Raw genomic sequence first — 72,089 nt, 5'->3', positions numbered from 1 at the left:
ACCATAAAAATGGTGTGAATCCGGTAGTGCGGTTTGGCGTGGTCCGCAGCCCCCAGAGTACGGAGTCGAGCTCCTCTACCCAGTGTGTGTTAGATTCCGTGAGGGACCGCACTAATCTGGGTTTAATGCCGCTCATGATTAGACCATTTGCTTGTTCGACTTGACCGTTAGTTTGAGGGTGATACACTGAAGCGTAGTCGAGCTTGATGCCCATGTTTTTGCACCAGAGTTTAACCTTGTCGGCCGTGAAATTCGTGCCATTATCAGTGATGATGCTGTGGGGGATGCCAAAACGGTGTACTACCCCGGATATGAAGTCTATCACAGGTCCGGATTCTGCCATTTTAACCGGCTTGGCCTCTATCCATTTGGTGAATTTGTCCACCATGACCAATAAGTATTTTTGCTTGTGGGTTCCCCCTTTAAGGGGTCCAACCATGTCAAGCCCCCAGACCACGAACGGCCAAGTGATGGGTATAGTTTTGAGGGCGGTGGGTGGCATGTGGCTTTGATTAGCAAAGAGCTGGCAACCGACGCATCGTTGGACTAAGTCCTGAGTGTCTGCCCGGGCTGTCGGCCAATAAAATCCTGTACGGAAGGCCTTGCCTACAAGGGCCCGGGCTGCGGCGTGGTGCCCGCCGAGTCCGGCGTGAATTTCAGCCAGGAGATCTCGCCCTTCCTCTTCGGAGATACACCTTTGAAGGACTCCGGTTGTGCTTTTCTTATAAAGTTCTCCCTCATGGACCTTGTAGGCTTTAGATCGCCGAACTATGCAGCGGGCCTCATTTTGGTCTTCGGGAAGTTCCTGCCTAATTAAGTAGGCTAGGAATGGTTCCGTCCACGGGGCAATTATTGCCATTATTTCATGGGCTGAAGGTGTTATTTCATTGGCTGAGCCACCGATTGGGTTAGAATGTTCCGTGTTGGGTGGTGCAGTTGGTTCCGGGTTGTTATTTCCGGACTCCTCTTCCCATAATACGGATGGCTTAAAGAGCCGCTCCAGGAAGATGTTTGGAGGGACGGCGTCGCGTTTTGCGCCGATGCGTGCCAACACGTCTGCTGCCTGGTTATTATCCCGGGCTATATGGTGGAATTCGAGTCCTTCAAACCGAGTTGACATTTTTAGGACGGCGTTACGGTAGGCTGCCATTTTCGGATCCTTGGCGTCAAAGTCTCCATTTACTTGGGATATTGCGAGGTTTGAATCCCCGCGCACCTCTAGGCGTTGAATACCCATGGAGATTGCCATCCGGAGACCATGTAAAAGGGCCTCGTATTCGGCTGCATTGTTGGAGTCCGTGTACATTATTTGAAGTACGTATTGGACTGTGTCTCCGGTTGGGGACGTCAAGACAACGCCAGCCCCCAAGCCGGCCAACATTTTGGAGCCGTCGAAATGCATGATCCAATTGGAGTATGCGCCGTACTCTTTAGGGAATTCGGCTTCGGTCCATTCGGCGATGAAGTCAGCCAAAACTTGCGACTTTATAGCTCGCCGTGGTTTGTAGGTTATGTCAAATGGTAAGAGCTCAATGGCCCATTTTGCAATCCTGCCCGTCGCATCGCAGTTGTTTATAATGTCGTTGAGAGGTACTTCAGAGGCCACTGTTATGGAACACTCTTGAAAGTAGTGTCGCAGCTTCCGGGATGCCATAAACACCGCGTACGCTATCTTTTGATAATGTGTGACTGGGACTTGCATGGAGTTAAGACAGTGGATACGTAGTACACTTTTTTTTGAAGAGGGAATTTGTGCCCTTCTGTTTCTCGTTCGATGAAGAGTACCACGCTGACAACTTGATGTGTTGCTGCGATATATAATATCATCGGTTCGCCCAGGTTGGGCACGACCAGGACCGGATTTGTTGCCAATATGGCCTTAATTTCTTCGAGTCCGGCCGTGGCAGCATCCGTCCATTCGAAGTGTTCGGTGCGCCGGAGGAGGCGATAGAGGGGCAGTGCCTTTTCTCCCAAATGGGATATGAAGCGGCTTAGAGCCGCCACGCATCCAGTTAGTTTTTGTATTTGTTTGAAGTCCTTTGGGATATCCAATTGTGACAGAGCTCGGATCTTGGCTGGGTTTGCTTCAATTCCTCTACCAGATACAATGAAGCCCAAGAGCTTTCTGGCTGGTACGCCGAAAACACATTTTTCCGGGTTGAGCTTAATGTCATATGCTCGGAGGTTGTCGAATGTAAGCCTCAAATCGTCTACTAGAGTTTCGACGTGTTTGGTCTTAACGACCACATCGTCTATGTATGCCTCCACTGTTTTGCCTATCTGGGTAGACAGACATGTCTAAATCATGCGATGATATGTTGCGCCGGCGTTTTTGAGTCTGAAGGGCATTGTGTTGAAGCAGAATGGTCCGTATGGAGTAATGAATGCCGTTGCGGCCTGGTCTCTTTCCGCCATCTTGATTTGATGGTATCCTGAGTATGCGTCGAGGAAGCACAATGAATCGTGCCCTGCGGTAGCATCGATGATTTGGTCGATGCGGGGGAGGGGGAAAGGATCCTTTGGACAGGCCTTGTTAAGGTCTTTGAAATCGACACAAAGGTGCCAGGATTTGTCCTTTTTTGGTACCATTACCAGGTTTGCTAGCCAGTCCGGATGTTTTATATCTCTGATGAATCCGGCTTCTAAGAGTTTGGCTAGCTCCTCTCCCATTGCCTATCTTTTGGGTTCGGAAAATCGCCGAAGAGCCTGTTTGACTGGCTTGAATCCCTTTAGGATATTTAGGCTATGTTCTGCCAGCCTGCGTGGGATTCCTGGCATATCTGAAGGGTGCCAGGCAAAAATGTCCCAATTTTCCCGAAGGAATTCTCGTAGTGCGGCTTCTACATCAGGGTTTAATTGTGCCCCAATGGAGGCCGTCTTTGTGGGGTCCGTTGGATGGACCTGGAATTTGACTATTTCGTCTGCTGGTTTAAAAGAGGTGGACTTAGATCTCTTATCGAGTATCACATCGTCCCTATCCACCGTGGAGCGCAGCGCCGAGAGTTCCTCTGCCGCTAGGGCTTCGGATAGTGCCTCTAGGGATAGTGCGGTTGTCTTATTTTCAGCGCGGAGTGCTATATCTGGATCACTGACAAGAGTGGTGATTCCATTGGGCCCGGGCATTTTAAGCTTCATGTACCCGTAATGGGGTATAGCTTGGAAAATTGTGAATGCCTCTCGCCCTAACAAGGCGTGATATCCGCTGCCGAACGGGGCCACTTGGAACGTGACCTCCTCGGACCTGTAATTGTCCGGTGAGCCGAACACTACATCTAGTGTGATTTTTCCTGTGGAGCGTACTTCCCGACTAGGGATTATTCCTCTAAAGGTTGTGCTGCTTCGCTCAATGCGGCTCCAGTCAATTTCCATTTTTTGGAGGGTTTCCTCGTAGATGAGGTTTAATCCGCTGCCGCCATCATGAGTACCGTGGTAAGACGAAAGCCGTGCACTATCGGACTGAGGACCAATGCGGCTGGTGCTCGGGTTGTTCGGAATTTAGGTTCGTCGCTGACATTGAAGGTGATAGCCGTGTCGCTCCATGGATTTGTTGTTGCTACTTGGTATACTTAGGCGAGGCTGCGGATTGTTCGTTTCCGCATATTATTTGATGCGAAAGTCTCGAAGACTATTAATACCGTACTAGTACTGTTGGGCTGGTTACCCGGGGCTAGAAAACCTTCGCCACTTTTGGCCACCTACCGTAGTATCCAACATGCTCGAAGGCTATGTGTTGGAGTGGCGCCCTCTGTACTATGGATTTTACAGGGTCCGTTGAGCCATCCCTCCAGTACGGTTCCGTGCCCTTTAGGGGTTTTTTGCTTTTTGGTTTTTAACCCAGGTGCTTGAGTATGACGCACCCTTTTATTTCAAACTAGGGTTATGTTTAGGGCCGGATTGTCCCAAAACCTGGTTTCAGTTTTCCAGGCACTCTCCATCGCACAGTATTTTTGTACTATGGTCTCCAGGTCGGCGAAGTGTGTAACTTTGCGACGACTTATGGCATTCATGATTCCCTTGTCCGTGCAATTGTTGCAGAAAATTGAGATTGCGCTTTCCTCACGGCAGTCCTTTATCCTGTCCATAACCAGGAGGAATCTGGCCCAGTAATGATGTACTGTTTCATCGGGCTCTTGCCGTATTTGAGATAGATCGCTTATGTTTGGGTGGGCGGGCGGAATTAAATTCGGAACCCCGCCCAATCTGAGGCTCAAAGGCCGAGAAATTTCCGGATTTGGAAGCTTGGATTGCTGGATGTTATCCAACAAATCTGGTCCGATGCCTGACTTTAGGTTCAGTACTTGATTGATGTTCGTCCCTCCGCGGGAATCCGGCATGGAGGGATCGGGAATCCGGACATAACTGGTCTTTAACATAGAAGAAGAGTCGCCGCATTGTTCCTCTACCACAACAACGTGGTGGGTAGCCTGGGGAGAGTTAATTTCTCTCAGATCAGTTTTAAGCCCAATCTGATCATAGTCTGTAGCGACTCCCAGGGCGGCGATGCGATCCAAGAGCTCATTTACAGAGGAGAGCTCCATCGGATCTAGCTGCTCGGTGAATTCTGAGTTGATGTGAAGATCGCTTTTGATGACCTGAGAGGTCATTGTCGGAGCGGTGGCCGAACAGGCGGTCATAAGAAAACCGCCTAGCCGGATAGTTTGGCCGGTGGCCAAAGCTCCCTTGACGATGGCACCGTCTTTAAAGACGGGAAAAGGCATCCCTCCTGATTGTGACGGCACAGAGGAACTCTCAATGAAAGCACCAATGTCGGTGTCAAAACTGGCGGATCTCGGGTAGGGGGTCCCGAACTGTGCGTCTAGGCGGATGGTAACAGGAGACAAGGGACACGATGTTTTACCCAGGTTCGGGCCCTCTTGATGGAGGTAAAACCCTACGTCCTGCTTGATTGATATTGATGACGTGGGTATTACAAGAGTAGATCTACCACGAGATCAAGGAGGCTAAACCCTAGAAGCTAGCCTATGGTATGATTGTTGTTCGTCCTATGGACTAAAGCCATCCGGTTTATACAGACACCGGAGAGGGCTAGGGTTACACAGAGTCGGTTACAATGGTAGGAAATCTACATATCCGTATCGCCAAGCTTGCCTTCCACGCCAAGGAAAGTCCCATTCGGACACGGGACGAAGTCTTCAATCTTGTATCTTCATAGTCTTGGAGTCCGGCCAATGATGATAGTTCGGCTATCCAGACACCCCTAGTCCAGGGCTCCCTCAGGATGCCCAAAGCACACCAAGGTAATATTCAAGGACAACCAAGCATCTAAGCTTGGGGATGCCCCAGGTGGCATCCCCTCTTTTGTCTTCAATCCGTCGATAAAATTACTTGATGCTATATTTTTATTCACCACATGATATGTGTTTTGCTTGGAGCGTCTTGTACTATATGAGTCCTTGCTTTTTAGTCTACCACAATCATCCTTGCGGTACACATATTTTGAGAGGGACACACATTAATCGTGAATTTATTAGAATACTCTATGCGCTTCACTTATATCTTTTGAGCTAGGTAGTTGCTCTAGTGCTTCACTTATATCTTTTTAGAGCACGGCGGTGGTTTTATTTTGAAGAAATTTATGAACTCTCATGCTTCAGTTATATTATTTTGAGAGTCCTAAAAATAGTATGGCAATTTGCTTAGGTTATGAATTTAGTCCTTATATGATGGGTATTCAAGAGGGATATAATAAAAACTTTCATGAAGATCATGTTGGAAATATGCCCTAGAGGCAATAATAAATTGGTTATTATTATTGTATTTCCTTGTTCATGATAATCGTTTATTATCCATGCTATAATTGTATTGATAGGAAACTCAGATACATGTGTGGGTACATAGACAACACCATGTCCCTAGTAAGCCTCTAGTTGACTAGCTCGTTGATCAACAGATGGTTACGGTTTCCTGACCATGGACATTGGATGTCGTTGATAACGGGATCACATCATTAGGAGAATGATGTGATGGACAAGACCCAATCCTAAGCCTAGCACAAAGATCGTAGTTTGTATGCTAAAGCTTTTCTAATGTCAAGTATCATTTCCTTAGACCATGAGATTGTGCAACTCCCGGATACCGTAGGAATGCTTTGGGTGTACCAAATGTCACAACGTAACTGGGTGGCTATAAAGGTGCACTACAGGTATCTCCGAAAGTGTCTGTTGGGTTGGCACGAATCGAGACTGGGATTTGTCACTCCGGTTAACGGAGAGGTATCTCTAGGCCCACTCGGTAGGACATCATCATAATGTGCACAATGTGACCAAGGGTTGATCACGGGATGATGTGTTACGGAACGAGTAAAGAGACTTGCCGGTAACGAGATTGAACAAGGTATCGGGATACCGACGATCGAATCTCGGGCAAGTACAATACCGCTAGACAAAGGGAATTGTATACGGGATTGATTGAATCCTTGACATCGTGGTTCATCCGATGAGATCATCATGGAACATGTGGGAGCCAACATGGGTATCCAGATCCCGCTGTTGGTTATTGACCGGAGAATGTCTCGGTCATGTCTGCATGATTCCCGAACCCGTAGGGTCTACACACTTAAGGTTCGATGACGCTAGGGTTATAAAGGAAGTTTGTATGTGGTTACCAAATGTTGTTCGGAGTCCCGGATGAGATCCCGGACGTCACGAGGAATTCCGGAATGGTTCGGAGGTAAAGAATTATATATGGGAAGTCCTGTTTTGGTCACCGGAAAAGTTTCGGGTTTTATCGGTAATGTACCGGGACCACCGGGAGGGTCCCGGGGGTCCACCAAGTGGGGACACCATCCTCGAGGGCTGCATGGGCCAAGTGTGGGAGGGGATCGGCCACAAGTGGGCTGGTGCGCCCCCCCCCAAGAGGCCCATGCACCAAGAGATAAGGGAAAGGGAGAGTCCTAAAGGGGGAAGGCACCTCCTAGGTGCCTTAGGGAGGATGGACTCCTCCCTGGCCACACTCTTCCTTGGAGGAAGGGCCAAGGCTGCCCCCCCCCCTCTCCCTTTCCCCTATATATAGTGGAGGGGAGGGAGGGCAGCCGCACCTGAAGCCCTAGCGCCTCCCTCCCTCCCGTGACACCTCCTCCTCTCCCGCAGGTGCTTGGCGAAGCCCTGCAGGATTGCCACGCTCCTCCACCACCACCACGCTATTGTGCTGCTGCTGGATGGAGTCTTCCTCAACCTCTCCCTCTCTCCTTGCTGGATCAAGGCATGGGAGACGTCACCGGGCTGTACGTGTGTTGAACGCGGAGGTGCCGTCTGTTCGGCACTAGGATCTCCGGTGATTTGGATCACGACGAGTACGACTCCTTCAACCCCGTTCTCTTGAACGCTTCCGCTTAGTGATCTACAAGGGTATGTAGATGCACTCCCCTCTCTCTCGTTGCTAGTTTCTCCATAGATAGATCTTGGTGATTCGTAGGAAAATTTTGAATTTCTGCTACGTTCCCCAACAGATCATTGAATATATGAGAAGTTTGATTCCTTGCATTTGTTTTGAGATAAGAACATGGTGATATTAGAGTCATGATACTGAGTAATTGTGGATTAGTAAGAATATTTGTGTTAAGATTTGTGATTCCTGAGGCATACACGTATGGTCTCTCGTTATGTGATGAAGTTGGAGCATGATTTATTTTTGGTTGTCTTCCTTATGAGTGGCGGTCGGGGACGAGCGATGGTCTTTTCCTACCAATCTATCCCCCTAGGAGCATGCGTATTTGTACTTTGTTTCGAGGGATAATAAACTTCTGCAATAAGTATGTGGGTTCTTTATGCTAATGTTGAGTCCATGGATTATACGCACTCTCACCCTTCCACCATTGCTAGCCTCTTCGGTACCATGCATTGCCCTTTCTCACCTTGAGAGTTGGAGCAAACTTTGCCGGTGCATCCAAACCCCGTGATATGATACGCTCTTTCACACATAAGCCACTTTATTCTACCTCAAAACAGCCACCATACCTACCTATTATGGCATTTCCATAGCCATTCCGAGATATATTGCCATGCAACTTCCACCGTTCCGTTCTATTATGACACATACCATCATTGTCATATTGCTTTGCATAATCATATAGTTGACATAGTATTTTTGGCTTGGCCACCATTCATATTTTTTATACATGTCATGCTAAATCGTTGCACAGCCCGGTACACTGCCAGAGGCATTCATATAGAGTCATATTTTTTTTCTAGTATCGACTTGTAATTCTTGAGTTGTAAGTAAATAAAAGCGTGATGATCATCATTATTAGAGCATTGTTCCATGTGAGGAAAGGTTGATGGAGACTATGATTCCCCCACAAGTCGGGGTGAGACACCAGACAAAAAAAGAAAAAAAGAGGCCAAAGAGCCCAAAAATAAAGAAAAATAAAAAAATGAGAGAAAAAGAGAGAAGGGACAATGTTACTGTCCTGTTTCCACACTTGTACTTCAAATAGCATGATGTTCTTCATGTAGAGAGTTTCCTATTGTGTCACTTTCATATATTATTAGTGGGAATTTTTCATTATAGAACTTGGCTTGTATATTCCAATGATGGGCTTCCTCAAATTGCCCTAGGTCCTCGTGAGCAAGCGAGTTTGATGCACACCCACTTAGTTTTCTTTTGAGCTTCCATACACTTATAGCTTGATATGTCTCCATCGTATCTACTTTTCCAAACTCTTCTGCCCTTGTTTTGGATTATAATTTGCATGATTTGAATGGAACTAACCCGGACTGGCGCTGTTGTCAGCAGAATTGCCTTGGTGTTATTTTTGTGCAGAAATCAAAGTTCTCGGATTGACCTGAAAATTTAGGGTGAATTTTTGTGGAATATATAAAAAATACTGTGAGAAAAAGATACCAGACGGGACCACCGAAAGGCCACAAGCCCTGGGGGCGCGCCTCCTAGGCTTGTGGGGCCTCTGGACCGCCTCTGACCCTAATTCCAACTCTATATATACCTATTCGCGGAGAAAAAAATTAGAGAGAAGGATTCATCGGGTTTCACGATACGGAGCAGCCGCCACCTCCCGTTCTTCCTCTGGAGGGCTGATCTCGAGCCTGTTTTGGGCTCCGGAGGGTGAATCCATCGCCGTCATCATCATCAACCTTCCTCCATCACCAATTTCATGATGCTCACTGCCGGGAGTGAGTAATTCCATTGTAGGCTTGCTGGAGGGTGATGGGTTGGATGAGATTTATCATGTAATCGAGTTAGTTTTGTTAGGGTTTGATCCCTAGTATCCACTATGTTCTGAGATTGATGTTACTATGACTTTGTATGCTTAATACTTGTCACTAGGGACCGAGTGCCATGAATTCAGATCCGAACCTATTATGTTTTCATGAGTATATATGTGTTCTTGATCTGATCTTGCAAGTTGTAGACACCTATTACGTGTTATGATCCGCATACCCCAAGGTGACAATAATTGGGATTCTTTCCGATGATTACCGTAGTTTGAGGAGTTCATGTATTCACTAAGTGCTAATGCTTTGTTCCGGTTCTCTATTAAAAGGAGGCCTTAATATCCCTTAGTTGCCTTATGGACCCCGCTGCCATGGGAGGGTAGGGCAAAAGATGTCATGCGAGTTCTTTTCCGTAAGCACGTACGTATGACTATATACGGAATACATGCCTGCATTACATTGATAAATTGGAGCTAGTTCTGTGTCAATGTAGGCATGTAATGTAGGCATGTAAAATAAAGCCCAATTTAAAAATAAAGCCCAATTTATCATGTGTCAATGTAGGCATGTAAAATAAAGCCCAATTTAAAAATGATAAACTGGTACATGATGAATATTATCGAACATAATTATCCATCGCTGATCCAATGCCTACGAGCTTTTCACATATTGATCTTTGCTAAGTTACCTTTGTCGTGTTGTTGTTACAATCACTACAAAACTGATACTGCTAATGTTACCACTGTTACCGTTACTTCCATACTACTTTGCGATACATCTCCAACGTATCTATAATTTTTGATTGTTCCATGCTATTATATTACCCCTTTTGGATGTTTATGGGCTTTATTTTACATATTTATATCATTTTTGGGACTAACCTACTAACCGGAGGCCCAGCCCGTATTGCTGTTTTTTGCCTATTTCAGTATTTCGAAGAAAAGGAATATCAAACGGAGTCCAAACAGAATGAAACCTTCAGAAGCGTGATTTTTGGAACAAACGTGATCCGAAGAACTTGGAGTGCAAGTCAAGAAGCTCGCGAGGCGGCCAAGAGACAGGAGGGCGCGCACCCCTATCTCCTGGGCCCCACATGCGGCCACCAACGTACTCCTTCCTCCTATATATACCTATGTACCCCGAAAACATCCAGGGAGCCAACGAAACACAATTTCCACCGCCGTAACCTTCTGTATCCGCAAGATCCCATCTTGGAGCCTTCGTCGGCGCTCCGCCGGAGGGGGAATCGACCACGGAGGGCTTCTACATCAACACCATAGTCCCTTCGATGAGTTGTGAGTAGTTTACCACAGACCTTCGGGTCCATAGTTATTAGCTAGATGGCTTATTCTCTCTTTTTGGATCTCAATACCATGTTCTCCCCCTATCTTGTGGAGATTGATACGTCTCCAACGTATCTATAATTTTTTATTGTTCCATGCTATTGTATTACCCCTTTTGGATGTTTATGGGCTTTATTTTACACATTTATATCATTTTTGGGACTAACCTACTAACCGGAGGCCCAGCCCATATTGTTGTTTTTTTGCATATTTCAGTATTTCGAAGAAAAGGAATATCAAACGGAGTCCAAACGGAATGAAACCTTTGGGAGCGTTATTTTTGGAAAAAATCTGATCCGGAGAGCTTGGAGTGCAAGTCAAGAAGCCTCCGAGAACCCCATGAGATAGGAGGGCGCGCCCCCTGTAGGGCGCGCCCCCTGTCTCGTGGGCCCCTCGGGCGGCCACCGACGTACTTCTTCCTCCTATATATGCCTACGTACCCCGAAAACATCCAGGAGCACCACAAAACACAATTTCCAAGGCCATAACCTTATGTATCCGCGAGATCCCATCCTGGAGCCCTTGTCGGCACTCTGCCGGAGGGGGAAGCAACCACGGAGGGCCTCTACATCAACATCCTTGCCCCTCCGATGAGTTGAGTAGTTTACCACACACCTACGGGTCCATAGTTATTAGCTAGATGGCTTCTTCTCTCTTTTTGGATCTCAATACAATGTTCTCCCCCTCTCTTGTGGAGAACTATTCGATGTAATCTCTTCTTGCGGTGTGTTTGTCGAGATCCGATGAATTGTGGGTTTATGATCAAGTTTATCTATGAATAATATTTGAATCTTCTCTGAATTCTTTTATGCATGATTGAGTTATCTTTGCAAGTCTCTTCGAATTATCAGTTTGGTTTGGCCTACTAGATTGATCTTTCTTGCCATGGGAGAAGTGCTCAGCTTTGGGTTCAATCTTGCGGTGTTCTTACCCAGTGACAGAAAGGGTTGCAAGACACGTATTGTATTGTTGCCATCGAGGATAACAAGATGGGTTTTATATCATATTGCATGTGTTTATCCCTTTACATCATGTCATCTTGCTTAATGCGTTGCTCTGTTCTTATGAACGTAATACTCTAGATGCATGCTGGATAGCGGTCGATGTGTGGAGTAATAGTAGTATATGCAGGCAGGAGTCGGTCTACTTGTTATGGACGTGATGCCTATATACATGATGATGCCTAGATAATCTCATAACTATGCGCTTTTCTATCAATTGCTCGACAGTAATTTGTTCACCCACCGTAATACTTATGCTATCTCGAGAGAAGCCTCTAGTGAAACATATGGCCCCCGGGTCTATCTCTTATCATATTTGCTTTCCATCTACTTTTATTTGCATCTTTACTTTTTGCATCTATATCAAAAATACCAAAAATATATTTATCTTATCATACTATCTTTATTAGATCTCAATTTCGCAAGTGGCCGTGAAGGGATTGACAACCCCTTTATTGCGTTGGTTGCGAGTTCTTAGTTTGTTTGTGTAGGTGCGTGGGACTTTTGAGGAGCCTCCTACTGGATTGATACCTTGGTTCTCAAAACTGAGGGAAATACTTACGCTACACTTTGCTGCATCACCCTCTCCTCTTCGAGAAAAACCAACGCAAGCTCAAGACGTAGCAAGAAGGATTTCTGGCGCCGTTGCCGGGGAGATCTTCGCTCAAGTCAAGACATACCAAGTACACATCACAAACCTATCTCCCTCGCATTTACATTATTTGCCATTTGCCTCTCGTTTTACTCTCCCCCACTTCACCCTTGCCGTTTTATTTGCCCTCTCTTTCCCAATCTCCTCCTCTCTTTTCGTTTGTCTTCTTTTGTGTGCTTGTTTGCTTGTTTAACCTTATGGCTGCGCCTAAGGGTCCTGACCACCTTCTCAGAAGGATGGATGAGATTGAATCGAATATTAGAAGCTTTATGAATTTGCAATTTGAGCATAATAATTTCTTTAGAAAAGAGCTTAAGGAACAAAAAAGTTTTTTGGGGTTTATGAACAAAGAGCTTGATGACATGAATAAAGAATTCTATGGTGTTAACGCTCAAATTACCCGACTTGAAAATGTTATAGCCAAAATTTCTGACAAGCAAGCCACCTTGTCAATAAGATGGCCGCTAAACAAGAAAAACTACATGAAAATAATGATGAGGATCTTAAAGTTACTGACGCGTCTCCGATTAGATCTATGTTTTGCAATATGAATCTTGATGATTATGGGAGTGATGATGAATCAACTTTGCCTAGAAGGCGCCCCAAAAATTCGGAGTCTTTAGATCTTGATGTTAAATTTGGTAAAAGTGAGATTGGAGAATCCTCTACTTCTAATAATGATGAACTTACTATCTCGGATTTCAAGGAATTTGATTATGATAATTGCTCTTTAAAAGGTTGTATTTCCTTGTTGCAATCCGTTATTAATTCTCCTCATGCTTATAGTCAAAACAAAGCTTTTACCAAACATATTTTTGATGCCTTGATGCAATCTTATGATGAAAAACTTAATTTGGAAGTTTCTATACCTAAAAAACTTAATTATGAGTGGGAACCTACTATAAAAATTAAAATTAAAGATTATGAGTGTTTTGCTTTGTGTGATTTGGGTGCTAGTGTTTCCACGATTCCGAAAACATAATGTGATATTCTAGGTTTCCATGATCTTGATGATTGCTCTTTAAATTTGCACCTTGCGGATTCCACCATTAAAAAGCCTATGGGAAGGATCAATGATGTTCTTATCATTGCAAATAGCAATTTGGTGCCCGTAGATTTTATCGTTCTTGATATAGATTGCAATCTTTCTTGCCCTATTATTCTTGGTAGACCTTTCCTTAGAACGATTGGTGTGATTATTGATATGAAGGAAGGGAATATTAGATTCCAATTTCCATTAAAGAAAGGCATGAAGCACTTTGCAAGAAAGAAAGTCAAATTACCTTATGAATCTATCTTGCGTGCTACTTATGAATTTAGTGCCAAAGATCGCACTCGTTAGATCTATCTTTGTATTTTATGCCTAGGTAGGGGCATTAAACGATAGCGCTAGTTGGGAGGCAACCCAATTTTTCTTTATGTTTTTTGCTTTTGCTCCTGTTTAGTAATAAAGCTTGCATCTACCTTCTGGTTAGGTGTGTTTTTATCTTTTAATTAGTGTTTGTGCCAAGTAGAACCTATAGGATAACTGTCGGTGTCAAAACCGGCGGATCTTGGGTAGGGGGTCCCGAACTGTGCGTCTAGGCGGATGGTAACAGGAGACAAGGGACACGATGTTTTACCCAGGTTCGGGCCCTCTTGATGGAGGTAAAACCCTACGTCCTGCTTGATTGATATTGATGATGTGGGTATTACAAAAGCTAGCCTATGGTATGATTGTTGTTCGTCCTACTGACTAAAGCCATCCGGTTTATATAGACACCGGAGAGGGCTAGGGTTACACAGAGTCGGTTACAATGGTAGGAGATCTACATATCCGTATCGCCAAGCTTGCCTTCCACGCCAAGGAAAGTCCCATACGGACACGGGACGAAGTCTTCAATCTTGTATCTTCATAGTCTTGGAGTCTGGCCAATGATGATAGTTCGGCTATCCGGACACCCCCTAGTCCAGGACTCCCTCAATAACCTATGATGATAGTTGATTTGATTCTGCTGAAAAACAAAAACTTTGCATGCACGAATATAATTTTGTTAAATCACAGGAACGTGCTTTTGCGTTGATTCGTTTTGCTGCTGTTCAATAGACAAATTGTCCAGGACTTCCTATTTTGGTAGGATTTTTAGAGTTCCAGAAGTTTGCGTTAGTTACAGATTGCTACAGACTGTTCTGTTTTTGACAGATTCTGTTTTCCGTGTGTTGTTTGCTTATTCCAATGCATCTATGGCTAGTAAATTAGTTTATAAACCATAAAGAAGTTGGAATATAGTAGGTTTAACACCAATATAAATAAATAATGAGTTCATTGCAGTACGTTATGTGGTGGTTTTGTTTTCTTTCACTAACGGGGCTTATAAGATTTCCTGTTGAGTTTTGTGTTGTGAAGTTTTCAAGTTTTGGGTAAATCTTTTATGGACTATGGAATAAAGGATGGCAAGAGCCTAAGCTTGGGTATGCCCATGGCACCCCAAGATATTCAAGGATAGCCAAAATCCTAAGCTTGGGGATGCCCCGGGAAGGCATCCCCTCTTTCGTCTTCGTTCATTGGTAACTTTACTTGGAGCTATATTTTTATTCGCCACATGATATGTGCTTTGCTTGGAGTGTCGTGTATTATATTAGTCTTTGCTTTTTAGTTTACCACAATCATCCTTACTGTACACACCTTTTGGGAGAAGCCTATTTGATTAGAATTTGCTAGAAAACTCTATGTGCTTCACTTATATCTTTTAGAGGACGGTGGTGTCTTAATTTTGAAGAAATTGCTAGTCTCTCATGCTTCACTTATATCATTTTGAGAGTCTTTTAGAACAGCATGGTATTTGCTATGATCATAAAGTTGGTCCTAGAATGATGAGCATCCAAGTTGGGTATAATAAAAACTATCATAGAAAGTGAATTGGATGCTATGATCAATTTGATGCTTGATAATTGTTTTGATATATGGAGGTAGTGATATTAAAGTCATGCTAGTTGGGTGATTATGAATTTAAAGAATGCTTGTGTTGAATCTTGTGATTCCCGTAGCATGCACGTATGGTGAACCGCTTTGTCATGAAGTTGGAGCACAATTTTATTTATTGATTATCTTCCTTATGAGTGGCGGTCGGGGACGAGCGATGGTCTTTTCCTACCATTCTATCCCCCTAGGAGCATGCGCGTAGTACTTTGGTTTTTGATGACTTCTAAATTTTTGCAACAAGTATATGAGTTCTTTTGATTAATGTTGAGTCCATGGATTATACGCACTCTTTCACCCTTCCATCATTGCTAGCCTCTCTTGTACCGCGCAAATTTCGCCGGTACCATACACCCACCATACTCCTTCCTCAAAACAGCCACCATACCTACCTATTATGGCATTTCCATAGCCATTCCGAGATATGTTGCCATGCAACTTTCCACTGTTCCGTTCATATGACACACATTACTTTTGTCATATTGCTTTTTGCATGATCATGTAGTTGACATTGTATTTGTGGCAAGGCCACCTTCATAATTTTCATACATGTCACTCTTGATTCATTGCATATCCCGGTACACCGCCGGAGGCATTCATATAGAGTCATACCTTGTTCTAGCTTTGAGTTGTAAATCCATAAAAGTGTGATGATCTTCATTATTAGAGCATTGTCCTAGTGAGGAAAGGATGATGAAGACTATGATTCCCCCACAAGTCGGGATGAGACTTCGGACTTTACAAAAAGAAAAAAAGAAAAAAAAGGAAAAAAAGAGAAAGGCCAAAAAGAAAAAAAAGGCCAAAGAAAAAAAAGAATGAGAGAAAAAGAGAGAAGGGACAATGCTACTATCTCTTTTTCCACACTTGTGCTGCAAAATAGCACCATGATCTTCATATTAGAGAGTCTCATATGTTGTCACTTTCATATACTAGTGGGAATTTTTCATTATAGAACTTGGCTTGTATATTCCAATGATGGGCTTCCTCAAAGTGCCCTAGGTCTTCGTGAGCAAGCAAGTTGGATGCACCCCACTTAGTTTCTTTTATTGAGCTTTCATATATTTATAGCTCTAGTGCATCCGTTGCATGGCAATCCCTACTCACTCACATTGATATCTATTAATGGGCATCTCCATAGCCCGTTGATACGCCTAGTTGATGTGAGACTATCTTCTCCTTTTTGTCTTCTCCACAACCACCATTCTATTCCACATATAGTGTTATGTCCATGGCTCACGCTCATGTATTGCGTGAAAGTTGAAAAAGTTTGAGATTATTAAAGTATGAAACAATTGCTTGGCTTGTCATCGGGGTTGTGCATGATTAAATACTTTGTGTGATGAAGATAGAGCATAGCCAGACTATATGATTTTGTAGGGATAACTTTCTTTAGCCATGTTATTTTGAGAAGACGTGATTACTTTGATTAGCATGCTTGAAGTATTACTATTTCTTATGTCAATATGAACTTTTATTTTGTATTCATTTGGATCTGAACATTCATGCCACAATGAAGAAAATTACATTATGAATTATGCTAGGTAGCATTCCACATCAAATTTTTTTTTATCATTTACCTACTCGAGGACGAGCAGGATTAAGCTTGGGGATGCTTGATACGTCTCCAACGTATCTATAATTTTTGATTGTTCCCTGCTATTATATTACCCCTTTTGGATGTTTATGGGCTTTATTTTACACATTTATATCATTTTTGGGACTAACCTACTAACCGGAGGCCCAGCCCATATTGCTGTTTTTTTGCCTATTTCAGTATTTCGAAGAAAAGGAATATCAAACAGAGTCCAAACGGAATGAAACCTTCGGGAGCGTTATTTTTGGAACAAATCTGATCCGGAGAGCTTGGAGTGCAAGTCAAGAAGCCTCCGAGGAGCCCACGAGATAGGAGGGCGCGCCCCCCCTGTAGGGCGCGCCCCCCTGTCTCGTGGGCCCCTCGGGCGGCCACCGACATACTTCTTCCTCCTATATATGCCTACGTACCCTGAAAATATCCAGGAGCACCACAAAACACAATTTCCACTGCCGTAACCTTCTGTATCCGCGAGATCCCATCTTGGAGCCCTTGCCGGCACTCTGCCGGAGGGGGAAGCAACCACGGAGGGCCTCTACATCAACATCCTTGCCCCTCCGATGAGTTGTGAGTAGTTTACCACAGACCTACGGGTCCATAGTTATTAGCTAGATGGCTTCTTCTCTCTTTTTGGATCTGAATACAATGTTCTCCCCCTCTCTTGTGGAGAACTACTCGACGTAATCTCTTTTCGCGGTGTGTTTGTCAAGATGCAATGAATTGTGGGTTTATGATCAAGTTTATCTATGAATAATATTTGAATCCTCTCTGAATTCTTTTATGTATGATTGAGTTGTCTTTGCCAGTCTCTTCGAATTATCAGTTTGGTTTGGCCTACTAGATTGATCTTTCTTGCCATGGGAGAAGTGCTTAGCTTTGGGTTCAATCTTGCGGTGTTCTTACCTAGTGACAGAAAGGGTTGCAAGACATGTATTGTATTGTTGCCATCGAGGATAACAAGATGGGATTTATATCATATTGCATGTGTTTATCCCTCTACATCATGTCATCTTGCTTAATGCGTTGATCTGTTCTTATGAACTTAATACTCTAGATGCATGATGGATAGAGGTCGATGTGTGGAGTAATAGTAGTATATGCAGGCAGGAGTCGGTCTACTTGTTATGGATGTGATGCCTATATACATGATCATGCCTAGATAATCTCATAACTATGCACTTTTCTATCAATTACTCGACAGTAATTTGTTCACCCACCGTAATACTTATGCTATCTCGAGAGAAGCCTCTAGTGAAACCTATGGCCCCCGGGTCTATCTCTTATCATATTTGCTTTCCATCTACTTTTATTTGCATCTTTACTTTTTGCATCTATATCAAAAATACCAATATATTTATCTTATCATACTATCTTTATTAGATCTCACTTCCGCAAGTGGCCGTGAAGGGATTGACAACCCCTTTATTCCGTTGGTTGCGAGTTCTCAGTTTGTTTGTGTAAGTGCGTGGGACTTTTGAGGAGCCTCCTACTGGATTGATACCTTGGTTCTCAAAACTGAGGGAAATACTTACGCTACACTTTGCTGCATCACCCTCTCCTCTTCGAGGAAAACCAACGCAAGCTCAAGACGTAGCAGAGATCTATTCGATGTAACTCTTTTTGCGGTATGTTTGTCGAGATCCGATGAATTGTGGGTTTATGATCAAGTTTATCTATGAGAAATATTTGAATCTCCTCTGAATTCTTTTATGTATGATTGAGTTATCTTTCCAAGTCTCTTCGAATTATCAGTTTGGTTTGGCCTACTAGATTGATCTTTCTTGCCATGGGAGAAGTGCTTAGCTTTGGGTTCAATCTTGCGGTGTCCTTTCCCAGTGACAGCAGGGGCAGCAAGGCACGTATTGTATTGTTGCCATCGAGGATAAAAATATGGGGTTTGTATCATATTGCTTGAGTTTATCCCTCTACATCATGTCATCTTTCTTAATGCGTTACTCTGTTCTTATGAACTTAATACTCTAGATGCAGGCAGGAGTCGGTCGATGTGTGGAGTAATAGTAGTAGATGCAGGCAGGAGCCGGTCTACTTGTTGCGGACGTGATGCCTATATACATGATCATGCCTAGATAATCTCATAATTATTCGCTTTTCTATCAATTGCTTGACAGTAATTTGTTCACCCACCATAATACTTATGCTATCTTGAGAGAAGCCACTAGTGAAACCTATGGCCCCCGGGTCTATCTTTTATGATATAAGCTTTCAATCTACTTTTAATTGCATATTTACTTTTTGCATCTATATTACAAAATACCAAAAATATATTTATCTATCATACTATCTCTATCAGATCTCACTTTCGCAAGTGGCCGTGAAGGGATTGACAACCCCTTTATTGCATTGGTTGCGAGTTCTTTGTTTGTTTGTGTAGGTACATGGGACTTTTGAGGAGCCTCCTACTGGATTGATACCTTGGTTCTCAAAAACTGAGGGAAATACTTACGCTACTATTGCTGCATCACCCTTTCCTCTTCAAGTAAAACCAACGCAAGCTCAAGACGTAGCACTTTGCTACTAAATACTTTGCTACGGATATTAAGTCTTTAAGGTGTGGTTGAATTAACAACTCAACTGCTAATACTCGTGAATATTCTTTGGCTCCCCTTGTGTCGAATCAATAAATTTGAGTTGAATACCCTACCCTCAAAAATTGTTGCGATCCCTTATACTTGTGGGTTATCATAGCTCTAGTGCATCCGTTGCATGGCAATCCCTACTCCTTGCATTGGCATCAATTCATGGGCATCTCCGTGGCCTATTGATTATCCTCGTCAATGTGAGACTTTCTCCTTTTTGTCTTCTCCACATAACCTCCACCATAATATTCTATTCCACCTATAGTGCTATATCTATGGCTCACGCTGATGTATTGCGTGAGAGTTGAAAAAGCTTGAGAACATTAAAAATATGAACCAATTGCTTGGCTTGTCATTGGGTTGTGCATGATAAATACTTCGTGTGATGAAGATAGATCATGACAACTTTATATGATTTTGTCGGGATAACTTTCTTTAGCCATGATATTTTGAGAAGGTATGATTGCTTTATTAGTATGCTTGAAGTATTATTGTTTTTCTGTCAATATTAAACTTTTGACTTGAATCTTATGGATCTGAATATTCATGCCACAATAAAGAAAGATTACATGATAAACATGTTAGGTAGCATTCCACATCAAAAGTTCTGTTTTTATCATTTACCTAATCATGGACGAGCAACAATTAAGCTTAGGGATGCTTGATATGTGTCCAACGTATCTATAATTTTTGATTGCTCGATGCTATTATATTATCCATCTTGGATTTTTATATGCATTATTATAATATTTTATATAACTTTTGGTACTAACATATTAACCTAGTGCCTAGTGGCAGTTGCTATTTTTTCCATGTTTTTGTCTTTTACAAAAAAATCAATACCAAACAGTGTCCAAATAGAATGAAACTTTTTGAAGATTTTTCTTGGACCAGAAGAACCTACGAAGCTTCAGGAGGAGGCCAGAAGGGACACGGATGGGCCACAAGCTCACGGAGCATGCCCCCAAGCTTGTGGGCACACCGTGGCACCTCTAACCCTAATTCCAGCTCCAAAAATACCCAAATATTACCCGTATACCAAAGGGCACACAAAAAATTATTTTTTGCCGTCGCAAGCTTCTGTTCTCGTGAGATCCCATCTTGGGGCCTTTTTTGGCACTCCCCCGGAGGGGGATTCGATCACGGAGGGCCTCTGCACCAACCTTGCTACCCTTCTGATGATATGTGAGTAGTTTACCACACAACTACGGGTCCATAGCTAGTAGCTAGATGGATTCTTCTCTCTCTTTGATCTTCAATACAATGTTCTCCTCGATGTTCTTGGAGTTCTATTTGATGTAATCATATTTTGTGGTGCGTTTGTTGAGATCCGATGAATTATGGATTTGTGATCAGATTATCTATGAATATTTTTTGAGTCTTCTCTGAACTCTTTTATGCATGATTAAGACAGCTTTGTATTTCTCTCTGATCTATTGATTTGGGTTGGCCAACTAGATTGATCTATCTTGCAATGGGGGAGGTGCTTTGTAATGGGTTTAATCTTGCGGTGCTAAATCCCAGTGAGAGAAGGGGACATGACACGTATTTGTATTGTTGCCATTGAGGTTAAAAGGATGGGGTTTATACCATTTTGATCGGATCTATCCCCCCACATCATGTCATCTTGCTTAAGGCATTACTCTGGTTTTGTTAACTTAATACACTAGATGCATGCTGGATAGTGGTCAATGTGTGGAGTAACAGTAGTAGATGCAGGCAGGAGTCGGTCTACTTGTCACAGACGTGATGCCTATATTCATGATCATTGCCTCATAATTTTGTGCTTTTCTATCAATTGCTCACCAGTAATTTGTTTACCCACCGTAAGTTTTCTTTCAAGAGAGAAGCCTCTAGTGAAAACTATGGCCCCCGGGGCTATTTTTACCATATTATTTTTAGATCTATAAAACCAAAACCCCAAAATACCTTGCTACAATTTATTTACCTTTACTTTTTTGCACTTCTATTTATTTTTTATACTTGTCTTTGTTAGATCTCATCCTTGCAAGTAACCGTGAAGGGATTGACAACCCCTTTTTCGCATTGTGTGCAAGTATTTGCTTGTTTGTGTAGGTGCATATACTGGGGACTTGTGTGTCCTGATACGTCTCCGTCGTATCTACTTTTACAAACACTTTTGCCATTATTTTGGACTCTAAGTTGCATGATTTGAATGGAACTAACCCGGACTGACGCTGTTTTTAGCAGAACTGCCATGGTGTTATTTTTGTGCAGAAATAAAAGTTCTCGGAATGACCTGAAAATCCACGGAGCAACTTTTCAGAAAATATAAAAAATACTGGCGAAAGAATCAAGGCCAGGGGGCCCACACCCTATCCACGAGGGTGGGGGGCGCGCCCCTCCCCCTGGGCGCGCCCCCTGCCTCGTGGGCCTCCTGGATGTCCACCGACCTCGACTCCAACTCCATGTATTCTCTTTCGCGGAGAAAAAAATCAGAGAGAAAGTTTCATTGCGTTTTACGATACGGAGCCGCTGCCAAGCCCTAATCTCTCTCGGGAGGGCTGATCTGGAGTCCGTTTGGGGCTTCGGAGAGGGGGATTCGATGCCGTCGTCATCATCAACCATCCTCCATCACCAATTTCATGATGCTCACCGCCGTGCATGAGTAATTCCATCGTAGGCTTGTTGGACGGTGATGGGTTGGATGAGATTTACCATGTAATCAAGTTAGTTTTGTTAGGGTTTGATCCCTAATATCCACTATGTTCTGATATTGATGTTGCTATGACTTTGTTATGCTTAATGCTTGTCACTAGGGCCCGAGTGCCATGATTTCAAATCTGAACCTATTATGTTTTCATGAATATATGTGAGTTCTTGATCCTATCTTGCAAATCTATAGTCACCTATTATGTGTTATGATCTGACAATCCCGAAGTAACAATAATCGGGATACTTCTCGGTGATGACCGTAGTTTGAGGAGTTCATGTATTCACTATGTGTTAATGCTTTGGTCCGGTACTCTATTAAAAGGAGGCCTTAATATCCCTTAGTTTCCAATAGGACCCCGCTGCCACAGGAGGATAGGACAAAAGATGTCATGCAAGTTCTTTTCCATAAGCACGTATGACTATATTCGGAGCATAGCTCTATTCTTTGAGTCACTTGGGATTTATATCTGCTGATCACTATGAGGAACTTGAAAGACGAAAGAACTAAGATTTTTCCCTCAACTACGAGGGGAGGTAAGGAACTGCCATCTAGTTCTGCACTAGATTCTCCTTCTGTTTTGAGTAAGCTTGCAACACCTAAACCTACTACTGCTATGAATTCTGATATGTCGCATGTTATTGATGATGCCACTTCTACTATGCATGATACTTATGATGAAACTACTTCTGTGCTTGATACTACTGTGCCATTGGGTGAATATATTGATGAACAACTTGCTAGGGTCAGAGAGAATGAAATTATTGATGATAGTGATGATGAAGGTTCTCCCCCTAAGTATGAATTGCCTGTTGTTCCAGAGGGTTATGTTATGGATGAAGAAACTACTAGAGCTATTCTTGCTTGCAATGATAGATCTGATCTTAAGAAGTTACTAGCTAAACTGAAATAGAAAACTCTGAATGCTAGAATGAAATATGACCCTGCTTTTGCTACTTCACCTATCTTTGTTACTGATAAGGATTATGAATTCTCTGTCAATCCTGAGATAATTACTTTGGTTGAATCTGATCCTTTTATGGCTATGAATCTGAAACTGTTGTGGCACATCTTACTAAATTGAATGATATAGCCACCTTGTTCACTAATGATGAGAGATCTCGCTATTATTTATATCCGTAAGATATTTCCATTCTCATTAAAGGGTGATGCTAAAACTTGGTTTAATTCTCTTGATCCTGGTTGTGTATGTAGTCCCCAGGATATGATTTATTACTTCTCCGCTAAATATTTCCCTCCTCATAAGAAACAAGCTGCCTTGAGGGAAATATATAATTTTGTGCAAATTGAAGAAGAGAGTCTCCCACAAGCTTGGGGGAGGTGATGTATACTACAAAACCTTCTTCTTGTAGATGTTGTTGGGCCTGCAAGTGCACAGGTTTGTAGGACAGTAGCAAATTTCCCTCAAGTGGATGACCTAAGGTTTATCAACCCGTGGGAGGCGTAGGATGAAGATGGTCTCTCTCAAACAACCCTGCAACCAAATAACAGAAAGTCTCTTGTGTCCCCAACACACCCAATACAATGGTAAATTATATAGGTGCACTAGTTCGGCGAAGAGATGGTGATACAAGTGCAATATGGATGGTAGATATAGGTTTTTGTAATCTGAAAATATAAAAACATCAAGGTAACTAATGATAAAAGTGAGCGTAAACGGTATTGCAATGGTAGGAAACAAGGCATAGGGTTCATACTTTCACTAGTGCAAATTCTCTCAACAATAATAACATAATTGGATCATATAACTATCCCTCAACATGCAACAAAGAGTCACTCCAAAGCCACTAATAGCGGGGAACAAACGAAGAGATTATGGTAGGGTACGAAACCACCTCAAAGTTATCCTTTCTGTTCTATCTATTCAAGAGTCCGTAGTAAAATAACACGAAGCTATTCTTTCCGTTCAATCTATCATAGAGTTCATACTAGAATAACACCTTAAGACACAAATCAACCAAAACCCTAATGTCACCTAGATACTCCATTGTCACCTCAAGTATCCGTGGGCATGATTATACGATATGCATCACACAATCTCAGATTCATCTATTCAACCAACATAGTGGCAACCCCTATGCATAGGTTCATGGGCGAAACCCGCAAGTTGATCACCAAAACATACATCAAGTGGATGACGTGATATCCCATTGTCACCACAGATAAGCACGGCAAGACATACATCAAGTGTTCTCAAATCCTTAAAGACTCAATCCGATAAGATAACTTCAAGAGGAAAACTCAATTCATCACAAGAGAGTAGAGGGGGAGAAACATCATAAGATCCAACTGTAATAGCAAATCTCGTGATACATCAAGATCGTGCCATAGAGAGAACACGAGAGAGAGATCAAACACATAGCTACTGGTACATACCCTCAGCCCCGAGGGTCAACTACTTCCTCCTCGTCATGGAGAGCACCGGGATAATGAAGATGGCCACCGGTGAGGGATCCCCCCTCTGGCAGGGTGCCGGAATGGGCTCTCGAGAGGTTTTTGGTGGCTATAGAGGCTTGCAGCGGCGGAACTCCCGATCTATTGTTCGCTTCGATGTTTTTAGGGTATATGGGAATATATAGGCAAAAGAAGTCTGTCGGGGGAGCCACGAGGGGCCCATGAGAGTGGAGGGCGCGCCCAGGGGGTGGGCGCGCCCCCCTATCTCGTGGCCTCCTCCAAGCTTCCCTGGCTTGCACTCCAAGTTCCCTGGATTGCTTCTGTTCCAAAAATAACTTTTCCGAAGGTTTCATTCCATTTGGACTCCGTTTGATATTCCTTTTCTTTGAAACACTGAAATAGGCAAGAAAACAGCAATATGGGCTGGGCCTCCGGTTAATAGGTTAGTCCCAAAAATAATATAAAAGTGTATAATAAAGCCCATAAACATTCAAAACAGATAATAAAATAGCATGAATGCTTCATAAATTATAGATACGTTGGAGACATATCAGCATCCCCAAGCTTAATTCCTGCTCGTCCTCTAGTAGGTAAATGATAAAAGAAAGAATTTATGAAGTGTGAATGCTAGAAGGTGCACAAGTTTGATCAATGATAATTTCAATCACCTTTTCTAGCATGATTATATGTCATAGTAGTAGTTCATCTCATAAAACTTCTCAAGATCAAGAAACAAGCTATTCACATGTTAAAGCATAGACCATAAACTTTCTTGAAAACTAGCAAACTTCATTCTCAGTCATCAAACAATTACAATTCATCTTATTTTCAGGAAGGGTCTATGTCAGAGCTTTGATTTAGCAAACTCCACATACTCAACTATCATATAGTCTTCTACAATTGCTAACACTCACGCAATACTTGTGGTTATGGAGTTTTAATCGGACACTGAGAAAGATAGGGGCTTATAGTGTTGCCTCCCAACGTATTCACCTTTGGGTGATGTCAACAATAATAGGTCATGCTAACTTACATCCAATTGGATATATATATCTGGACCATTCCAACACGAGGTTCTTGCCAAAGGATAAAATGAAAAAAGGGAAAGGTGAAGATCACCTTGACTCTTGCATAAAGTAAAAGACATAAAGTAAAAGATAGGTCCTTCGCAGAGGGAAGCAGCGGTTGTCATGTGCTTTTAGGGTTGGATGCACAAAATCTTAATGCAAAAGAACGTCACTTTATATTGCCACTTGTGATATGAACCTTTATTATGCAGTCCGTCGCTTTTATTACTTCCATATCACACGATCGTATAAAGCTTATTTTCTCCGCACTAATAAGTCATACATATTTAGGGAGCAATTTTTATTGCTTGCAACATGACAACTTACTTGAAGGATCTTACTCAATCCATAGGTAGGTATGGTGGACTCTCATGGCAAATACTGGGTTTAAGGATATTTGGAAGCACAAGTAGTAACTCTACTTGGTGCAAGGAATCTGGCTAGCATGAGGGGGAAAGGCAAGCTCAACACGTTGGACGATCCATGACAATATACTTTAACTGAGATGTGAGAAAACATAACCCATTACGTTGTCTTCCTTGTCCAACATCAACTCTTTAGCATGTCATACTTTAATGAGTGCTCACAATTATAAAAGATGTCCAAGATAGTATATTTATATGTGAAATCTCTCTTCCTTCAATATTCTTTCATGAATTGTTCAAATGACCAATACAATGCTTGCTAACCTTCAATAAATTTACAACCTCTACTTCTTAGATGTGAAGTCATTACTCCCCATGGAATAAGAAAATGAGACATATATAATTTTAGATTTATGACATTCAACTCATTCAACCATTTACTCATAGGATATAAGTGAAGCACACGAGTAAATGACAAACTGCTCCAAAAAGATATAAGTGAAGATCGATGAGTAGCTAAATAATTATGTAACTATGCAAAGACTCTCTCTCATTTAAGAATTTCAGATCTTAAGTACTTTATTCAAAAAAGAAGTAAAACAAAATAAAACAACATTGCAGGGATAGCACAACTCATGTGAAGAAGCAAAAACTTAGGTTCAACCGATACTAACCGATAGTTGTTGAAGAAGAGAGGTGGGATGCCTACCGGGGCATCCCCAAGCTTAGATGCTTGAGACTTCTTGAAATATTATCTTGGGGTGCCTTGAGCATCCCCAAGCTTGAGCTTTTGTGTCACCTTAATTCCTTTTATACCTCGGTTTCCTAAATCTCGAAAGCTTCATCCACACCAAACTCAACAAGAACTCGTGAGATAAGTTAGTATAAACCAATGCAAAAGCCTTATCATTTTCTACTGTAACAAATCAGTAAAATTATTATTAAACATTTCATACTAAATGTCTCTGCATATTTAATACTCTATCCTCAAATAGAATCATTAAACAAGCAAACATATGCAAACAATGCAAACAGAACAGCAATCTGCCAAAACAGTATAGTCTGTAAAGAATGCAAGATTCATCATACTTCCATAACTCTAAATATTATGAGAAAAATACTAAGCTGTAGAAGATTTATCAGATCTCAATATGCAAAACGTTTCAACATTATACCATTCTCTGACTTTTCTAGGGAATTTTTGCAACAGCAGTAAACTTTCTGTTTTCAAACAGCAACATGTATACTAGCAAAATAAGCATGGTAAAGGCTATCCTTGACATTTTTATTGAAAATATAGATACAAAACATTATTATAAATAACAACAAGAAAATACTATCAAGAGAAAATGACGCTCCAAGCAAAACACATATCATGTGGTGAATAAAAATATAGCTCCAAGTAAAGTTACCGATGAACGAAGACGAAAGAGGGGATGCCATCCGGGGCATCCCCAAGCTTAGGCTCTTGGTTGTCCTTGAATATTACCTTGGGGTGCCTTGGGCATCCTCAAGCTTAGTCTCTTACCACTCCTTATTCCATAGTCCATCGAATCTTTACCTAAAACTTGAAAACTCCACAACACAAAACTCAACAGAAAACTCGTAAGCTCTGTTACTATAAGAAAATAAAACCACCACTTAGGTACTGTAATGAACTCATTATAAATTCATATTGGTGCAATATCTACTGTATTACAACTTCTCTATGGTTCATACCCTCCGATACTACTCATAGATTCATCAAAATAAGCAAACAACACATAGAAAACAGAATCTGTCAAAAACAGAACAGTCTGTAGTAATCTGTATCAAACGTATACTTATGGAACTCCAAAAATCCTACCAAATTATGAAGTCCTAATACATTTGTGTAAAAATCCAGAGCAAAAAGAATCATAACAAACTCACGTTTCCGTGAATTATCAAAACTAATTTACTGGGTGCAAAAGTTTCTGATTTTCAGCAGGATCAACACAACTATCACCGTAAGCTATCCTAAAGGTCTTACTTGGCACTTTATTAAAACAAAAGGTATAAAAAATGATTAATACAGTAGCATAATCATGTGTACACACAAAAACAGTAAGGGTAAATATTGGATTGTCTCCCAACAAGCGCTTTTCTTTAATGCCTTTCTAGCTAGGCATGATGATGACAATGATGCTCACATAAAAGATAAGAATTGAAACATAACGGGAGCATCATGAAGCATATTACTAGCTCATTTAAGTCTAACCCACTTCCTATGCATAGGGATTTTGTGAGCAAACAACTTATGGCAAGAATCAACTTGCATAGGAAAGCAAAACAAGCATAGCTTCAAGATTTTCAACACATAGAGAGGAAACTTGATATTATTGCAATTCCTACAAGCATATGTTCCTCGCTCATAATAATTTTCAGTAGCATCATGAATGAATTCAACCATATAACCAGCACCTAAAGCATTCTTTTCATGATCTACAAGCATAGAAAATTTACTACTCTCCACATAAGCAAGTTTATTCTCATGAATAGTAGTGGGAGCAAACTCAACAAAATAATTATCATGTGAGGCATAATACAATTGAAAACTAAAACCATGATGACAAGTTTCATGGTTATCTTTATTCCTAATAGCATAAGTCATCACAATAATCATCATAGATAGCAACTTTGTTCTCATAATCAATTGGAACCTCTTCCGAAATAGTGGATTCATCACTAAATAAAGTCATGACCTCTCCAAATCCACTTTCATCAATATAATCATCATAAATAGGAGGCATGCTTTCATCATAATAAATATTCTCATCAAAACATGGGGGACTAAACATATCATCTTCATCGAACATAGCATCCCCAAGCTTGTGGGTTTGCATATCATTAGCATTATGTATATTCAAGGAATTCATACTAACAACATTGAAATCATGCTCATCATACAAAGATCTAGTACCAAACATTTTAATGCATTCTTCTTCGAGCAATTGAGCACAATTTTCCTTTCCATCATTCTCACGAAAGATATTAAAAAGATGAAGCGTATGAGACAAACTAAATTCCATTTTTTTTGTAGTTTTCTTCTATAAACTAAACTAGTTATAAAACAAGAAACAAAAAGATTTGATTGCAAGATCAAAAGATATACCTTCAAGCACTCACCTCCCCGGCAACGGCGCCAGAAAAGAGCTTGATGTCTACTACACAACCTTCTTCTTGTAGACGTTGTTGGGCCTGCGAGTGCACAGGTTTGTAGGACAGTAGCAAATTTCCCTCAAGTGGATGACCTAAGGTTTATCAACCCGTGGGAGGCGTAGGATGAAGATGGTCTCTCTCAAACAACCCTGCAACCAAATAACAGAAAGTCTCTTGTGTCCCCAACACACCCAATACAATGGTAAATTGTATAGGTGCACTAGTTCGGCGAAGAGATGGTGATACAAGTGTGATATGGATGGTAGATATAGGTTTTTGTAATCTGAAAATATAAAAACAGCAAGGTAACTAATGATATAAGTGAGCGTAAATGGTATTGCAATGGTAGGAAACAAGGCATAGGGTTCATACTTTCACTAGTGTAAGTTCTCTCAACAATAATAACATAATTGGATCATATAACTATCCCTCAACATGCAACAAAGAGTCACTCCAAAGCCACTAATAGCAGGGAACAAACGAAGAGATTATGGTAGGGTACGAAACCACCTCAAAGTTATCCTTTCTGTTCTATTTATTCAAGAGTCCGTAGTAAAATAACACGAAGCTATTCTTTCCGTTCAATCTATCATAGAGTTCATACTAGAATAACACCTTAAGACACAAATCAACCAAAACCCTAATGTCACCTAGATACTCCATTGTCACCTCAAGTATCCGTGGGCATGATTATACGATATGCATCACACAATCTCAGATTCATCTATTCAACCAACACAAAGTACTTCAAAGAGTGCCCCAAAGTATCTACCGGAGAGTCAAGACGAAAACGTGTGCCAACCCCTATGCATAGGTTCATGGGCGAAACCCGCAAGTTGATCACCAAAACATACATCAAGTGGATGACGTGATATCCCATTGTCACCACAGGTAAGCACGGCAAGACATACATCAAGTGTTCTCAAATCCTTAAAGACTCAATCCGATAAGATAACTTCAAGAGGAAAACTCAATTCATCACAAGAGAGTAGAGGGGGAGAAACATCATAAGATCCAACTATAATAGCAAAGCTCGCGATACATCAAGATCGTGCCATAGAGAGAACACGAGAGAGAGAGAGAGAGAGAGAGAGAGAGAGAGAGATCAAACACATAGCTACTGGTACATACCCTCAGCCACAAGGGTGAACTACTCCATCCTTGTCATGGAGAGCGTCGGGATGATGAAGATGGCCACCGTTGAGGGATCCCCCCTTCGGCAGGGTGCCGGAACGGGCTCCCAAGAGGTTTTTGGTGGCTATAGAGGCTTGCGGTGACGGAACTCCCGATCTATTGTTCGCTTCAATGTTTTTAGGGTATATTGGAATATATATAGGCGAAAGAACTCGGTCGGGGGAGCCACGAGGGGCCCACGAGAGTGGAAGGCGCGCCTAGGGGGGTGTGCATGCCCACCTATCTCGTGGCCTCCTCGAAGCCTCCCTGGCTTGCACTCCAAGTTCCCTGGATTGGTTCTGTTCCAAAAATAACTTTTCCGAAGGTTTCATTCTGTTTGGACTCCGTTTGATATTCCTTTTCTTCGAAACACTGAAATAGGCAAGAAAACAGCAATATGGGTTGGGCCTCCGGTTAATAGGTTAGTCCCAAAAATAATATAAAAGTGTATAATAAAGCCCATAAACATTCAAAACAGATAATAAAATAGCATGAATGCTTCATAAATTATAGATACGTTGCAGACGTATCAGGAGGCTTCTCCGATTACTTAATGCTTTGCCTGATCATCCTCTTAAGAAAAATGAAATACTTGATATCTTTTATAATGGACTAACCGATGCTTCCAAGGACCACTTGGATAGTTGTGCTGGTTGTGTTTTCAGGGAAAGAACAGTCGACCAAGCTGAATTGCTATTAAGTAATATGTTGACTAATGAAAATAATTAGACTCTTCCTGAGCCAATTCTTGAGCCAATTGAGCCAACTCCTGAGCCTATTCCTAAACCTACTCCGAAGAAGAGAGTTGTTGTATTTCTCAGTCCTGAAGATATGCAAGAGGCAAAGAAATCTATGAAAGAAAAAGGTATTAAAGCTAAAGATGTTAAGAATTTACCTCCTATTGAAGAAATACATGGTCTTAATCTACCACCTATTGAAGAAACAAATTGTCTTGATAACCCGACACATGTAGTAAAGCTAAATTCTCTCTATAGATATGATAAAGTTGAAATCCCGTCTACTAAGTTTCCTAGCCAATGTTTGGATGAATTTGATGACTTTATGGCTAGACAAGAAAGTTTCAATGCTTATGTTGGTATAGAATTAAAGAGTAATGCTTACATGATTGGACGCTTGAGTGATTATATGGCTAGAGTTGAAGGTGAACTTAAACTCATTAGCGAATATGCTTCTATGGTTACCACTCAAGCAGAACAAGTACTTAAATCTCAAAGTGATTTACTCGATGAATTAAATAATAAACATGATTTTGTTGTTAGAGTGGCTACTAGAACTTGTAGAATGACTCAGGAACCTTTGTATCCTGAAGGCCACCCTAAAAGAATTGAGCAAGATTCTCAGAGAAATAATTTAGATGCACCTAGTCTTTCTAAAAATAAGAAAAAGAAAAATGATAGGACTTTGCATGCTTCTAGTGAACTTGTTGTAGACACACCTGAGAATCCCAATGATATTTCTATTTCTGATGCTGAAACACAATCTAGTGATGAACATGAACCTAGTGATAATGTTAATGATAATGTTCATGTTGATGCTCAACATAGCAATAATGTAGAGATTGAACATGTTGTTGATATTGATAACCCACAATCAAAGAATCAACGTTATGATAAGAGAGACTTTGTTGCTAGGAAGCATGGTAAATAAAGAGAACCATGGGTTCAGAAACCCATGCCATTTCCTCCTAAGCCATCCAAGAAAAAGGATGAGGAGGATTTTGAGCGCTTTGCTGAAATGATTAGACCTATCTTCTTACGTATGCGCTTAACTAATATGCTTAAAGTGAATCCTTATGCTAAATACATGAAGGATATCATTACAAATAAAATAAAGATAACGGAGGCTGAAATTTCCACCATGCTTTCTAATTATACTTTTAAGGGTGGAATACCAAAGAAACTTGGAGATCCAGGAGTACCAACTATACCATGCCTCATTAAAAGAAACTATGTTAAAACTGCTTTATGTGATCTTGGAGCCGGTGTTAGTGTTATGCCTCTCTCTTTATATTGTAGACTTGAATTGAATAAGTTGACACCTACTGAAATATCTTTGCAAATGGCTAATAAATCAGCTGCTATACATGTCGGTATTTGTGAGGATGTGCCTGTTGTGGTTGCAAATGTCACTATCTTAACGGACTTTGTTATTCTTGATATTCCCGAGGACGATAGTATGTCGATTATCCTTGGTAGACCCTTTTTGAATATTGAAGGGGATGTTATTGATTGCAACAAAGGCAATGTCACTTTTCATGTTAATGGTAATGAGCATACGGTAAACTTTCCGAGGAAACAACCTCAAGTTCATAGCATCAATTCTATTGGAAAAATTCCAACTATTATTATTGGTGGTTTTGAATTTCCTCTTCCTACTATCAAGAAGAAATATGATATTCTTATTATTGGGGATATTCATATCCCTGTTGAGGTAACCTAATGTTATTCGAAATTTCTCCGGTTCCATGTTATTCGGAATGAGTTTGTTAACAAGACTTGATCAACCTTGTTAGTGGATTCCTTTTGATGAGCATGAGATGGATGAAGTTAGAAGGCACAACCTTCTGTACCCTCTTTTTACTTTCTGTTATTTAGATTAAACAAAGCAAAAATAGTATTATTTGTCTATTTTCTGAATTATCCATGCAATAAAAAATACCCAAAAATAAAAAGTTCTTCAAATGCCCTGCAAATTTAGTATGATTTTTTCCGGAATATTTGAGGATTTTAGGCACTAAGAACACAACAGGGGGGCAAGCACCAGGCCACAAGGGTCCAGGGCGCGCCCCTGCCTCGTGGGCCCATGGTGGCCCCCCTCAACGTATTCCTGCACCCACACACTCCATATTCCTCCCAAAAAAATTCCCATCCAGCTCAAGCACGAGTTCTAGCTCACTTTACTGCGATTTTCGATTTCCTTGCTCAAAGCTCCATTCACAAAACTGCTTTGGGAGATTGTTCCTTGGTATGTGACTTCTCCAATGGTCCAATTAGTTTTTGTTCTAGTGCTTTATTCATTGCAAATTTTTGCTGCATAGGTGACCCTGTTCTTGAGCTTGCATGTCAAATTTATGAGGTCCCAAGTAATTCTAATGCATGATATAGGATCTAGGCACTTGTGGGAGTAGTTGCTATCACTTTTGTTGAGTTTGATTCACTTTTATTTTGAGTTATTGAAAATTTTAGAAATATTTCATAGGAAGAAATATGTCTACAAAAATGTACCAAGGTGGTTCTTCAAGAAAGCAAGTACCCAGGCGCGCAATGCGTGAGCAAGACGATGAACCACCAAGGGAAGCTGATGTGCGACCTTGTGAATGGCCATCAGAAGAGTTTATGGTCAATGCAGGCATCAAGGATGCATTTGAGGCATATGTGCATAATGCCGATCTTGAGGACTTCATGCAAGATAAGTGTCCTCAGTACTACTATTTGACTGATTCATTCGTGAGAAGGTTTAAATTTTCATCTTCGCGTAATTCTCAAAGTGTCATGTTTGATATTTATGATCAATCATATACCCTGGACCTAGAAGATTTTACTACTGCTTGCAAACTCCCTCAGTGGGGCCATGTTAACGAACCCCGTAAATTTGAATATAAAGACTTTGTTGCTAGTATCACTGTGGGATAATCTAGAGATATAGCACAAGCTACCATAGGGAGCATTCATTTTCCTGCTATACATTATTTTGCTCTCTTCGTTGGTAGATGCATTAACGGTAAAGATGAAGCATGTCACATGTGTGTTCCTGATCTTTGTGTTCTCAAGAGTGCTGTATTAGGTAATAAAGATTACAACTTGGGGGCAATTGTTGCACGTAGGTTGCATAATAATGTTTATTTGTAGATTTGTTTGGAGGGATTTATGCGACCCGTGTTGCTAATTATCTTGGTATACCTCCACGTGAGGGTGATAGGGAGTTGCTTCCTGCTTATTTAGATTATAATGTTATGGTCAGTCATCATTTTCTTGAGAGGAATGAAAAATTCCTCTAGTATAGACTAATCTTTAACAGACGTTGCGATGTCCATGTTACTCTCCCTGCTCCTGCCTTTTTTGATTATCAGGCAAAAATAAGATATGTTGCAACCAGGGAGGAGGCAACCGAGTATGAAAGGAGAGCGGAGGCAGCTCGCCACCATGCCGCAACTCAGGAGGCAATGGTTGCTGCATCTCAGTACAACCCCAGTTACAACTTCGGATATGAGTCAGGCTATCCATGGGCATAGACCAACTTAGGCCAAAAGCCTAAGCTTGTGGGAGTACGTATTTCTCACCGATATTACATTCATGTTCACACACTCATTCTAGTTGTCGGTGCTCATACTTTTCATTGTATTATATCCATGCCAGTTCAATTTCTTTTTCTAGTTTTCTTCTTGTGTGTTTGATAAACCTTAAGAAAAAACAAAAAAATTAGTTAGTTTAATTTCCATGCTTGTAGTAGTAATTAAAAAGAAAACCCAAAAGGATTTCTCGTTCTTGTTTTGCTTGTTGGGAGCTTTCCCATGTAAATAGTTTTATTTCTTTTCTTTCCTTTGGGGGTCGAGAGGAGAAGACCATAATGAAAATGTTTAGTGGCTCTAATATGCATGATTGTTGATTTAACCAAGAGCCCATATTACCTTGTCTTCTCTCTTGAATTGAATGCTTGCAAATTCCAGCTTAGTCCAATGCACGTGCACTATTATTATTATACACACCGTTCGGTCGTGCAAGTGAAAGGCAATAATGACAATATATGATGGACTGATTGAGATGAGAGAAGCTGGTATGAACTCGACCTCTCTTGTTTTTGTAAATATGATGAGTTCATCGTTCCTGATTTAGCCTATTATGAATAAACATGTTTGCAATGACAATTAGAGATTATAGTTGCATATGCCATGCTTAATTAGCTAGGAGCTTATAATGGTTTACCTTGCGTTCCAACATGCTATTAAAATGGTTGTGATGTGGTATGATAGGGTAGTATCCTCCTTTGAATGAATTGAGTGACTCGACTTGGCACATGTTCACGCATGTAGTTGAAACAAAATCAACATAGCCTTCACGATATTTATGTTCATGGTGGATTATATCCTACTCATGCTTGCACTCAGTGTTGATTAATTTTAATGCATGTTCATGACTGTTGTCGCTCTCTCAGTTGGTCGCTTCCCAATCTTTTGCTAGCTTTCACCTATACTAAGCGGGAATACTGCTTGTGCATCCAAACTCCATGAACCCCAAAGTTATTCCATATGAGTCCACCATACCTTCCTATATGCGGTATTTACCTGGCGTTCCAAGTAAATTTGTATGTGCCAAACTCCAGACCTTCAAATGAAATTATGTTTTGTATGCTCGAGCAGCTCATGTATCAACTAGGGCTGTCTGTATCTTCCATGCTAGGTGGGTTATTCTCAAGGGGAGTGGACTCCGCTCCTCATTCACGAGAAAATGGCTGGTAACCGGGATGCCCAGTCCCAAGATCAAAAGATCAAATCAATTCAAAATAATTAAACAAAACTCCCCAGGGATTGTTGCTAGTTGGAGGCACCCGTTGTTTAGGGCAAGCCAATGATTGATGCTTGTTGGTGGTGGGGGAGTATAAACTTTACCATTCTGTTTGGGAACCGCCTATAATGTGTGTAGCATGGAAGATATCGATATCTCATAGTTGTTATGTTGACAGTGAAAGTATATCGCTCAAAATGTTATTCATCTCTATTTTAAAATCGAGCTCTGGCACCTCTACAAATCCCTGCTTCCCTCTGCGAAGGGCCTATCTATTTACTTTTATGTTGAGTCATCACCCTCTTATTAAAAAGCACCCGCTGGAGAGCACTGCTGTCATTTGCATGCATTACTATTAGTTTATATTGGGTATGACTTGACTGGATCTCTTTTATCATGAATTACAATGTTTAGTCAGTCCTTGATCTTTAAAGGTGCTCTGCATTTATGTTTTGCGGTCTCAGAAAGGGCTAGCGATATACCATCTTGTTATATCATATTATGATTGTTTTGAGAAAGTGTTGTCATACGAGATTTATTATTATTGCTCGCTAGTTGATTATGCCATTGATATGAGTAAACATGAGACCTAAGTGTTATTGTGCATGTGGTTAGTTCATAATCTTTGCTAAAAACTTGAATGCTGGCTTTACATATTTACAACAACAGGAGCAAACAGAGTTTGTAAAAGTTTTTTTTATTACTTTCAGTTTGTCAACTGAATTGCTTGAGGACAAGCAAAGGTTTAAGCTTGGGGGAGTTGATACGTCTCCGTCGTATCTACTTTTCCAAACACTTTTTCCCTTGTTTTGGACTCTAACTTGCATGATTTGAATGGAACTAACCCAGACTGACGCTGTTTTCAGCAAAACTACCATGGTGTTATTTTTGTGCAGAAATAAAAGTTCTCGGAATGACCTGAAAATCCATGGAGCAACTTTTCAGAAAATATAAAAAATACTGGCGAAAGAATCAAGGCCAGGGCGCCCACACCCTGTCCACGAGGGTGGGGGCGCACCCCCTGCCTTGTGGGCCCCCTGGATGTCCATCGACCTCAACTCCAACTCCATATATTCTCTTTCGCAAATAAAAAAATCAGAGAGAAAGTTTTATCACGTTTTACAATACGGAGCCGCCGCCAAGCCCTAATCTCTCTCGGGAGGGCTGATCTGGAGTCCGTTCGGGGCTCCGAAGAGGGGGATTCGACGCCGTCGTCATCATCAACCATCCTCCATCACCAATTCCATGATGCTTACTGCCGTGCGTGAGTAATTCCATCATAGGCTTGCTGGATGGTGATGGGTTGGATGAGATTTACCATGTAATCATGTTAGTTTTGTTAGGGTTTGATCCCTAGTATCCACTATGTTTTGAGATTGATGTTGCTATGACTTTGCTATGCTTAATGCTTGTCACTAGGGCCCGAGTGCCATGATTTCAGATCTGAACATATTATGCTTTCATGAATATATGTGAGTTCTTGATCCTATCTTGCAAGTCTATAGTCACCTATTATGTGTTATGATCCGACAACCCCGAAGTGACAATAATCGGGATACTTCTCGGTGATGACCGTAGTTTGAGGAGTTCATGTATTCACTATGTGTTAATGCTTTGGTCTGGTACTGTATTAAAAGGAGGCCTTAATATCCCTTAGTTTCCAATAGGACCCCGTTGCCACGGGAGGGTAGGACAAAAGATGTCATGCAAGTTCTTTTTCATAAGCACGTATGACTATATTTGGAATACATGCCTACATTACATTGATGAATTGGAGCTAGTTCTGTGTCACCCTATGTTATAACTATTACATGAGGAATCGCATCCGACATAACTATCCATCACTGATCCAATGCCTACAAGCTTTTCACATATTATGCTTTGCTTATTTACTTTACCATTGCTACTATTACAATTACTTCAAAACTCCTATCGTTACTTTTGCTAGCGTTGCCGTTACTTCCATACTATTTTGCTACTAAATACTTTGTTGGAGATACTAAGTTATCCAGGTGTGGTTGAATTGACAAGTCAACTGCTAATACTTGAGAATATTCTTTGGCTCCCCTTGTGTCGAATCAATAAATTTGGGTTGAATACTCTACCCTCGAAAACTGTTGCGATCCCCTATACTTGTGGGTTATCATGTTCCTCCTACTGGATTGATACCTTGGTTCTCAAACTGAGAGAAATACTTATCTCTACTTTGATGCATCACCCTTTCCTCTTCAAGGGAAAATCAACGCAAGCTCAAGAAGTAGAAGTTAGCCAACTGACCTTTGGCCTGCCTAGAGCCGACTAAAGATCCTTAGTCAACTATAGGAGAAGATGTCCGACTGGAGGCTTGACACTAACTAGAAGATTACCCCCTGCCAGGCCATCCCATGGACTGTATCCTTCATGGGTCTGGGCCTCTAATTAGGTGAACTGCATGTCATCATGGACCTCCTCATGGGCATTCCTTCATTAGTAGCACCGATTCCGCTAGGGTCTCATTATGGAAACTGACTCTCTCTCTCAGATGGAAAGATTCCGACTGACCATCGAACTCGAGGTGCCTTTTGATTGCCCCCTAAGAGGCATTGGTAGTCTCAAAAGAGCATACATATAAATCGGTGTTGTTGAGCAAGTTCATGGAAAAAATTGATGACACTCAAATCAATCTCTCCATAAGTGGACGACTTGTGGCCCGACTAAGGGTGTATCACAACTTTCGAGTGACTATTTGAGATGTCTGGACCTACACATGTTTTAGGTGGTTCTAGTCAGTATCCTTTAGGATGAACGTGCATCAATCATCTCCCTGGAACCTAGTTTATGTATTCGAATATTTGTCCTTCATGGAACTACCAACCAATGCCATAGAGGATATCGAAAACACCCCCTGCTTCGGGTGTCGCTGAGTAGTTTGGCAACCTCGTCGAGGCGAACTATCAGCACCAATGTGCATAACGGATCTGCCTTGGATGTTGTGCACTCGGAACTTCAATGAGTGATGACATACTCTCAACTTCATCAAGTGGTGTTGCACTTAAAACTTCATTGTGTGGCCAGCCACGATTTCATGGCTCAAACCTGGTAGCCAAAATTGTTCCCCAATCAATTCAGTCTGGAATTAAACCAATTGAGCATAATACCAAATGGTGAGTGACCTCATGGCAAAATCTTACCAAGTTGTCACATCAAATCTTTTATGTGTTGGCATGCGGTCTTTATTGGTCAGGAGAGATGATCTCGCCAGCTTCTGAGCTCGACTAACAATGGACTGGCTAACGACATTGAGTGTGTGTGAGTGGATTTTAAATGATGATGGTGCAGTTCCCGTGCATGATTGACGTACGATCCCCAGTTATGCCATGTGTCAAATAATATTTGAGAGCAGTTACCACTTGCCCTCCTATAAGTAGTGGACCGGGGAGAGAAATAAAGCATTCTCCCCAATCATCCTTTATCATGGGAAAACCATGACCACCTATGGGGCCATGAGCCCCTTTTTGGTTCGGCGCGGGGATAGGCACGTTGCACAAAGAGTAGAGAAGCGTAGCCCAGCGCTGCAGAGATCACATGGGCAGTTTTACCAAGGTTCGAGCCACCATGAGTCGTAAAACCCTACTCATGCTTTGGTGGATTGATAGTGGAAATGCGGTGGCAGATGTAGCGCACTTGCCCGGCAAGGTTTCCTCAGGAAAAGAGTGGCTATGCACGTATGGGTGTATTAGTCAGCTAATCACCAACCCTTTCTACGGTCGCCATGGGCCTCCTTTTATAGATTAAGGGGTCACCACAGTGGCAAAACAGTCTTTATGCACTGATTAGATAGCAAACAGTGCTATCACACCTAACTCTGCAAGTTGAAAGAGCACATTAAATGCGTCGTCTAGTGTCACATCACAGCATGCCCGGCAACCCTTGTCGGGCTATCTTGCCAGCTTTGCATCTGCTTGCTTGACACGTCTAAGGACGGGTGTCATATGGAGGTGTTTGCTGCAGGAAGTGACTGCCATGTGGCAAGAAGCAACCACTTGATCACTTAGGGGCTTGACACCGCATTGATCAATGACTTGGGTTGCTCGTGAGGTGGAGCGGTGGCATCTTGACGGGGTGTTGTGCTTCCGTAGGCCCCGGCAGGCCTTGCCGGGGCGGTCTTGGAGATCACTGTCAGGATTATCCTCGTCCTTGCCAGGCTCGCTTGCCCAGCAAGGGAGTCTTTTCCCTTAGTGGCATCTCGTCTCTCTGGCTTCGACTTGGCCTTCTTGGTCTGTGCTTTGGTGTTGATCATGGTGTTGTAATCTTATCTTCAGGCCTGTGCACAGTCTAGGCAACGAACCCAGGGTTTGTTGCACCGATAGGAGCCCCGGGCCTGGCATGAACACGCCGCTGGGCATCGTCGAGGTAGGCCCTAACTAGTGCATAGGAAAGAGTGCAGAGGTGGCTGCATCCTTCGAGATCTTCTTTGCTTCTCCAATCACCTGAGCTCGGGTCAGTTTCCAGTTTTTTCGCACGCCGTGCAACGCCAATCATGGTGGGGCCATTATTGTAATGGCCCGTGAATGACTTTAATGCACGGGTGGGTAACTGCCAATTCACTCTTCCCACCATGCCCTTATCCTAAGCCACGTATGTTGCATGCACTGAGTTGGGTAGGTAATGGAGGCGCGTGGTGCGGGAGAGCATCAAGGCAGGGGCCCAATTTTCTTGGATTGGTGGAGGAGGACGGCGGTTACCCGCCGGGGAATCAGCCCCCCAGCCCCCAGCTTGCCTATAAAAGGAGGAGTGGGGGTGAGGTGGAGGCATTCATCCCCATTCCTTTCTTCCTTCTCTGCTTTCTCTTGGATATGTTGAAAGGGCGAGCCCGGTGCCGGACCCCAGATCCTAGCTTAGAGCTGATGATGTCGAGCCGATGTTCGGGGAGTGAGTCTGGTCCAGGCCCAGAGGTGGTGCAGTAGGCAAGCCGTTCGCAATGCGGGAGATATCAAGCTTCCCCATTGTGGTGAAGGGCTTGCCTCTTCTACCTTGGCCGTCCACCTGGTGGAGAGTGTGGTGCCCTGCTTGCTGCTTTTCACCCTGGCGACCAGGTTCTTGGAGTCCTCGGCGCCCGTCTGGGCACAGGGCTTGGGATCGTTGGTAATCCTAGCACTGGCCCTCCCTTCGGAACCAGGGTGACATCGAAGAGGAGGGCGCCTTCCTGCCCACCAAGTTGGGTTGTGGCACGCCCAAGTGCCCTGGCCATCTTGGTCGCACGCCGCCCCTTCGGGAAAAGCGCCGGACCATGAGGTAGGCATTTCCCTGGAGAGGTGTTGATGAAGATGAAGTCAGGGAAGACGGAGAAGGCGGGAGGTAGGCCGTCAGGTTGGAGTATGGTTGCACCGATGCGTTCGTCTCGTACTGGCGACCTGCCGCCTGGTCTTTCCGATCTTCCCTTCCCCTCCCTGGCACCATCATCACCGGCCTAATGGTCATCGGGGAGGGTGCCGCTCTCTTGGTGCCTTTGCCTCCTCTAGCAGTCTTCTAGCTGAGCTTTGATGGATGACTCCACCGGGCACCGCCGAGCTGCTCCTTCCGCCCTCGTCCTTTGCAGCCTGGCCACTCTCGATCTTGTCAGGCTGCGTCTGGCAGGCCATGACAGGATCGGAATGGACTCCCGCTTGGGTGCTGCTCCTACCCCTTCTCTTCCCACCGCACTACCTGGGATAAGAGGGATCGGGAGAGGAGTTTATGGGGCACTTATCTTTTTTCAATCTTAAATCTGTAGGCACTTGCCAAATTTTAGTTCAAATAATGTACTCTCTTGAATCCATGTTTGTGTCCTGTAAGATTTGTACTTGTTTGAAGCATATCTATAAAAAAGATAAACCTTGTCGGGGAATCATGCATGTATATGGCCATGCAGAGGAGAAATGCATCTATATTTTTAAATAAACGAGTTTACCTCGGCAGGCTATCCTGTCGGTACCCTCCATTTGGCTGCCGGGGATCTAGGCTTGCTGGGCACAAATTGTAATGAGGGACCAGCCCCCCGCCAATCTTTCTTCATCAAAGGCCACTGCGACCACCTTGACCAAAGCAACGTTTGAGTCAAAGGATGGGAGCACCTAAGTTTCAAAAAGCAGCGAGGTTTTCACATGCACAAGTTTTTACTTACATAACACATATGGATAAGAGATAGAACTATCTGTTTGGTTTGCTGGAGACCACAGTGCTGGCTTGTTTTCTCATCTCCTCTTGGGGACTGAATCCACGGTAGGAGCCTATAGATTATGCAGATGATAATGATGCCAGATGTGATCCTATCTATATGAAGACGCGATGCTCATGATATGCTTATGCATGCATGCAACTTGCCCCCCCCCCCCGCCCCCAGCGCTTCGTTTATTTCTCTATTGCTCAGGATCTAAGCCTGGCTTTGTACAAGGGGTGGCTGCCGGGCAGGGCCGGACAGCCACGCCTTACGGGTAGAACTTGCGGAGATGCTCAATATTCCATGAGTTTTGCAATCGAATGCCATCTCCGGTCTCCAGACGGATTGCGGCAGGTATGGTGACTCGTACTACCCAGTAAGAACCTTCCCACTTCGGCGTCAACTTGTTTGTACCCTTGGCGGACTGAGCGCGCCTAAGGACAAGGTCGCCTTCCTCAAAACACCGGGCATGAACCCTGCGGCTGTGATAGTGGCGCAGGGCTTGCTGGTAGTGTGCAGCACGCGTAGCAGCCCGGAGACGGTTCTCCTCGAGAAGCATAGTGTCGTCACGCCGATGCTGTTCATATGCTACTTCATCGTAGGCAAGTACTCGAGGTGACTCGTAAATGAGTTCCATGGGGATAACTCCTTCTGCCCCATAGACTAGGGAGAAGGGAGTCTGCCCGCTAGCTCGATTTGTTGTTGTTCTGAGGGACCAAAGAACCACCGGCAGCTCATCGATCCATCGCCTGCCGCACTTCTGCAGCTTATCCAATGTTCTTGTCTTGAGTGCGCGTAGCTTTTCAGTGTTTGCCCTCTCAGTTTGCCCATTACTTCTGGGATGTGAAACAGAGGCAAATGAGATCTTGCTTCCGAGGGCATGAACATACTACATGAAGGTGCGGCTCGTGAACTGGGTGCCGTTGTCGGTGATGATCCGGGCAGGGACCCCGAAACGGCACACAAATCCTTTCAAGAACTTGATAGCTGACTGAGCAGTCACCTTTCTCATGGCATCTACTTCCGTCCACTTTGTAAACTTGTCACTTGCAACTAACAAGAATTCAAAGCCCCCAGCAGCTCAGGGGAAAGGGCCGAGGATATCGAGCCCCTAGACCGAAAACGGACATGACAAAGGGATTGTCTGAAGAGCTTGGGCAAGCAGATGGATTTTATTGGAATGGAACTGGCAGGCTTCACACTTGGTGACTAGCTTGACCGCATCTTGGAAGGTTGTTGTCGGGGGGATGAACCCCAGGCAGGCAACAGAACCCGGATCCTTTTAAAAACAACGGGGCCGGCATCACCCCTCAAGCCGGCATGCGCTTGGCCGGGTCGCTCAACCAGGCCAAGCCCCGCAACCCGGCCGAGCTCTCCGACCCGGAAAGACGCGTCGACTTGGCCTCAACAACTAGCGCACGACAGCCGAACCCGGCACAACCAAAGCTTCCTCGACAAGCTAGCTCCACCCATGGCATGCTCCGCAATCCAGCCACGGGTCAGCTCCCGTCCCATCCAGGCCGTACGATGGGACGAGTCTTCAATCATCAATGACCAAGGCAACAGTGCCCTGCCTATGTCTTTGGTCACCCGGAGCGTGGCAACAGTGCCCCTCACCTACCCGCTGACCGGGGCTGGCGTGGCTACAGTGCCCTTGCCCTCACCGTTGACGACAGCAAGCGACGACCTGACAGAGAGCCACTGTACATGACTCGACTCGGCCACACCCTGACGATCCACAAGACGGCACATAGTCCCCCTAGGCACGCGGGGCCCGCACCTAGGTGAACCCAGCGAACCACAGGCCCTCAGCAGGTCCCAGCCCGGGTCCCCGGACAACGACAACCCGGACCCACCGACTTGTAACAATTACCATTGTACCCCTGGGGGATTGGTCTATAAAACCCCCAGGAGCCCTCACGTGTACAGGGAGGAGAAAAAAAGCCAGTAAGCGCAGAACTAGCCACCGAGACAGCAACACCAGAGAGAAGCAGCAGCCCAAGCCTTGGCTAGCTTCCTTTCTCCCCCATACAGCTCCAGGAGCAACATTGTACTATCAAGCATCAAACTAAACTCGGTAGGACTAGGGGTGTTATCTCTCTGGAGAGCCCCGAACCTGGGCATGTCCGGCGTCCCGCGCCCGCTCATACCAACCTCGCCTCTGGAGCCCACCAGCGCCCTCGAGCCTCCTCCTCTCTTTAGCCATCCCTTGGCATCTGCTGTGCACCCACCACGACAGTTGGCGCACATTGTGGGGCAGCTCGAGGAGCTGGACGGGAGCATGCTTCAGACGGGGGGGCCTTCTCCTACTCCGACGAGTCTGTCACGCTAGAGGACGATGTCGTCGGCACGCTCGCCGCCTCCTTCGCCGTGCTGTGCATCTCCGATGCGTTCACGGCAGACGAGTACCCCAGCGAGGTGCTCAGCTACTCCGACTCCCCTCTCTCCCTCGGCGGCGGCATTTCCGCCAGGGAGAAGGACGTCCATGTGGAGGTCTTCGTCACTGGCAATGGCGCCTCCTCCTCTTCGAGCCAGACAAGGAAGGCTGCCAAAGCCAGGGCCGCAGCAGAACGGACCGAGCTGTCCGATCTGTTGCGCGCCATGATGCAGAGCCTCTGCATCCCCATGGGCACCGACATCGACGCCACCAACGTCGCTGAGGCCCGAACCCAGCTCGAGGAAAGCCACCAGCAAATGCTGGACCTGTCCGAGAAGCTCACCGCCACCCAGCGTCGCCTGGACGTCGCTCAGCTAGAGCGCAATGCCACCTACGGATTCACGCCCGCTGTGGCCGAGCCAAGCTAGGTCGCCGATGTGCGTGCCCGGGGAGGAGCGATCGGCCGGGCTCTTGGCGCCGTCTCGATCGTCTACGAGACCCCAGCGAAGAACATGTGCGCTGCCCAGGCAGCCGTAGTCGGCCTGGACCAGCTCGCAGGTGAGGAGCTAAAGGAGTGCATCGGGAAGATGCGCGAACTCCTCAACGTGGCCAACGCCCAGCAGGACCGCCTCAACCAGCTTGCCAAGCCGGCGGGATCCGGCTCTGCACGCCTTGGCGGACCCGGCGAACTTATGCACACAGCTTCCTCGCCACTCGGCGAGGCGCACTCTGGCCGAGCCCGGACTCGGCGCAACCCGGCCGCCACACCCACAGGCGGATTGGGTGATGAGCCCGTCCCAGAGATCCAGCATGGACCCGGCCAGCATGGCCAGCATCCAGCTCCAACCGACCTGGCGCCCCGTGGCCTGGCCGCTAGTCGACTCGGCCTGCACGTCATCGACGACGCCGACGCTCGCCACCGCCTCGATCAGCTCGCTCGCTCCCTGGAGGTGGAGGAGAGCGGTGCTATCGCGCCGGCATGCTTCGGCCCATGCATCCGGAAAGAGCCCTTTCCCAAAGGGTTCATGCTCCCTCGCGACACCCCCAAGTACAATAGGACCGTGAAGCCAGAAGACTGGCTCACCGACTACACCACGGCCATTGGAATCACCGGTGCTAATCATCGTCTCGCCGTGCGCTATGCACCGCTCATGCTCCAGGGGTCGGCCCACACGTGGTTGAACAGTCTGCCGATGGGCAGCATCAACACGTGGGTTGATTTCGAGCAAGCCTTCGTCCGCAACTTCACGGGGACCTACAAGCGACTCAGCCGCCCTAGCCAACTCACCATGTGCGTGCAAGGGCCTGCGGAGACCGGTCGCGAGTACCTTGCACGCTGGACCGAGCTTCGGAACAGCTACGAGGGCGTCCATGAAGTCCAGGCGATCCAGTACTTCGTCAGCGGGTGCTGAGACGGCATCCTCCTCAAGCACAAGCTCTTACGCTCGGAGCCGGCCACCATGGCCACGCTCATGGTGACGGCGGACAAATACGCCAATGCCGACTCCGCCATGAAGATCCAGGTGGCGCTGGATGAAGCCGGAGGGGCAAAGACGGTTCCCCCTCCAAAGCCAGCCGGCGAAAGCAGCCGGCAGCAGCATCACCAGAACAACAAGCGCAAGGCCGACCAGCCAGCACAGCGCCATGACATCTGACTCATCGCGGCCACCGAGCCTGCGGCGGACCCGGCGGCAAAGCGCCGGCAGACCAGCAAGACGGCGTGGCAACCCGCCATGAGTTTTGAAGAGATGCTCGACGCCCCCTGCAAGCACCACAGTGGCGCAAGACCCTCCACGTACACGCTTCGGCAGTGTGCCATCACCAAGTGCATCATGAGGGGCGACGTCCCGCCTCCTCCGGCTCCGGCTCCAGGCGCGGGGCAGCCGCTTCCAGCTGGCAGTGTGATGCGCGACGACACCTACCCGGACCAAAACATGGCCTATGTCGTCTTCACCAGCCTCGGCGACGACAAGCGCAGCGAGCGCCTCCTTCGGCAGGAGGTGAACACCGTCGTCCCCGCCAAGCCGGAGTTCATGCACTGGTCGGATCGCCCGATCACCTGGACCCGGGAGGATCACCCGGTGGTCATACCGAGTCCGGGTGGTTATGCCCTCGTCCTCAACCCCACCTTCATCATGCGGTGCACGTGCAAGTTCTCCCGAGTCCTCATCGACGGCGGCAGCAGCATCAACATCCTCTACCGTGACACGATGACCAAGCTCGGCCTCAAGGCCGAGGACCTGGAGCCGACCCGGACGATCTTCCACGGCATCGTGCCCGGCCTCTCCTGCTCTCCCATTGGCCGGGTCCGGCTCGATTTCCTGTTCGGTGACAGCAGCCACTTCCGACACGAACCAATCTAGTTGGAGGTGGTGGACCTGTCCAGCGCGTACCATGCATTGCTGGGCCGGCCCACGCTCACCAAGTTCAAGGCGGTTCCCCATTATGCGTATCTAGAGATGAAGATGTTGGGTCCCAAGGGCCTCATAACCATCACCGGTGATTACCGCAAGTCCCTGGAGTGCGCCCGACACGGCACCAAGTTGGCCGAATCGCTGGTCATTGCCGAGGAGCGGCGCCAACTCGACCGGATCGTCGCCCTGGCAGGTGAGGCCTCCGCCGCGTCGATCTCGACCAAGGACCCGGCCGACAAGGCCTCCTTCAAACCCTGCAAGGAGACCAAGAAAGTGAAGCTGAACCCGGAAGACCCCAGCTGCAGCAAGTACGTTGTCGTAGGCGCCCTCCTCGATAGCAAATAGGAAGGCGAACTCGTCGACTTCCTCCGTGAGAATCGGGATATCTTCGCATGGACCCCCAAGGACATGTTGGGTATCCCGAGGAAGTACGCCAAGCACAAACTCCACGTCCGCAAGGACGCCAAGCCTATCCGTCAGCCCGTACGATGTTTTTCTGAAGAGAAGAGAAGGACCATTGGTGAAGAGGTCTCCAAGCTTTTGGCGCCAGCTTCATAATGGAAGTGTTTCACCCCGAGTGGCTGGCCAATCCAGTTATCGTCCTGAAGAAGAACGAGACCTGGCGCATGTGTATCAACTACACCAGCCTCAACAAGGCCTGTCCCATGGATCCTTTCACTCTCCCACGGATCGACCAAGTCATCGACTCGACCGCAGGGTGTGAGCTCCTATCCTTCTTGGACGCCTACTCCGGCTACCACCAGATCAAGCTGGACCCGGCTGATGCCCTGAAGACGTCCTTCATCACGCCGTTTGGGGCGTATTGCTACATCACCATGTCGTTCGGCTTGAAGAACGCCGGTGCCACCTTCCAGTGTTGCATGTAGAAATGCCTGCTATCGCAACTCGGCCGCAATATCCACGTTTACGTGGACGACATTGTGGTAAAGACCAAGCGGCACCTCACGCTCCTCGACGACTTGAAGGAAACATTCGCCAACCTCCGCGAATAAAAGGTCAAGCTTAACCCGGAAAAGTGCGTCTTCGGCGTCCCGGCCGGAAAGCTACTCGGCTTCCTCGTCTCGGAACGCGACATTTAGGCAAACCCGGAGAAGATCAAGGCCATCGAGCGCATGCGCAAGCCGGCTTGGCTGCGCGATGTCCAGAAGTTCACTGGATGCTTGGCCTCGGTCAGCCGGTTTCTAAGCCGACTGGGCGAGAGGGCGCTACCCCTATACTAGCTGATGAAGAAGACGAACCCGTTCGAATGGAATGACAAGGCAGACGAGGCCTTCCAAGACCTCAAGCGCATGCTCTCCACCGCACCAGTCTTGGCGGCGCCGACCGACAAGGAGACGCTGTTGCTCTACATAGCCGCGACCTCGCAGGCGGTCAGCACGGTGCTGGTGGTCGAGCGACCAGAGAAAGGCAAGATCCAAGCCGTCCAGCGCCCAGCCTACTACCTGAGCGAGGTGCTCTCCATCTCCAAGCAAAACTACCCGCACTACCAGAAGATGTGTTACGTCGTGTACTTTACCGCCAAGAAGGTGAAGCGGTACTTCCAAGAGCACGTCATCACCGTGGTCAGCACGGCACCTATCAGAGAAATCATCGGGTGTCGGGATGCCTCTGGCCGGGTTGCCAAGTGGGCGATCCAGCTAGCCGGCCACACCATCCTCTACGAGCCCCGCACCATGATCAAGTCTCAAGCCCTAGCCGACTTCCTCGTCGAATGGACCGAGACCTAGTACTTGCCGCCGCTCCCCGACTCGACGCATTGGCGCATGCACTTCGACGGATCCAAAATGTGACTCGACCTGGGGGCCGGCATCGTATTGTCGTCGCCGAAGGGCGACCGGCTCCGCTATGCACTCCAGATCCACTTCGCCGCCTCCAACAACGTCGCCGAGTACGAAGCCCTTGTGCACGGCCTCCGGCTCGCCAAGGAACTCGACATCCGGCGCATCCTGTGCTACGGCGACTCGGACCTGGTGGTGCAGCAGTGCTCCGGCGAGTGGGACACCCGCGACTCCAACATGGCAAGCTACCGCTTCCTCGTCCAGAAGCTGTTCGGATCCTTCGAGGGCTGCGAGTTCCTCCACGTCCCGCGCGCGGAGAACGAAGCGGCCGACACGCTCGCCAAGATCACCTCGACCCAACAGTCCATCCCGTCCGGCGTCTTCCTCGATCACCTGCGCAAGCCGTCCGTCAAGCCATCGCCGGACTCCGAGTCCATCCACATTCCAGACGACCCGGACGCACCTCAACCCGGCCCGGGGGCTGCTGAACCCGGCCCGGGGGCTGCTCAGATCGACCCGGCCACCATCGCCCCGGACCCAGCCGTCGCCATCCCCGACCCGGGGGCTACTCAACCCGGCTCGGGGGCTGCCAACTCGAAACCCACCCTGGTGCCCGTCTTCGCCGTGGTTACGACTCCATCTTGGGCCCTCCCAATATCAGAATTCCTAGAGAATGGGGTTCTCCCGATGGACGAGAACGAAGCCCGGCAAGTGCAGCGCCGGGTGTCCACCTACAGCATCATCAACAACGAGCTCGTCAAGCGCAGCTCCACCGGCGTGTTCTAGCGCTGCGTCAAGCAAGAACAGGGCATCGTCATCCTCCTCGACATACACCAGGGCGAATGCGAGCACCATGCCGCATCGCGATCCCTGGTGGCCAAGGCGTTCCGCCACGGTTTGTACTGGCTCACGGCCCTCCAAGATGTCGAGTCGCTCATTCTCAAGTGTGAGGGGTGCCAGCGCTTCAGCAAAGGCAGCCACCAGCCGGCATCAGCACTCTGCACCATTCCGATCGCCTGGCCCTTCGCGGTCTGGGGACTCGACATGGTGGGACCCTTCAAAACAGCTCGAGACGGCATGACGCACCTGCTGGTGGCAGTGGACAAGTTCACCAAGTGGATTGAGGCACGGAAAATCAAGAAACTGGACAGGCCAATAGCCGTTCAGTTCATCAAGGACATAGCGGTGCGCTACGGCATGCCGAACAGCATCATCACGGACAACGGTGTAGGATCGAAAGTATGTCTAGAGGGGGGTGATTAGACTACTTGACCAAATAAAAACTTATCATTTTCCCAATTTTAGTCTTTGGCAGATTTTAGCTATCTTAGCACAAGTCAAGCAATCTTAACACAATTCAAGCAAGCATGCAAAGAGTATATGAGCAGCAGAAAGTAAAGCATGCAACTTGCAAGAATGTAAAGGGAAGGGTTTGGAGAATTCAAACGCAATTGGAGACACGGATGTTTTTGTCGTGGTTCCGATAGGTGGTGCTATCGTACATCGACGTTGATGGAGACTTCAACCCACGAAGGGTAACAGTTGCGCAAGTCCACGGAGGGCTCCACCCACGAAGGGTCCACGAAGAAGCACCTTGTCTATCCCACCATGGCCGTCGCCCATGAAGGACTTGCCTCACTAGCGGTAGATCTTCATGAAGTATGTGATCTCCTTGCCCTTACAAACTCCTTGGTTCAACTCCACAATCTTGTCGGAGGCTCCCAAGTGACACCTAGCCAATCTAGGAGACACCACTCTCCAAGAAGTAACAAATGGTGTGTTAATGATGAACTCCTTGCTCTTGTGCTTCAAATGATAGTCTCCCCAACACTCAACTCTCTCTCACAGGATTTGGATTTGGTGGAAAGAAGATTTGAGTGGAAAGCAACTTGGGGAAGGCTAGAGATCAAGATTCATATGGTAGGAATGGAATATCTTGGCCTCAACACATGAGTAGGTGGTTCTCTCTCAAAAACAGCAAGTTGGAAGTGTAGGGTTGTTCTGATGGCTCTCTCCACAAATGAAGAGGAGGTGGAGGGGTATATATAGCCTCCACAAGTATGTGCATGTGTCCATCTTGGAGTTAATCAGCTCCTGGATCTGTGGGCATACCCACAACTTCTCTTCTGGTCAGCTGCTGTCCTCTTGATAGTCTCAACTATGAGGCTCATGACCTTGAACTTCTGTGGCACATCAAATAAGTGTAGCAAGTTTATTGCATGGCCTCTGATCATGTTGTGGTGACCTGACTTGGGCAAGAGAGTATGCCTGAGGATCCAGTTGATGGTTGGCAGTCCTGATAGAAGGTAATGTACTGATCCAAACTTATGTGTCTCAACTGCAGCATTTGGGATCTCCTTGTACATATGTGCCATAGTGTTGTGATCCTTCTTCTTCTTGGCATAGACATCCAAGTCATCTTCTTTCTCCTTAGGTGCATTGATCAGATTTGCCCATTCTTCAATTGTTGATTGGTACCTTGTACCTTCAGACATTCATACTATCCTGCCATCTGGATAGAAGTGTGTTGTGGAGTAGAATTACATTATGAGCTCATCATTCCACTTTGTGAGCTTCTGCCCAACAAAATCTGCAACTCCACAAGCACTGAAACTGTCATACACACCAGGATAGTGTTCCTCATTTTCCTTCATGTAGGTCCAGTCCACCCACCTCATGTCACACACCATAGGCTTCTTGTCCAACAACACTGTCTCATAGAAATCCTGTTGTTCCTTAGTATGGAACCTGTAGTCAACAGCAATCCTTCTCCTGATTGCATAAGGATCAGACAACCTCCACTGTCTGAGCCCTACATCCTTTCTCAGCTTCATGTTCTCAGCCACAGGATGAGCATCATTATGATCTGGAATATTTGGCTTCAACTTTCTCAAGACATGCTCTTCATCATCTTCCTCTTCAGCAACAGTCTTAGGCACTGGGGCCTTGTTCTTCTCAACGGCAGATATGTTTCTGGTATTCCTCTTTGGTGCAATCTTGGGCTTGGAGGCAGCTTTGGGTGCTTCTTTGGGATTTGATGATGCGGCCCCTGACCTAATAGCATCACCCATAAGCTTTTGAGCCTTGTGTGCTAGTGCAGCAACCTCTTCTTCTTCTTCCTCAGAGTCTCTCCTCATAGAGGGATTGGCAAGAACTTTGGCAGTAGTGGTTCTGACTCTCTTTTTGTTTTTGTCTTGACCAGCAGCTTCATCTTCTGACTCAATAGTAAACTTCATGGTTTCTCTAGTGGCAACCTTCCTGGGTTTGGAAGTGGGAATCCTTCTTGCAGGTGCCTTCTTCTGCACTCCTGGCTTAGTGGATGCAGCTGAGCCATACTCCTTTTTGAGCACTTTCTTCTTGGAAGTGGCCTCATCCTCAACTGCCACATAGTCTTCATCCTCAGATTCTGAGGTTTTCTTCTTTCTGGCCCTGGTGGCAGCTTTGGGCAAGTTGCTTGGGGTGCTCCTGCTACCATCATCAGAGGTGCTAGAGGGACTAGTGCCCTCCCTCATCTGAATTTGCTCCTCTTCCCTGTTCTGGCTGTCACTTTGATCAGACATGTTGCAAACACTGACTGCAGACCCTGTGAATAGATATAGATGAGATAGAGTGGATGAGCATCACAAGATATAGAGGTTTTTGCAAAAGAATGATTCAAAAACTTAGTTTTAGTTTTCCACAGAAAGCATTTCGGATCAACCGATTTGCAAACTAGTGATACCGAAGCAGCTTTTGGAACCTAAACTACTGAACTCGGTCAGACCGAGTCACAGTTCGGTCGCACCGAGACTGCTAGGGTTTCACAAAGTCCTGAACTCGGTCACACCGATTTGCAATTCTCGGTCAGACCGAGAATCACTTGTGCAATGGCCTTAGCCAAATCGATGGAGCCGAGTTCTACAACCAGCCGGTGGGTCCGAGATGGTTTCGGCGGAAACCTAACCCTAAATTTTCAATTCACCTCTAATCTATGGAGTGTTTTGACTGGATAGAATAGTTTCAATCGTGGCAAGATTCATGATGAACACAATGTGCTAGGAATCAGACGGGGATAGCACTGTGATCGAGTCCATACCCTAGCTCGGTGATGAACTTGCTACGGCGGCAACGGCGGGGATGATTTCCGTTGACGGCGGTGGAGACCAGCGACTGGAGGCGGCTGGCGACGAGGAGGACGATCCGGAGACCCTGGAGGCAGAGCGAGCTATGCGCGGGCGAAAGAGTCCGGAGAAAGTTTCCAAATTTTTGCCCATGGGTATATATAGCCCGACCCTGTCGGTGTGACCGAGTGGAACAACTCGGTGGCACCGAGATGCATAACTGTTGACAGTTACAACAACTCGGTGTGACCGAAAAGTTCAAATCGGTTGCACTAAGATTGAAAACTTAGATCGACTTAGTGATCTCGGTATGACCGAATGGAAGAATCGGTCAGACCGAAACACACAAAGAAGTTTTGGAAGTTTAAGTCTATGACGAATCAGGGACTCCGAGTGCTCCTCACACAGAGTGGTTCGAATCTGACTTGATCAAATTTTGTGATGTAGCATGAATAGAGTTTGAGACAAGAAAAGAATAGATAGCTATAGAAGGTTCTTAGGCATTCTTGTCCATCCACTTGGCAAAAGAAAAAATAAACCAATCAATCAAAGCAACAAGTGGATGTCCTCGAATGAGTGAAATATGCAACCAACATGCTCACACAATAAAATGGCAAATGAAATATGTGGCAAAGCATGCAATACCAATTCTAGCATCTATCAAACAATTGGCAATGACTAGGTCATCTATATATGAGTATATTGACTTAGGAGTCAAATGAGAACATTTGATCATAGGTCATACTCATCGTTTAAGCTCAAGTGGGGTTACCACTTTTACATAATGCATTGATGTGTTCACACCATTAGAGTTGCTTTGACTCAATTCTTAGAGTTAAGCTCCCCCTAGAAGTGAGATCCCCCCTTAGAGGGATGTACTAACCTTGGGTTTTGTCGATGATGACTTCATGTAGGTATTGAAGATCTGGATGCTCAATGTTGATGTAGATCATTTGGAGCAATCCTTTGGAGTGAGTTGCACTTTCAATACCTACACAGGTTAGTCCCACAAGGAACAAGCAAGGATATCCATAGACATAGAATGATGTACACACGAGATGATGTCCATGAAAGCATTAGGTTACCTTGTCCCTTGTATTACCAACAAGAGGGTTTGTGACTCCTTGAACTAGTGTAGGATGTGGAAGTTGTTTGCACTTGTTCTTGCCAAAATGATATGAGTGAAATATGTTGGCGGAGTCACCCTCAAGAACTCTCTAGTTCTTCTTCTTCGGGATCCACATCATCTTGATGGGAATCCTTGGAGTTGTAGTTGTACTTGATGAAGTAGAGCTTGATGTAGTCTTGGGAACCCACTTGACCAAGGCCTTAGGAGCTTCTTCAAATGCATCAATCTCCTCTTGAAGCTTATCCTTGCCTTTTTGCTTGTGGTCTTGTGGTGGAAGATCATCTTGAGTTTGTGTCCCCTTGAAGGAAGTAGGATCATACTTCTCTTGTTGAGGAACAAACTTCTTCTTGGGGCATTGATCTTCTTCCCACTCAACTCCATTGGCATTGAACTTTCGTTCAAAACCAACACCTTGGTTCTTCCGGTGCCTTCCTTGCTTGCGTACAATTTCCTAAAATTGCTTACTCCCGGCAAGGCTCTTGTAGACACCTTTCTCTATAATTCCCTTCAATAAGCTATTTTCTTGCTCAAGTGTAACTTGGCTAAGAGAATCATTAGTGGAATCAAGAGAACTACTAGAAGCAACAACATTGGATTTAGCATGATTATTGTTACTACTAGAGGAAGAATCCTTCTTGTTCTTGTTAATGGACTTCACTTGAGGCATGTAAGTAGATAAGAGTAAACGCTTGGCAATGTAAGAAGAACTTTTCTTACGGAGATCATCATTGTTTGCCTTTAAGAACTCATGCTCTTGCTCAAGGTTGAGCTTTTCAAAGCGTAAATTCTCATGAGTCCTTAAAAGTTCTCTATGATCTTCTAAGATAGTTTCATGAGCTAACTTAAGAGTGTTTAGTTCTTTAGTTAGAAGCTCAATCTTCTCATTATCATTGTCATTCGTTTTATCTTGATTAGCATGATTAATTGACGTTTCATCATAGTATTCATCACTAGAGTTGTCAACAAGTAAATCATCATCACCTAACAAGTCATCTTCATCACTATTGAAATCAACATACTCGGGTTGTGTTACCTTTGGGCCTTTAGCCATGAAGCATCTTCCAAGTCCTTCATTTGGTGAATCAGATATGTCGTAGGAGTTGGTTGACACAAGTGCTAGACCAGCAACACCTTCATCTTGAGTATATTCGGAGTCGGAGTGATAGATTCTCTCGGAGTGATTGTCGGAGTCGGAGCTGGATACCCATTCACCAACATGAGCTTGATGTCTTTGTTTTGTGTAGCTCCTTGATGACTTGTCCTTCCTTTCCGAATCCTTGCTTCTCCGGGATGTTCTTCGTTCATAACGATCATCTCTACTCCTCCTCTCTCTTGGTGGTGATTCTTCTCTTCTACTTCTCCTCTTGGGTGATTATTCTCTTCTTTTGTGGGGTGTCGTACACTCACTGGAATAGTGTCCGGGTCTCCCATAATTGTAGCAGTTGCGCTCTCGACTAGAAGATCTTTTGTCATTGTAGGACCTTGACTTGGAGCTTCTCTCTTTGCTTCTATTCTTCTAGAACTTGTTGAAGTTCTTCACCATTAAGCTCAATTCTTCATTGAAGGTTTGTTTCTCACTTGATGATGTAGGGGATTCACATGAGGCTTTGTAAGCACCACTTGACTTGTTGTGAAGTTCTTCCTTATCCTTGAGTGACATCTCATGAGAAACAATTCTTCCAATGACTTCCGTTGGCTTGAGATCTTTCTAATTGGGCATCATTTGGATCAATGTGCACACGGTATCATATTTTCCGTCCAAAGCTCTTAGGATCTTCTTGATGATGAATTTGTCGGTCATCTCTTCACTTCCTAAGCCGGCAATCTCATTTGTGATAAGAGCAAGCCTATTGTACATTTCAGCGACACCTTCACCATCCTTCATTTTGAACCTGTCAAGTTGACTTTGGAGCACATCCAACTTGGATTCCTTGACAGAGTCGGTACCTTCATGCATATCAATCAAAGTATCCCAAATTTCCTTTGCATTCTCAAGACGGCTGATTTTGTTGAATTCTTCGGGGCACATTCTGTTGAAGAGGATATCACAAGCTTGAGCGTTGTATTGCAGCATCTTCAACTCTTCTGCGCTAGCTTCACGGTTCGGTTCTCTCCCATCAAAGAATTCACCTTGCAAACCAATACACACAATAGCCCAAATGGCGGGGTTATGTCCAAGAATATGCATTTTCATCTTATGCTTCCAACTAGCAAAATTAGTACCATCAAAGTAAGGACCTCTGCGGTGATAATTTCCCTCGCAAGACGCCATACTCTCCTAGGTTGTGAAACCAAGGCTATGACCACCAAAAGCTATGGAAATCAAAGCAAATGGAGACCAAACCTCTGATACCACTTGTAGGATCGAAAGTATGTCTAGAGGGGGGTGATTAGACTACTTGACCAAATAAAAACTTATCCTTTTCCCAATTTTAGTCTTTGGCAGATTTTAGCTATCTTAGCACAAGTCAAGCAATCTTAACACAATTCAAGCAAGCATGCAAAGAGTATATGAGCAGCGGAAAGTAAAGCATGCAACTTGCAAGAATGTAAAGGGAAGGGTTTGGAGAATTCAAACGCAATTGGAGACACGGATGTTTTTGTCGTGGTTTCGATAGGTGGTGCTATCATACATCCACGTTGATGGAGACTTCAACCCACGAAGGGTAACGGTTGCGCGAGTCCACGGAGGGCTCCACCCACGAAGGGTCCATGAAGAAGCAACCTTGTCTATCCCACCATGGTCGTCACCCACGAAGGACTTGCCTCACTAGCGGTAGATCTTCACGAAGTAGGCGATGTCCTTGCCCTTACAAACTCCTTGGTTCAACTCTACAATCTGGTTGGAGGCTCCCAAGTGACACCTAGCCAATCTAGGAGACACCACTCTCCAAGAAGTAACAAATGGTGGGTTGATGATGAACTCCTTGCTCTTGTGCTTCAAATGATAGTCTCCCCAACACTCAACTCTCTATCACAGGATCTGGATTTTGTGGAAAGAAGATTTGAGTGGAAAGCAACTTGGGGAAGGCTAGAGATCAAGATTCATATGGTAGGAATGGAATATCTTGGCCTCAACACATGAGTAGGTGGTTCTCTCTCAGAAACAGCAAGTTGGAAGTGTAGGTTTGTTCTAATGGCTCTCTCCACGAATGAAGAGGAGGTGGAGGGGTATATATAGCCTCCACACAAAATGTAACCATTACACACAACTTGCCAAACTCGGTGGGACCGAATTGGTAAACTTGGTCGGACCGATTCAGCAAATCTAGTGACCGTTAGGATTTTCGGTGGGACCGACATGCAACTCGGTAGGACCGATATGGTTAGGGTTAGGGCATAACGTAATGTCGGTGAGACCGATTACACAAACTTGGTGAGACCGATTTTGGTAATAAGCTAACCAGAGAGTTGGTCGGGTAAACTCGGTGGGACCGATTCCCTCATTTCGGTGGGACTGAAATGTTACAAAAAGGAAACAGGGAGTTTACATTGCAATCTCGGTGGGACCGATCGCTCATCTCAGTGGTACCGAAACGTTACGAAGGGAAACCGAGAGATTACAATCCCATCTCGGTGAGACCGAGATCCCTATCAGTGAGACCGATTTGCCTAGGGTTTGTGGCAGTGGCTATGACATCTGAACTCAGTGGCGCCAGGTAGAAAGAATCGGTAGGGCCGAGTTTGACTTTTGGTTTAGGTCATATGTGGATGTGAGAAAGTAGTTGAGGGTTTTGAAGCATATCACTAAGCACTGTGGAGCAAGAAACTCATTAAGCAACACCTCATCCCTCCTTGATAGTATTGGCTTTTCCTATAGACTCAATGTGATCTTGGATCACTAAAATATAAAATGTAGAGTCTTGAGCTTTTGAGCTTGAGCCAATCCTTTTATCCTTAGCATTTTGAGGGATCCACTTTTCTCATCCATGCCATGCCATTCATTGAGATTTTCCTGAAATGTTCATCTTGGAATGATGTTAGCTCAATGAGCTATATGTTGTTACGAATTACCAAAACCACCTTGGGATAGTTGCACTTTCAAACGGCACCAACTTCGCCAAGGGCGCGCTCGAGCAATACTGCTCCGTCTCCGGCATCCGCCTCGACCTGGCCTCCATTGCACATCCGCAGTCCAACGGGCAGGTCAAGCGGGCCAACGGACTCATCTTGTCCGACGTAAAGCCACGACTCGTCGAGCCACTCATAAGCTCACCCGGCAGCTGGCTTGACTAGTTGCCGGCTGTTCTCTGGAGTCTCCGCACCACGCCGAATCAGTCGACCGAGTTCACCCCGTTCTTCCTCGTCCATGGAGCCGAAGCCATCATCCCAACCGACGTGGAGTTCGACTCGCCGCGCGTCGCTATGTACACCATAGCCGAAGCTAGAGAAGCCCGCGAAGATGGTGTCGATCTGCTTGAAGAAGCACGCCTCCTGGCGCTCAGCCGTTCGGCCATCTATCGGCAAGGCCTGAGGCACTACCACAACAAGAAGATTAAGCCCCTCGCATTCCGCAAGGGCGACCTCGTCCTCCAACTCATCCAAGAGCTAGCAGGCCAGCACAAGTTGTCCCCTCCATGGGAGGGCCCATTCATAGTGAGCAGGGCCTTGCGCGATCGCAACACTTACTACCTCATCGACGCACGCAAGTCAAAGAAGCGCAAGAAAGACACCGCCGGCGAAGAAACGACTCGGCTGTGGAACGTGGAACTCCTCCGCCCATTTTACAGTTAGCCGCACGAGTGTATGTATCGTTGCCTTTTGTAAACGCATGAAACTATGGGGTTCGCGAACGAGACACGGGGGCTGCCTTTTGTCGACCAATTTATAATGTCCCTACTTTCTTGCATCACTATGCCATTGAACCCGGCCACCGGTCCGACCCGCTCGACCCGGGGGCTCGGGGGCTGGCCGGCTCGATCGCCACCCCGCCGCCATACTTGGTGATTCCTGATACAGTTAGGATGTCGCGGTCCCCCACTTCGCCCTAAAGCCACAGATCCAGCTTTGGCTGTCGGCTGGCAAGCACAACGGGCCAGAGCTCCTTTACGCCTCATACACTAAGTCAAAGGTTGCCGGGTCGATCAACCCGGCCCACGGCTCAGAAAATAAACAGCCGCACGACCGGCTGCTCGCCAACCAGCTTCGCTGGATTGCTGCCAGCCAGCCCAGTGGGTGTTTCGCTCGCGCTCAACGTTTTGAAGGGCCCAAGTCCTGCGCGCTCCTCTCGAAGAACCGAACTCCTTGTCACAGACCAGAGCCTCGGCCGTCTGACTCGCGGGGGGGAGGTTTGAGAAAGGAAAAGTGCAAGAAATCGGTCCAAAAAAGGAAGGCAAAAGCAAAAACACTCACGACATTTACACACAAATATTTAAAAGGCCCGCGGCCCGAGTTCACTACACCCTAAAACACCCAGTGGGTGGGTGGACCTGCTACTTAACAAATTCTACTAAGAATGTCTCAGGCATCTCCAGCGTCGCGTCGTGACGTCAATGGCTCTCCCCTGGCGGCCTCCGGATCTGGTGAGGCACCGTTGTCCTCCTCGGCACCCCCATGGCGGTAGACGCCTATCTCCTCGGAGCTCCCCTCTGGATCATGGAGAAGCAAGCCGTAGTCGTTGCCATCCACGACCCTGTTGTCTTCCGTTCGCTCCGGGTGAAACTCGTTGTGGAAGGCAAACTTAGCGATGTAGCTGGCCCGGGAGGCAATCCGGCCGGCTTGCTCCTGCAAGAGCTGCTCCGAGCCGGCCCGCTGGCCCATCAGCGCGTCCAGCTGCAGGTCCGGATGCCAAGACGACGTGAATCGAAGCGCCATCTCAGTGCCGGCACGAGCGGCGGAGACACGCCACTCATGAAGCCGGTCTGGCCCCATCTCCAACCAATGCGCCAGGAGCGTGAAGGTGCTCGGCTCGATAGAGTCCGGCCAAAGGGCCGCCGTCATCATGGTACCGGCCTGGGACAGCCGCCCCATCTGCGTCCCCAAGACCCGCAGGCGGGCCTCAGCGGCGGCGATGATTTTCAGGAAGGTCCACGCCACCCGCGGGTCCGTTCCAGATCCAACGACTCCGGTCAGGTCGCACTGAAAGCGAACGGCTTCCTCCGCCAGCCGTTGCATCTCCGGGAAGGCTCCTGCCACAAAAGGCCAAGCATATCAGAATAAGGACAACAAGGACGAAAGGTCGGATCCCGACCCGGCAAAATACAAGAAAAGCACTTACTGGAGAAGGACTCTTCTAGGTGTTGCGCTTTGAGCAACGTACCACACCGCTCCCGTTCAACGGTGCGGTCACGCTCCTGGAGCACCCTCTCCAGATCGGCCTCCTTGGCAAGGGTCGCCTTCAGCTCGGCGTCCTTGTCGTCGACCGCCTTCTCGACCGCCTCGTGATGACGGGCCTCGTCCTGACGGGCCCCCTCAGCCATGGTAACTTGCCCCCACAGGCGATCCACCTCGGCCTGGAGCCGGCCCTTATCATCGGCCAGCTAGCCGCGCTGCTGGTCCGCCTCGACCAGGGCCTGCTGCGCTTCCACCACCTTGGCAGCTTCCGCCTTAAGAAGCTCCACCATGGCCTCGAGGCGGCTCTTGTGACCTGCCAGCTGCTCATGCAACTGGTTGGCCTCGTCAAGAGACCGCCGGGCCGCGGCCACCTCCGCCCTCGCCTGCACCGCCTCGACGCCAAGACGGCTGGTATCGGCAACGAGCCGGTCATAGTGATGACCAGCCCAAAGTAGACGAGTCCGCCAGGACAGCACCTCGGCTGCAAAAAAGAAGGATTTAGTGAATGAGAAAGCAAGACTTAAGATTTGGCCCAAGTGTTACACAGTTGGCCCGAATCTCGGGGCTACACCCAGTGGGTGCGCTAGCGCCCCCCCCCCCACTAGAAAGGAGCACGAAGATACCTGCGACGATGCGAAGCTCCTCCTCCTTGGCGGCGAGCTGCTCCTTGAGCTCCCGATACTTGCCCAGGAGATGGTTGAAGGCGCCGACCCGGTAGGCCTCGAGTTTCTTAAGAAGGAAGAAATCAGAACAAGGACAACGCTCTAAAGATTCGACCCAACTACTATGTAGTTGGCCCGAACCTCGGGGGCTACACCCAGAGGGTGCGCTGGCGCGCCCCCACAAAGAAGAAATTGCGAAAAAGAAAAGGCTTACCAGAACAGCGTGCTCCAGGTCACGTGTCCGCTCCACCTCGACCTGGGCAAAGGCCTCGAGCCGGTCCGGCCGGCCGCACAGGCGGCAGCTGACGGCGTCCATCGCGCCTCTCCTGGGTCTGAGGCCCGAAGACCATGGCGCCCCCACTCCGCGCCGGCTGCGGCGCGGAGGCCCGGCGTCCTCCCTGTCGGGGCACCAAGGCGTGCTCCCCGCTGGCCGCTCCCGACGTGGCCAGCACCTCCTCTGACGCCCTCTTCGACGCCGTCGACGACCCGGACGCTAGAACGCCATGCGTCGCTGCCTCCGGTCCGGATGCTGGGACGGCCTACTGCGCCACCACCGGCCCAGCTGTCCGGGTGGCCTCCACCACCGGCCCACCCGTGGTGCCTCCTCCAACATCGGCGGAGCCTCAAGCGCCACCGCCCGCAGCGCATCCTCCAAGACGGCGCCGCCTCCACCGCCATCAGCCCCCGCTCGCTCGACAACGTCGACCCGTGGCGGGGTATCATCCTCCACCTCCACGACCTCCCGGTCGAGGATCACCGCCTTAGCCCGGCCTTCCCGGCCGCGCTCCCCACCAACGATGGCTCAAAGACCGTCGCCGCCACCACCCTGCCATCTGGCATCTTGCGCCAGGCTGGCTCCGCGCTGGCTCGCACCCATGCCGCCGCCGCGTCGGTCCAAGCCCCGACCGACGCCGCCTCCAGCTCCGCCTCGGCCCTGTTCTTGTCCCGCCAGGCCAAGCCCTCGGCGTCGTTCAGGTCCAGACCAAGGTCTGAGTCGGCCCGTCCCTCCGCCTCGACCTGGTCGACGAGGTTGGATCGGCTCGTGCGGAACGCGGTCCCTTCGGCGGCCGCGACCGCCGCCGCCGCCCTTGCCAGCGCGATTGGCGACCTGAAGAAGAAGACAGACTGAGCAAAAAGAAACAAGGCTAGCTCGACAATCCGGATGTGTACGGGAGATGAGGCTTACCCCGACAAGACCAGGACCGGGGTTGGCCTCCCATGCCCGGCGCCGCGCTTCCTCTTGGCTGGCCTCCCAGCCCCGGTCGGGTCCGCTATGCGCTTCGGGGCCCAGGGCCGTGGCGCGACGCTATCCTTCCCGTGCGGGGGGGCTAGGCGCCGCCCCACGTGAAGACCCGGCTCCGCCCGCGTCGCCGCCTCCCCCGCCCAACGCCACTACACCAACAACCAGCGTCAGCATCGCCCGTACCATGCCGCGGTCAGCAACTCAAGATACATGAAGAAAAATACAAGACTTACCCACAGGACGCCCAGCGCCGGCGTCAGCCTCGGCCTCCTCCTCCCCGCCGTGGGCCGCGGGCTCCTCTGGCACCACCGGCGCCACCTGCGATGGAGCCCGAGCGTAAGGATGCCGGATCGCGTTCATAAGCACCTCCCGCGTCGCGTCAGGACGAACGAGAAAGTGCGCAGCAGCAAAGTAAGGTGACCAGACACTCACCTATGGCGCCGGGTTCGACTCGCTGTACGGCACCTTGCCGAACCGCCAGTCCTCCCCAAGGTTGGCCTTGGAGATGTCGTTCACGCGGCACACGATCTACTCCGCTGTCAGCCGCGTCGACCCCATGCGGTTGGGGTCTTGAAGGCCGACCATCTCGCCAATGAGGCAGGAGCGCCTCTGCAGTGGGAGGACCCGGCGTATGATGAACGCGGCGATGAGGTCGTTGCCAGTGAGCCCCTCCCGCATCCTCATCACCGTCACCCGCTCGCAGAGATTGAGAATCCTGCGACGGGCGCCTGGGCGAGTAGCCCCAGTTTATCTTCGCTCACGGCGGCTCGATGGCGAAGGCCGGAAGATTGATGCGGTCCACACCCAAGTTGCCGACGTAGAAGAAGGAGTTCTGCCATTTCTTGGCAGAATCCTCCAGCTGGATCTTGGGGAAGTCCGCCCCCGACCGCTTTGAGATGACGCCGGCACCGCAGTCGACGAACTCTCCGGCTGACGGGCCCTGCTGCTTCAGGGAGAAGAAGCGCGCCCAGAGGTCGATCGTGGGCTCGACCCCCATGTACCCCTCGCAAAGTGTGACGAAGTCAGAGAGCTGGATGATGGCGCCGGCGCCAAGATGATGCGGCTGGAGCCCGAAGAACTCCAGGAACATGCGGAATAAGGTGCTTGCCGGCAGCCCAAATCCGTGCTTGAAGTGCGTGAGGAAGACCACGCGCTCCAACTCCTCGGGTTGTGGCCTCTGCTCGCCGTGCGGCAGACGGACGACGACATCTGTCTCCCGCGGCAGGCGCCACGACGCCCGAAGATGGGCGATGTCCTCGGTGGTGACATTCGAACCCATCCAAGAGCCCGACGGCAATGCCATGATCGAAAGAAGGAGAAAGAAGATGGGTGACGGAGAAGTTCTGCTCGGGGCAGCGGGCGCCGTAGTGCGTCGGTTGCAAAGAGCAGAGCAAGAGCAAAGGGGCAGGTGGGCGCGTGCAAGAATGATGTCCGCCGGCCCCTGCCCCCCGATTTATAACCCTCGGTTTGAACGTGGGGGAGTGGGATCGTCTGCACGCGCCCGTTCTACTACTCCACAATAAGTGTGCACGTACACATGCAATAACTGCCCGAGGAAGAGCAACTGGCACCCGGACGCCGCAATAAATCCGCACGCGTGGGCCAAGGGCGCGCGGTGGCCGGCCCTAGCCTATCACCCAGTCCCGTCACGCACGTGGCCTGTCAGGCCCCTCCAACTTCCGGGCACCACGTGGCGCCCGCGCGAAGCCCGAAGGATTGCCCCAAGATTCGATGGACTCCTCGGTTCCCGCCATGGTCGGGATGTCGCGATCCGATTTCAGAGAAAATCGGCACACAGTGGGTGTTGCCGGACCCGGCGCTCGTAGAATCCGCCTTGCTTAAGGGGGAAACTGCAAAGGCCCACTCATCCGAAGACAGCGGACCTTCACAGCTTCGGGGACTACTTTCGATGGGATGAACCCGGGGTAGGCAACGGAACCCGGATCCTTTTCAAAAACAACGGGGCCGGCATCGCCCCTCAAGCCGGCATGTGCTTGGCCGGGTCGCTCGACCTGGCCAAGCCCCGCAACCCGGCCGAGCTCTCCGACCCAGCAAGACGCGTCGACTCGGCCTCGACAACTAGCGCAAGATAGCCGAACCCGGCACAACCAAAGCTTCCTCGACAAGCCAGCTCCACCCGTGGCATGCTCCGCAATCCAGCCACGAGTCAGCTCCCGTCCCATTCAGGTCGTACAGTCGTACGATGGGACGAGTCTTCAATCATCAATGACCAAGGCAACAGTGCCCCGCCTATGTCTCTGGTCAGGCGGAGCGTGGCAACAGTGCCCCTCACCTACTCACTGACCAGGGCTGGCGTGGCTACAGTGCCCCCGCCCTCACCACTGACGACAGGAAGTGGCGACCTAACGGAGAGCCACTGCACACGACTCGACTCGGCCACGCCCTGACGATCGACAAGACGGCGCACAGTCCCCCTAGGCACGCGGGGCCCACACCTAGGGGAACCCCGGGAACCACAGGCCCTCAGCGGGTCCCAGCCCAGGTCCCTGGACGCCGACAACCCGGACCCACCGACTTGTAACATTACCATTATACCCCTGGGGGTTGGTCTATAAAACCCCCCAGGAGCCCTCACGTGTGCAGGGAGGAGAGAAAAAGCCAGTAAGCGCAGAACTAGCCACCGAGACAGCAACACTAGAGAGAAGGAGCAGCCCAAGCCTTGGCCAGCTTCCTTCCTCCCCCATACAGCTCCAGGAGCAACATTGTACTATCAAGCATCAAAGTACACTCGGCAGGACTAGGGGTGTTATCTCTCCGGAGAGCCCTGAACCTGGGTATGTCTAGCGTCCCGCGCCCGCTCATACCAACCTTGCCTCTGGAGCCCACCAGTGCCCTCGAGCCTCCTCCTCTCTTTAGCCATCCCTTGGCATCTGCCATGCGCCCACCACGACAGTTGTGGGCCAATAGAATCCTTACCGGAATGCTTTCCCAACCAAAGCCCTTGATCCAATATGGTAGCTGCACATGCCTTTGTGTATTTCCGCTAGCAGTTCCATTCCTTCTTCCTGGCAAATACACTTCAATTTCACACCATTGGGCCTTCTTCTGTATAGTGTGTCATCGACAAAATGGTACATACTGGCCCTCCGAGCTACTCTTTCCGCTTCTTCTTGCCCTTCGGGGAGTTCTCTGGTTTGGAAGAAATGGACTATGTGCCTTGCCCAAGTTGGAGCCTGGGGCTCGGCAATGAGGACTAGCAGCACCTCCTCATTAGAGAGAGCTCTTACCTCAACCATGGAGGCATGTGGCCCGGCAGGAGGGTGCAGCTGGGAAATCGAAGAGGAGTTGTTTCCAGTAGGGTCCTTGCCGGGAGCCCCGAGGGGTTCTAAAGGGAGAGGCTTACCGGAGTCCAACTTCCTTCTTTTCCGGGACATTGTTGCTCTGGATACGAAGGGATGAGTCAGATGGAGAACAAAAGTTCCTGGTTCCACATGAAGCTTTTGCGCAGCGCACTTTGATAGATGATCAACAATGTTGTTTTCCGCACGGGGTACATGCTCTGTTTGCAATCCATCAAAGCGCTCCTCCAAACTTCTCACTTCCTCGACGTATGCCTCCATCAATGGACTTTGGTAATCCTTGTTGACTTGTCTCACCACAATTTTTGAATCTCCTCGAATGATCAGCTTCTTGATCCCCAATTCTATGGCAATTCTGAGCCCGACAAGGAGCCCTTCATACTTTGTTGTATTGTTAGTCGCCTCCTCCCAGGGAAAATGCATCTGGACGATGCACCTCAAGTGCTCTCCCGTGGGAGAAATGTGAGGCACGCCAACTCTTGCACCTTGTAGGGAGAAGGCACCATTGAAATACACGATCCATTCTTGGGGCACTTCCTTTCCAGGAATAACTATTTCTGGCACTTCTTCATCAGGGGTTGGCGTCCATTCTGCAATAAACTCTGCCAATGCTCTGCTCTGAAATGTTGACGTGCTCTCAAACTTCAGGCAAAGCTGGATAACTCCAATGTCCATTCCACTATCCTACCGGTAGCCTCAGGGTTTTGGAGTATCCTTTGCAATGGAAAGAGAGTGAAAACCGTGATCTCGTGGGCTTGGAAGTAGTGGTGCAATTTCCTTGAGGCCATAACAAGGCCAAAAATCAACTTCTGCACACTAGAGTACCTCTGTCTAGCCCCTGTAATAGGGAGTTGATGAAATATACTGGGCGCTACACCACTTTCTTCGTTGCCGCTTCCTTGGGGTTGTCCCTGCTGTCATGCTCTTCTTTGTCCTGATCCTCATCCAGTCTTGTCGGGCTTTGCTCATTATCCATTTCTTCCACCTCCCGCTGTGCCACTAGGGATGCACTAACCACTTGATTGGTTGCCACCAAGTATAGCAGCAACGGCTCTTGTGGTTTGGGACGAGCAAAGTAGGCACAAAGGATAAGTAGGCCTTCAAATATTGCAGCGCTACATCTGCTTCCGGGGTCCACTTTAGGGGTCTTACCTTCTTCATAATCTTAAAGAACGGCAAGGCGTGCTCGGCAGACTTGGAGATGAACCTGCTAAGCGCGACAACACATCCTGTCAAACGCCTTACATCCTTGACTATCTTGGGTGCTTGAATCTTCTCGATGGCATTGATCTTATCTGGGTTGGCCTCGATCCCACGGTGAGATACAAAGAAGCCAAGTAGTTTGCCGGAGGAAACGCCAAATACACACTTCTTTGGGTTCAGCTTCAAGTTGATCTTGCGCAGTTTAGCAAACCTCTCTTCCAAATCCTGGATGAGGGTTTATCTATCCTTGGTCTTGACCACAATATCACCCATATAAGCCTCAATGATTCTTTGCAACTATGGTTTAAAACCAATTGGGACTTCCCTTGCAAAAGTGGATCCAACACTCATTAACCCCAAAAGGCATGCGCACGAAGCAGTATGTACCACATGGGGTGATGAATGAGGTCTTCTCCTTGTCTTCCTTGGACATGAAGATTCGATGATATCCAGAGTATGCATCCAGAAAGGGGAGCAAATTACACCTGGAGGTGGAGTCCACAATCTGGTCGATGCGTGGGAAGGGGAATGGGTCCTTCGAGCATGCCTTGTTCAGCTCCGTGAAATCTATGCAAAGCCTCCATTTCCCATTAGCCTTGCGCACAACCACTGGGTTTGCTAACCATGTTGGATGTAACAAACCTCTGACCAAACCAGCTGCCTCAAGTTTCTTGATCTCCTCGACAATGAATTGTTGCCGTTCCAAGGCCTGCTTCTAGACTTTCTGCTTGACGGGTCGGGCATGTGGGCAGACAGCAAGGTGGTGCTCGATTACCTCCCTGGGAACACCGGGGATATCAGATGGTTGCCAGGAAAACACATTGATATTCGCCCACAGGAAGGCAACGAGCGTGCTTTCCTATTTGTCGTCAAGGGTGGCCCTGATAGTGAAAGTACCATCAGCGCCAGCTAGCCCTGCCGAGACCTTCTTAACTTGGGGTGCAGCAGCCTTGGATTTCTTGTTGTTGGAACTCTCTGGCATGTCATCAACAGGTGTGGTGCATTCTAAAGAAGCATGCTTCCCGGATTCCTTGCCAGTGCCCCTACTAGCCTTCTTCTTTTCTTCACTTTCCTTTGTGGGAACTATGGCCTCAGCGACCTCTGCCATGACTGTGTCCTAGTACATCTTATCCACACAAATAATTGCATCTTTCTTGTCTGACGGAATGGAAATGATGCCCATCAGCCCTGGCATCTTTAGAGTGTTGTAGGCATAGTGGGATGCCACCATGAACTTAGCCAGGGCCAGACGCCCAAGGATTCCATTGTACGGCAGGGGGAGGTCGACCATATCAAACACAACCTTCTCAGTCATGTAGTTCAACTCTCCTCCGAATGTCACTGGCAACATGATCTTTCCCTTAGGATGACTCCTGCCAGGATTGACTCCTTGAATCATGCCAGTAGTCTTAAGCTCTTCCTCTACTATCTGGAGTTTGCTGATAACCTTTGAGGAAATCAGATTCAACCCGGTCCCACCATCAACCAACATCTTCGTGACTTTGAGGTTGCAGATTATTGGTGATACCAACAACAGCAAGCACCCTACCACAGTGTTGCGATCGGGGTGATCCTCTTCATCAAAGATGGTGGGTGTGCGTGACCACTTGAGTGGCTTCCAAGAATCTGCCTCTGGCTCCATGGCATTGACCTCACGTGCCCACTGTTTAAGTTGGCGGTGAGAGAAGTGCAGAGATGCACCCCCATCAATGCACAGGGCATCAGTGGCCTTCTGGAATTCTTGCTCGTTGGTTTCCTCTTCATTCCCTCCATCACTTTCATCATTGCAGTCCTCCCTCTCTCGGACCCTGGCGGGTTTCCCTTGGTTCCAAGGAGCCTTGCCAGAGCAATTTGCTTCACCGCCTCAGCCCTTCCCGCTAGTAACATTCTGACCTTTTTCTTTATCACGCTTCTCATATTCAGCCCTTTGCCTCTTGACAAGCTGCTCAAGTTGATGGCAGTCCTAGAGATCATGGCCTTTGGTCCAATGAATCTTGCAGTATAGTCCATCACCTTTCCCAGCTTTCTCAGCAGTTGCAGCCTCCCGGCAGTCAGTGCACGCGGAAACTTCCTTGCCGGGGGCTTCGCTCTTTGCCTTCTTGCCGGTACTGGGTGTGCTTGATCCCTCAACGGTCAACACTACCTTGTCTTTGCGCCTCTTGTTGCGTTTCTTCTTCTTCCTCTTCTGACTCGTGGTCTCGTCTTCATCTTCTGAGTCAATGTCGACGCAATCTTCCTCCCCTCCTCCACCCGAGCGCACTTGTCCACCAAGGTGTAAAGCTCCTTCACAGTCTTGGGCAACCGAACATTCATCTTGGAACGGATCCTACAGTTGCACACATTGGACTGGAAGGCAGCTATCATAGCTGCCGGGTGGATATCTGGGATATTTCTGTGGACTCTGCTAAATCTCTGCAAGTACTTCCACAGAGTCTCTCCTTCCTTCTGCTGGAGAAGTTGCAAGTCGTTGGGTTGCCCTGGTTCTTGGTGGCCGCCCATGAAGGCGCCAATGAATTCATGTCACGAGTCAGCCCAGGTCGAAATGGAGTTCTCCAGCAGGTGCATCAACCAAGACCTCACATTTGACTTGAGTGCCAAAGGGAATTAGTTGGTGAACACCTTCTCATATCTTCCCCCATTAGCCTGAACAGGGATGGTGTAGATGCTCAGGAACTTTGTCGGGTTCAGTCTTCCATCATATTTCTCTGGAATTTCTGGCTTGAACGTGCGAGCGGAGAGCCAACAGACTTGTCGCAGATCACGGGTGAAAGCAAGACACCCAACCTCGAAAGGCACGTATCCGCCATCTCCGAGTGCAGGCTCATCGATGTTAGAGCCATCACACCCATTGGACCAGCGGTGGTCGTCGTGGCGCCGCTCGATGATGACTCGCGTGTCTTCCCTTCTCCTATCCTCCGGGGCTTGCCGTCGGTCTTGACGCGCTTGAGGGTCCGAAGAGGCCATCGAGACATCATCAGGCTCTTGGTTTCGTGGTTCCCGTGCTGCTTGCCATGGCGGGGATTGCAGCGTGAGGGTGGCCTCTTCTGCACGGCCAGCCACGAGCCACCATTGTCGTCTTGGGAGCCCGTGGCGGGCCAGCTCGGTGAAGCCAATCAGACTCTGAATGGTGGCTCTCCACTCATCCATCTGATCGGCTGCCGACAGGAACCTCAACAATAGCTAGGCCCGCGCCATGGCCTCCATAGCGGTGCTTGGCATAGGTGACGATGATGTGGACTGCAGTGTTGCCCAGCTCCTAATGGTGCTGGCGGCGACCGCATCGCATCCCCCGAAGATGCGAACCAGCCGCTGGGATGGCATGGTGAGGCAGTGGAGGCACTTGAGGGCCAGCGGCTCCATTGGGTACAATGGTTGGGCTAGCTCGCCCCGGGGGAGGCGCACGTTGATACGTCCATTTTGCATTCTACTGTTATTTATGTTGTTTTATTGTATAATAATGCTTTCTGGAGTAATTCTAATGCCTTTTCTCTCATAATATGCAAGGTATGCACCAAGGGGGAAAATTCTGGCAGCTGGAAATCTGGACCTGAAAAAGCTATGTCAAGCTACCTATTCTACACAACTCCAAATGAGCTGAAACTCCCCGGGGATTTTTATGGAATATTTAATAAATATTGGAGCAAATAAGTACCATAGGAGGGCCACCAGGTGGGCACTACCCACCTAGGCGCGCCAGGAGGCCCAGGCGCGCCCTGGTGGGTGCTGCCCTCCTCGGTCCACCTCCGGTGCCCATCTTCTGGTACATAAGTCATTTTGACCTAGAAAAAATAAGGAGAGGACATTCGGGACGAAGTGCCGCTGCCTTGAGGTGGAACTTGGGCAGGAGCACTTTCACCCTCCCGCAGAGCGATTCCGTCAGGGGAACTTCCCTCCTGGAGGGGGAAATCATCGTCATCATCATCACCAACAACTCTCCCATCTTGGGGAGGGATATCTTCATCAACATCTTCACAGCACCAACTCCTCTCAAATCCTAGTTCATTCTTGTGTTCAATCTTTGTATCAAAACTATAGATTGGTGCTTGTGGGTGACTAGTAGTGTTGATTACATCTTGTAGTTGATTACTATATGGTTTATTTGGTGGAAGATTATATGTTCAGATCCATTATGCTATTCAATACCACTCTGATCTTGAGAATGTTTATCATTTGTGATTAATTACTTTTGTTCTTGAGGTCACGAGAGAAATCATGTTGCAAGTAATCATGTGAACTTGATATGTGTTCGATATTTTGATGGTATGTATGTTGCCATTCTCTTAGTGGTGTCATGTGAACGTCAACTACATGACACTTCACCATATTTGGGCCTAAGGGAATGCATTGTTGAGTAGTTATTAGATGGTGGGTTGCGAGAGTGACAGAAGCTTAAACCCCAGTTTATGCACTATTCTGTAAGGGACCGATTGGATCCAAAAGTTTAATGCTATGGTTAGAATTTATTCTTAATACTTCTCTCGTAGTTGTGGATGCTTGCGAGAGGGTTAATCATAAGTAGGAGGTTTGTTCAAGTAAGAACAGCACCGAAGCACCGGTCCACCCACATATCAAATTATCAAAGTACCGAACACGAATTAAGCCAACATGATGAAAGTGACTACATGAAATTCCCGTGTACCCTCAAGAACACTTTGCTCATCATAAGAAACCGTTTTGGACTGTCCTTTGCCTGAAAAGGATTGGGCTACCTTGCTGCACTTTTGTTACTACTATTGTTACTTGCTCGTTACAAATTATCCTGCTATCAAACTACTCCGCTACTCACAATTTTAGCACTTGCAGACAGTACCTTGCTGAAAACCACTTGTCATTTACTTCTACTCCTCATTGGGTTCGACACTCCTACTTATCGAAAAGGGCTACAATTGACCCCATACACTTGTGGGTCATCACACGTCATGCAACCGCTCCCATGGCGGAGGCGGCCAGAGGGTGGCGATTCGCCCCAGACCGGGCGCCACCACTATGGATGTGCCCTTCGGCGGGAAGAAGAGGTACAGACGGAATAACCCCTTCGTCCGTACCTCATGGAGCATGACTGCTGGGATGTTGCTCTCCTCCGGTGCCTCCTGCTCCTATTTCGGCTGCGGAGGAGGTGGTGACAACGCCGCCCGCGCCGACCACGTCCCTTGTAGCGCCCACATCCTTGTGCGTCTCCACATTCCCCGCGGCGTCAGCGGCCGCAGGTGGCGGAGCCTTCAAGGTGGACGGGTGAGCTGCGGCACTGGACTTCTTCTTGGGTGCCATAGTCGATGACGAAAATGGCGATGAAGATGACGCACTGCCGATGCTCTCAGGTTCATGCAAGTGATCCCCCTACCTAGTGTGCCAAAGATGTCGTGGGAAAACCACGGCCATCTATGGGGCCATGAGCCCCTTTTTGGTTCGGTGGGGGGATAGGCACATTGCACAAAGAGCAGAGAAGCATAGCACAGTGCGGCAGAGATCACACGAGTAGTTTTACCTAGGTTTGCGCCACTGTGAGGCGTAAAACCCTACTCCTGCTTTGGTGGATTAATAGTGGAAATGTGGTGGCGGACGTAGCGCACTTGCCCGACAAGGTTGCCTCGGGGCGAGAGTGGCTACGCGCGTATGGGTGCATGAGTCAGCTAATCAACCAACCCTTTCTATGGTCGCCAT

The sequence above is a fragment of the Triticum dicoccoides genome, chromosome 4B (genome assembly GCF_002162155.2).
Source record: "Triticum dicoccoides isolate Atlit2015 ecotype Zavitan chromosome 4B, WEW_v2.0, whole genome shotgun sequence".
Lineage (NCBI taxonomy): Eukaryota > Viridiplantae > Streptophyta > Magnoliopsida > Poales > Poaceae > Triticum > Triticum dicoccoides.
Note: the sequence above shows the minus strand (reverse complement) of the source record.